The 67,118-nt window shown below is 36.8% G+C and overlaps 4 protein-coding genes and 4 long non-coding RNA genes across 18 annotated transcripts; 4 read left to right on the forward strand and 4 right to left on the reverse strand.

Annotated features, from left to right (window-relative positions):
* The first annotated feature begins 5,951 nt into the window (after positions 1-5,951).
* LOC110225247 lies at positions 5,952-6,836 on the forward strand. Its single transcript, XR_002329649.1, has 3 exons — positions 5,952-5,984; positions 6,214-6,347; positions 6,559-6,836. It is a non-coding gene; the product is annotated as an uncharacterized LOC110225247 (long non-coding RNA).
* A 7,584-nt stretch (positions 6,837-14,420) lies between these two features.
* LOC110225246 lies at positions 14,421-15,278 on the forward strand. The gene is made up of 3 exons (XR_002329648.1): positions 14,421-14,467; positions 14,694-14,827; positions 15,040-15,278. It is a non-coding gene; the product is annotated as an uncharacterized LOC110225246 (long non-coding RNA).
* Positions 15,279-15,388: 110 nt separating this feature from the next.
* On the reverse strand, positions 15,389-17,608 carry LOC9330005 (protein SET DOMAIN GROUP 41). Its single transcript, XM_002893898.2, has 4 exons — positions 16,809-17,608; positions 16,625-16,729; positions 16,433-16,531; positions 15,389-16,249 (listed from the first exon to the last, which is right to left on the reverse strand). The coding sequence occupies exons 1-4, from the start codon at positions 17,472-17,474 to the stop codon at positions 15,416-15,418; spliced, it is 1,704 nt and encodes a 567-aa protein (XP_002893944.1). The 5' UTR covers positions 17,475-17,608; the 3' UTR covers positions 15,389-15,415.
* A 6,605-nt stretch (positions 17,609-24,213) lies between these two features.
* Positions 24,214-25,872, reverse strand: LOC9330006 (thioredoxin Y2, chloroplastic). The gene is made up of 4 exons (XM_002893899.2): positions 25,635-25,872; positions 24,911-24,999; positions 24,636-24,813; positions 24,214-24,498 (listed from the first exon to the last, which is right to left on the reverse strand). The coding sequence occupies exons 1-4, from the start codon at positions 25,824-25,826 to the stop codon at positions 24,433-24,435; spliced, it is 525 nt and encodes a 174-aa protein (XP_002893945.1). The 5' UTR covers positions 25,827-25,872; the 3' UTR covers positions 24,214-24,432.
* Positions 25,873-30,181: 4,309 nt separating this feature from the next.
* LOC110224427 lies at positions 30,182-38,567 on the reverse strand. The gene is made up of 2 exons (XM_021010487.1): positions 37,585-38,567; positions 30,182-30,794 (listed from the first exon to the last, which is right to left on the reverse strand). Exons 1-2 carry the CDS (start codon positions 38,565-38,567, stop codon positions 30,182-30,184), a joined length of 1,596 nt encoding a protein of 531 aa, XP_020866146.1.
* Positions 38,568-44,760: 6,193 nt separating this feature from the next.
* Positions 44,761-45,922, forward strand: LOC110224428 (uncharacterized protein At4g04775-like). Its single transcript, XM_021010488.1, has 3 exons — positions 44,761-44,764; positions 45,382-45,479; positions 45,556-45,922. The coding sequence occupies exons 1-3, from the start codon at positions 44,761-44,763 to the stop codon at positions 45,793-45,795; spliced, it is 342 nt and encodes a 113-aa protein (XP_020866147.1). The 3' UTR covers positions 45,796-45,922.
* Positions 45,923-46,537: 615 nt separating this feature from the next.
* On the forward strand, positions 46,538-50,932 carry LOC110225124. 11 transcript variants are annotated; one of them, XR_002329529.1, is made up of 5 exons: positions 46,538-47,266; positions 47,625-47,784; positions 50,146-50,251; positions 50,498-50,553; positions 50,676-50,932. It is a non-coding gene; the product is annotated as an uncharacterized LOC110225124 (long non-coding RNA). The 11 variants fall into 11 exon arrangements; XR_002329531.1 differs by having other exon boundaries at positions 46,541-47,266; positions 50,190-50,251; positions 50,498-50,573; XR_002329532.1 differs by having other exon boundaries at positions 46,544-47,266; positions 50,146-50,189; positions 50,498-50,573.
* Positions 48,450-49,851, reverse strand: LOC9330009. Its single transcript, XR_002329536.1, has 3 exons — positions 49,536-49,851; positions 48,922-49,046; positions 48,450-48,823 (listed from the first exon to the last, which is right to left on the reverse strand). It is a non-coding gene; the product is annotated as an uncharacterized LOC9330009 (long non-coding RNA).
* Positions 50,933-67,118: the final 16,186 nt, after the last annotated feature.

The raw sequence follows: 67,118 nt of genomic DNA on the forward strand, positions 1-67,118 counted from the left end.
TGAAGAATTCGATGAACTCTTCAGATGGGAGATTGGAAGCGATGAAAGCTGCGAAAAGAAATAACGGTGTTAGTCAATAAAGATAAAGAAACAACCGGGAAAGATACGGGCAACCTAATCACTACCGGGTTTCGCAGACCACTTCGAAGGGAGAAAATCTGCGAGATTTCCAATCGAAGCGGGAGTTTTCTTAATTAGAAACCAAGGATGATGCCAATTTTCATCCTTGTTCGGAAGATGTGAAATGATGTTCCTGTTGGCATTAGGATATGCTGAGAAGTACCCCGCTTTCTTCGATGAACTTCTCACACTCAGAAGCTCATTTAGTTCAGCAACACCGATAACGTAACCGGCCTCCGCCGCGATTGTTATAATGCCAAGAATAGTACGAAGAAGATTGGGGGTTAATTGAGGAAGAGCGATTTCAAGAGCCGCTAGGTATAAAATTAGGGCTTCGGGAAGAGGAAAGGTCAGCCCGCAACCCTTGAAATAAATCTCATACACACAGAAGTAACCATCGCGATGGTTCTCTGGAGATTCTGTGGGGGAAGCTATTTGTGCTTCCGCCATAATTTCCGGCAGAATCCGGCAAAGCTCTCTCAATCGCTCGAGGGATTGAAGAGTACAAGTGGACCTAAAGTGCGGACCGGCAATATCACCAGGGCGGGTGCACTCGTCGTTACTAGAACGCCTCTCGTCGAAAGACGGAGACTCGGGTCTATCGGAATCGGAAGTCATTGGGAAGAAAGAAAAATTCAAGATCCGGCGAAGAAGGGTTTTGGTGAAGGAACGAAGAGAGAGGTTTTTGATTAAAGTACAAAAGTAAAAGAAGAGAGTAATGGTGAAAAGAAGTTACCTCAAGCTAATGATGAAACCGCCTCGGAAGTCGTGTGGGAAGTGGGAAGGTTTTTCCCGTTTTAATAGTAATTAATCAATATACGGTCATAATGATGACAGATGTCACTCGGTTAAAAATGGCTAGTGCCGAAATTAAAGGAGTGATGAGATTTTCGGCGGGAAATCAGAAAGATTCTCGAGCGCAATCTTTGGCCACTTGAGCATTTAAAGTCCTCCGAATTGGAATAGCACTTCGAAGAACTTGGGGGGCTAATTGTTGGTGTCGGATCCCGCACCAGAAGTACGAGACCAACCAAAGATTGCCACGTAATCAGGATAATGGCCCATAAAGGATGAAGCCCATTGGACCCGTGAGCCGAAGGGATGGTCGAAGTGGTTGTCACCATTTCGAGAATCCGAAGTGACTGCACTGTGACACGAGTTCGGTGTAGAAGACACGGGTAAGTCGGTTCAAGGACACTTGGGCCAAAAGAGGCGAGGCCCATGAAGATCAGAGTCAACTCAAATTCAAATGTTGAGCATTAAAGCCGAAGAATCAAAACGGACACATTTAAGAAGAAATAATTGTACTTAATTACTCATTTTAAATGTCGTTTAGCTATGTATAAATATAGAGGCCAATGGCCATGTAAAGGGGATCTTCCTCTCAAGAGAGAAATACTATAGCAATTTTCGTATCAATTTACAAGTTTTTACGTATTCATTTTTGTCCCTCAAGAATTATCTTTCCCACTTAACAAAATACTTGAGTGTGTGAATCCGACATCCACATATAGTTGTGGAATTTGATTAGAATTTGGGATGTTGTGAATGCATGCAGAGAATTACATGGTGGTAGGATTTGATGTGATCTGCCAAGCATATGGATTTGATTTGAATGTTCAATGTAATAGGCTAGAGAAATTGAGAGTTATGTGTTTTCAAACTTCTTTCCCGGGTTAGGTTTTTGTGTTTTGCTTGAAGGCAAACCAAATCTAAGGCTTTGGAGTTGATATATCATGGTCTGTTCGGTTATTAACCATGATATAGGTATGTTATTTACAGTATTTATGTTATTTCTAGAATCCTTTTTGAGTCATTTCAGGTCTTTATACGATCGGGATGAATTTGGAGATAATAGAGCGTTTTGGAGAGAAACCGAAGAAATTAAGCTGAAGGAACGAATCTGGAATCGGATCCAGGAGTGAGTGTCGATCGACACCCACTTAGTGTCGGTCAACACCTTAGTCGGCCCAGAGAAGTTTCGACAACTTAAAAAGTTTTATAGAATTACAGATCGGAAAACTTCCCTATTTAATTTGCAATTTAGTCCTTGAACATTTTAGAAGCTTATAAATAGAGTTTTTGGTCATTGTTTAGACCTATCTTTTACTTTGCAATTTTCTTGAATTTTTGAGAGCTTGAACCTTTTGGAAATAATTGGAGAGAGCTTGTTTCAGAATTCAAAACATTGTAGAGAGAAGATCCTTCTAATCTCTATTATTTTCTTTATTTCTTTTATACTTTCTATTCAAAACATGCCTTCTGTTTCTAAGATCATGTCTGAGGGGAGTCTGCTTGTTAGGTTTAGGGATTCTCAATAGGGATTTAGATGCATTGTTAGGTCTGATAAACTGTTAGAATAAATCTTTAGAGTTCTTCACTTATGATTGTTGGTAATGCCTATTATAGAGTAGCTAACAAGAATTTGATCTTAGGATTAATTAGCAAGAGAGTGTGATTTTCCTTGAACTATCTTGAGTGAACAAAATTCTCTATTGTCAAAGAGATTTGGTTTACATACAGTAGAACCTCTATAAATTAATAAACACAATAAAATATTAAAATTGTCCGGTCACAAGTTGGACCAATGTAAAATTCGACAAAATTCGATAAGATAATAAGATAATAATTTTTAAGAATCTCTAAGTAAATATATGGTCCCATTAATATATATATATATATATATATATGTAAATTTATATGATTATTATTTTTAATATTTATATATATATATATAAGTTGATATACTAAGGTCTCCTTTTAGTGTTTTTTTTTTTGAATTGAATTTTCGACAGAACCCATATTTAGCTTTTATTGAATAAATAATTGGTCTATTGTGTTTTTAAATTATAATGTTGTAGTATACTCTATAACTGTGTCATAAAATAGTCAAGATTTTTTGTAAATTTTTTAATTTTTGAATATGCATCATTTTCATTCGATATTCTTATAGCCGTTAAAATATGATAATTAAGGTCATTAACCATAAATTTGAATTTACATATATCGTTTGTATAAGTGAATTTGCCTATATATAGTCTTTGTAATTTTTTTGTCTAAATTATTTTTGAACTTTTTTTTCTCCTAATTATTAAAATTTTAAATCTAAAACTACAAAATTTATAACATCCAAAAACACTAATTTTATTTCGATGGTCTCAATTCATTTACTTCTAAAATTGTAAGAATTAAATAAATCTCTTTATAAATTAATAAATATTAATTTGCACTATAAATTAATAAAATATCATGGTCCTAACAATATTAATTTATAGAGGTTTTACTGTATTTTTGTGAATATATCGAACATGAACTTAATTCTTGTTTACTCTTAAGAATTTACATCGAGAGTTGGGATTCTCAACATTAGACATATTTAATCGAAACAAACGAGAGTTAATTGATTTAATTTCGTGATTTGAGTTCTAGAACGGTCCTTAATAAATCATATCAATAATTGATCGATCTACAACTATGATATTTTATGAGAAATTCTCTGAGCTTGACGTTTTTCCTATCTGAATTTACAACCAAATTTACTTGTTTTGGTTTATTTTAATTACAATCTTTCTGTTTAGTTTGATTTTAAGACTATTAGAACATCTCCAATGGAGTTTTTTTTTTTTAATGAATCTCTTAACATTTAAATAATATAAAATAATCAAAAAAGAAGAAGAAAGAGAGTAAGTATGGGTTCTTAATTTCTCATTTAAGAACCGAATCCAATAAATTCACAAAACTAATAACTACTTATGGCGAAGCTAATTAAGAAGATTGCCTCCCTTTAGTAGATCCATTTATTCAACACCGTGGCTAGGCTAGATGAGTTAGATCATGGAAAAAGGTGAATCGACCTAATTTATATAAGGCTTTAAGAAGGGGGTTGGCCTTGTTTTCTCTATTACCAGATCTATGTTAGGTGTCGAGCTCACTGCCATGTGGACTATGGGTCGACTATACTGTGTGGGTCTACCAATTTGGTTTGAGTTGAGGCGTATGTTGGTCTGGTGTTGTTTCTTGCACCGATTGGTGCATGGATGTTTGCTGGTCTAGGTTAAAATCCTCTAACGAGGTCCGAGGTTGTGTCTGACCTTGAGGTGCCTAAGAATTGGAGACTGTGATTTTTTTTCCTGTCCAGTTATACCTTGGTAGTGAACAGCCTCGTGGTAGGAGAAGCGACGATAGTAGCATGGGAAAGAATGGTACGGTGTGGTTGTTTGTTCATGTCGGGTAGTTCGCCTATTGTGGAGGGCTCCCAAAAACAGGGAACATAGGGATTTGTTGGACTTTTGTCTGCGTGAAGGTGACCGTCCTTTCTGGGCGAGTAGTCACCTGAACTCTTAAGAAGTCTAGGTGGATTCTTGGAGTTTGATCCCATGGTCGTGTTGTACCCTCGGTTTGTAGGAGGGAAAAGCTGGGGTCGCATGAGGTGGAAGTCTCCTTGACTCAGAAAATTTGTCCGCGAGCTCGCGTTCTTGTTGTTCTAGGCGAGTTGTGAGGTTGTGGCTCACGATTTCTTGGGTTTGGATTCATTCAACCAATACCATGAGCATTGAGCGGAAAGCCGCCATGTCTTCCACAGATATCCTGATCATGTGGTCCGAGATGTTTGCCAGGTTAGGCGACAAAAGTTCTGGTCAGTTGGGAAATCATGATGTACTGTGATTTTCCCCTTTGGTTCGGATAGGATTGGTAGGTCATTCCAAAGTGAACAAGGTCGTGGTTTGCGGGAGGTTATCAACATTGGTGATGCAAGGAAACACAGTTTGATCTTTGGAGGGATTCAGCAGACGACAATGCTCATGGTCGGTTTGTTCCATCATGTGTAAGATTTGGGCTGATGGACTTGTTCTCATGTATTCGGATAGTCGGGAATCCATTTCATTACCCACAAAGATAAGGTTCGTTTCAACGTAAAAGAAATATTGTTTTTCCCCACAAATGGCGCCATGGTTGCTAAAAACCCACACTCAAGTTTAATAAGATACTTACGAGGAAAAAGGCTAGATTCTCACTAAAAACTAAACAAATATGTTTGGTTAGAACGAGTGAACTTTACTGATGATAATGTGCTTAGTATGAAGTAGACTGATGTTTGCAATGTATTTAGAGAGTATTTTGCTTAAGTGTTGATGTAGAGCTAGTAGGCAATTATCACTTCTAGGAGTTGCCTCCTTTATATAGGCCCTTGTCAGTTCAATTTCGTCGAAGATTCAACTCTCTCCTCGATCCTAGGTCTTTTATGAAATCTCCTTGAATTGGTCTCGATCCCTATCTCATTTTTCTATGATCTCCGCTAGAGCTGATGTTGCGCTAGGCTAATGGGTCAAAGTGGTACTTTTAAAGGCCCTTTGAACATTTCCACTCATGTGCTTAATATTGTTAGGCCCAACTCCAACAGTTTTAAATTTTTTTTTTTAATAACTAATTTATGTTCTTTTATAATTATAGGTAATGCCATGTGGACATTTCAATAATATTGGTTAAAATGAAGCATTAATAAATGCTTGTAACTTCTTTTTTCTCATTTATGTTTATTTAAGATCTACATAATATAATTTCTTTGATAAAATTGATATAAAAATTTGTATAATTTTAATGAATTAACATGTAAAACCAATCTAAAACAGGAAATAAATAAAGAATGGAACCCTTTGACCAAATTTATATTCCCAATCAATAAAAAAAATTATTAAGTGAATGTTTTCTTTTATGGAAGACTCATTACATACTTTATTACATAATATGGATAAAGTTATTAAAATATATATGTACAATACATATATATATACATTAATATGTATATAAATACAAATACAACAAGATCATTAAACAAATACAAGTATATATTAGAAAATCAAAAGGTAAATAAGTTAAAAAGATTATAGATTTTACATAAATAGTGGTAATTTATACGAAGAACACAACAATTTGTTAATGAAAAAATTGAAAATTTGTTTCCACCAATGACTAAAATATTGCTTTCTATAATAAACATACTAGTTTTTGGTATTACATTTGTTCTTACTACCTATATTTCTATTATATCCGGATTTCTTCTAATATCGATTTTGAACATATTTTTTTTGATAGGTATTGTTTTCTCGTGAGATTGAAAGTGTTGTTGCTATCTCTAGAAACTTAACTAATGGCAACCAAAAACGCTTCACCTTTTATATTACTTTCATTGATGGTGTTTGCTTTGATCCTTCTACCCATAATTTCAGGTAACATAATCATCTAATTATTTTTAATTCGTATATATTAAACACACACTTTTTATACTGAAATCTTTTCAAACTTTTCATGATGTCCTTACTGAGTGAGTCAAAATTACTAGAAAAAAATGTTTTGTATTTGCATACACGTACTAAAATATTACTTGATCATTTTTTATATTTAAAATTATTGTAATGTGTTTACTAATGATCCAAACAGGAACACAATTCCATATGAAAAGAAAACAATTTATCAGATTTTGTAAAGATGGATGTCCAAATGAAAGAGACTGTGATAAATATTGCAAAACTAGAGATTGGTACGAAGGGGTTTGCCTGAAAGAAAAAGATCTTTGTTGCTGCAAAGACGATCCTCCTAGTCCTCCAAATTAAGAATAAATGTCTCATTTAATATGTATCCTCAACTAGTTATCTATGAATAAAAACCACTAGATTTTAACCCGCGGTATACCGCGGGGCTATATTTTCTTAAAAAAATCAAAATGTAATTTGTTTGATAGATTATTTTGATTGTTAATTTTAGGATTTCACCCGTGGTATACGATCTTTTATAAATATCAACCCAAACCCGTCCCATCATATTACCCATCCCGTGAAATTAAACATTATTTAGTTATTTTTCTTTTTAATAATACTTTTATTTAAATGCTATATAATTCAAGTCAATTTAAAAATTTCTTTTAAATGGTTCCCATAAGATATATATACATAAATATTAAATTTGTATAGAGTTGAAATAATATTAATATTACAAATTTTTTCTATGATTTAAATATTATAAATATTTTTAAAAATATGTAATATATATTTTTTGTTATTGAATAAGAGGATATTATGTGTAAGAAATGTAGAAAATAAGAGTTTAATATTTTTATTATGGAGTCGCAAAAAAAATCTTTTATTTCTATACATGTTATTCATTTATTAATAATAAAAGAAAACAAATCCTTTAAATTAGATATTAACTAAAATAAACGCACCATAATTACTTATTAAGTAACAACCAATAAATTTCACCAAAAAATAGGTAACAACCAATAAATTCTAAACGCAGTAATTAAAGAATGAGATATTAAAAAAAAAATATCAAATAAGATATAAGAATCTTAAAATAATTGAACATCTAAATAATTTAATTGTTAGTGTCGATTTTAATGCCTTCATTAATGTGGATTTTTTTTTTTTTACAGAGAAATATTTCCTAAAGATTATCACATTAATGACTCAGAAAATTAAGGAAGATATGAATTTATGATTCTCGAAATCGTATTGGTAATATCTTTAAGTAATATTTTTCAAATTTAAATAATTAATGTCAATGGCATTCATCCGTAAATAAGGTCCAACTCCAGGATTTATTTGCTAAAAGTCATTCAAAAATGTATATATAGATATATATATATATATATATATAAATATTAATATTAAAAATGGCAGATCAATATTATCTCATGCAAACCTTAAACTAGGCAAAATATTTATTTGCAATTGAACCAAAGTAATGAATACGGTTAGAAATACTTCTAAAATGTAAGAGAAGGAAACAAACAAAAGAAAACTCAAATCGAATAAAAAACATGGGGTTGTGTAGTAGTTGAATTTAGGTTAGTAGAAATGTAGAAATTTGGAGGGACACGAGTGCGATTCTCATTGGAAGGGATAATTTATAAAAGATTGATTCCAGCTCTGGAATATGTATGAGCCTTGGCTCAGAACTTCCATATTATAACTCATAAGCATGTAAAAAACATAACCTCCACCAAGAGTTCAATAGGCTTTTTGTTGCTCGCATCCTTCGCAAACATGGTTTTTTTGGGACCCCATAAGAAATATTGACCTCCACCAACCCATATCATTCCTCTAATTTAAAATCCTTCTAGAGTTCTATGGTTAAGGCCTTAAGGGTCCATCGTCATCATTTGCAAATTTTCAATCCGTCTTTTCAACTTTTATGGACATGAAATGAGACATTTTACCGCAGATGCAATTCATATAGGCAAAGTTCATGCCCTTGTTAACCAATTGTTGGTTTCGAAGATGGATGTTTAACTCCTCAATTCAACGACCGATTTGTTTCCTATTGAATGTGAGGCTGCTAGATTGAGTGTCCTAGTACATCATCCATGGAGATGAATCTAACGTCTATTCTTATTTGGATGGATTCCAGTCTGTCATGGATCATCTCGACCCTTATAAATCCTTGTCTCTTACCCATGATTGCCACCAAGATGCGTCAAGTCGGAACACATGAAAAAATAATGTGTGTGTTTGCAAATTCAATCCTTTAAGGAAAATTTATATTCGTCATTACCATTATGCTAGGCATTTCAAATGATAAACGTAAATCTTCGTGAACATACCAAATTATTTGTTATTTTGCACTATGTTGATCACTAAACTTGATCTCAAATTTGTGTTCGGAATTGGAGGTGGTTGGATTCCGGTTTCTTGGCCATGTGTGATCATTTCTACGGAGGCGCCAATCACTTGAGGTTGTTGTAGTTGAACATAAACTTGGACTCACCTTGGTTCACACACTTCATGCCAATACTTTTAGCCACGTATGGCTAGGGTTTGTTGTTCTCGTCTCCCGTCCATTATTTTATTGAATTCTCTTGTACTTTTCTTCCTCTTCTAGCTTTGTTATCTTCCTTTTCAATTTTTCGAACCTTGAAGTGAACACAAATGTTTCTTCCTTGCAAAACTAAGGTTCATGTCCCTTGGGAATCAGAACTGATAAAGACAAGATCACACAAGATAGGAAATTTAGATGAAAATAAAAATATTGTCTTAAATAGGTTTCGTTTACATGGAGTCGTCCTGTGAAAGCTCCGTAGATGCTGATGTTTCTCTTTATCTCGCTATTTCGAAAACTTTGTTAAAAACAAGTGTATATATTCTTTTTCAAAAAAAAAAAAAAAAACAAGTGTATATATATATACTTTGGGGAGTCGGTTTAGGTTTGGGTCTTTTTATCGTCAAAACACATTGTTTTGGACCAAGGAGCTTAGGGACTTCTGGCCGCGACACCGCGATGGGTTTTTCGTAATTGAATGGCTGCAGGCCATGGTTACGGAGACTTTGGCCGCGGCTTGTTTCTCTTCCGATAAAGTTGGAGATGGCGGACTCCTCTCTCAAATAAGAGATCACTGTAGCACTTAATGGTCAAATTCTACAAAGCTTTTTTGTTCACACAATAGATTGCATGTAGGGGTGTCAAAATGGATAAACCGATTCAAACCGATCCATAATCCAATGAGTTTAGGCTTAAATGGTTTATGAGTTGATCCAACTCATTTGTTAAATGGATTGAGTCAATCCATTAATCCAATTATTTGATGGTTTAATGGTTAAATGAGTTAATCCATGAAAATAAAATAATTAATTAATTAATAAATATTATCATCATATAATGCTACAAATAATAATTAATGACATAAATGAGTTATGATATCACGTTTTTGGCGGGAAAATCACGGAATCACGTTTTCGTGGGAAAATCCGGAATCACGCTTTTGGCGGGGGAAAATATGGAATCATGTTTTTGGCGGGAAAATGTGGATCGCTTTTTGGCGGAAAAATGCGGAATCATGTTTTTGGCGGGAAAATGTGGAATCATGTTTTTGGCGGAAAAATGCGGAATCATGTTTTTGGCGGGAAAATGTGGAATCACATTTTGGCGGGAAAATACGGAATCACGTTTTTGGCGGGAAAAATACGAAATCATGTTTTTGGCGGGAAAATGTGAAATCACTTTTTGGCGGGAAAATCACGGAATCACATTTTGGCGGGAAAATTTACGGAATTGCATTTTTGGCGGGAAAATGTGGAATCACTTTTTGGCGGGAAAATCACGGAATCACATTTTTGGCGGGAAAATGCGGAATCACGGTTTTGGCGGAAAAATGTAGAATCATATTTTTGGCGGGAAATGCGAAATTCCATTTCTAGCGGAAAATTTTACGGAATTGCATTTTTGGCGGGAAAATGTTGAATCACGTTTTGGCGGAAAAATTTATTTCATGGATTTAATAGTTAAATCATGTCTACATTGGTTTATTAAAATCAGTTTTGACGTTTGATTTGATTATATTTGGTTTAGACATTTGATTTAGAATGTTTAATTTTTATTGGTTTGGTTATGAGTAATCCACTAATCCATTCTAACATAAACCATTTCAATCCAATTCATTAAACTCACTAATCCATTAAATCCATTAATCCATTAGTATCCAAATTTCTCATTCATTATATCCATGGATTGGATTGGTTTGGATTGATCCATTAACTTTTATCTATTTTGACACCCCTAATTGCATGTTTCAAAATTAAGCTAAATAAAAATATTACAAATTAAAATAGTAGATAAAACAAAATTGGTTTTGTTCACATGGAACTTTTCAGAAAAAAATCAGAGTTGCATATCAATTAAACTGTTAGAAATTAATTAAAACTAGTCTAGAACTCAAATCATGGACATAAATCAATCAACTCTCTTTCAGAATAGTTATTTTTATGCTCATCTAAGATAGTTCAGGAAAACTTGCACTCTTGTGCCAATTCATCCTATGATTAGATTTTAGATAGCTAATCTAGAATAAACAATAAGAAAAATCTTAGATGAAAAACTCTATTGATTTATCCTAACAATTCAATAAAAGGGATAAAGAGTTTTAGAAATCTTCTCTCCCATGTATGAATTCTGAATCAAAAGCTCTCTCCAATTTTCTCCCAAAAGGTTCAAACTCAAAAATACAAAGTAGAATGCAAGATATCCAAGATAGGTCTAAAGTAACAATGACCCAAAAATCTATATATAACCAATAACCAATAAAAACTTTTAGGGGCGTCTTGACCCGGGCATGACGATGTCTCCCTTATTTTTGTATGATCTAATCATCGCCAATGTCCTATGATGAGCATATATGAAGATTGTGAATCCTTTCGGTTTTTCGCCATATGAATTGTACTTTTGAACCTTGAGCCTTGACAGTCTTGAAATTCTTTCAAGCATCAAATTGATGGAGTCAGTAGCCCATTATGTTCAAAAGATACTTGGCTTGATCTCTTTTATCATCTTTGTGGCGGCCATATTGTTTGTGGCATTATCAGTTATCTCTTGAACTACATTCTCTTCATCAATATTTAACCAATTTAACTATTAATATAATTCATCTATGGCCAATTTTGCTGCGAGTACATATTTCCTTGAATCAAAATAACATATAACACAAATCATATACCACCAATTCCTCAACTCAAACAAACGACATATTACACTCGAAATCGAGACACCAAATGTGACTTATGACCGTAACATAAATCAGTCAGAAGGTCTGCGTATAGTAAGCAGTGAAAAGAGAGTAAGAGAACGTTTATCGTTTGATCCTCAATCGATTATTTTCTCTCACCATTGGTCCTTGTCAAGCTAAAATCAACTGGACTCCTAAACTTTTCCAGGTAAGGGCAACCGCAAGTGAGCAAACTCCATGTGACTTGTGAGATGTTTGTGACACAACTCAGAATCTGCCTAGACTTTTCTTTGAGATTTCTGTGTAAATTGGGGGTTCTAAGAATAAGACATTTGGTGCATTTGACATCATTGTACAGATGATTCCATCAAAAACTTCAAGGCTAGATTTAACAAGGATTCTCCAGCCTTTTTTTAAAAACAAATTGCGGCATAAATAGCAAGACAAGGTTCCGCAGAAAACAGATGGTGAGAAACATAAGCAAGGAAGAAAGAATAGGTTGCACTTATCATGCTCATTTCAAAAGCCTTCCCCATGTCAGTTTCAGAATCAAAAGATCGGATTCTGCCAGCAATAGCTAGAGTAATGTAGGCATTCAGAGCAACGTAGTTACATGCATATAACCACAGACAATGAAACTGTGAATCTGCTTTGAACTGGATGCCATGATGCAGAATATTGGGCTTTCCAAGCCCACTCTAACTTCTCCTTAGTATGATATTGTCCATTTTGGGCATACATGCTCAAGCCTGCACGGATTTGTTATTGGGTTCTTTCCCAAAAGGTCTCATACTAGTTGGAGTTGGATTTGGCTTATCTATTAGAAACTTCTTTTTTTAAATTTTCGAAGTGGGACATTGGTTTGTACCCAACAGAGAACACTCTCAATCCTCTCACAACATGTTTTGGGATCGATGTTGTACGATAGAAAATTACTTATCGCTTCTTGGATATAATCAGTCATCTTTCCCACTGCTTCATCTTTGTTGGTAAACTTTTTTTTATTAAACTTTTATAACTAATTTTTTTTTTTTATATAGGTAATGCCATATGGGCATTTGAAAATAATGGTAAAACAAAGAATTAACAAATGCTTGTAGCGTTTTTTACTCATCTATGTGTATTTATGATCTACAAATATAATTTGTTTGATAAAAGTAAAATGATATTTTGTATATTTTTTAAGGGAAAATTGGAAATAAAGGATAAATATTTAAGTATTTGTCCATATATGAATTCTATGAACAAATATCAACTATTCCTAAACTACCCTTTGCATAAGATTGAACCAATTATTTCAAAAATAATTAAGAAAAATATGTATTAAAATGATAAAGAAGACATGAAGATATATAAAATGTCAAAAATATATTGTTTTGTTTTCGTTTTAGATAGATAAAATTTGATCTATAAAGTTTAGAATATGTCTTCTGAAATTAGAATGTATATTCTATACACTCTACATGTTCTACAAAATTTAGATTATGTATTCTACACACTCTACATGTTCTACAAAATTTAGAAGTCATTTCTTTTCTACGGTATTTAGAATACTAGTTTCTACGACTTTTAGAATACATATTCCATACTTTGTTCTTTGTTCTACAAAAATTAGAATATGTTTTCTAATATTTACTCATGTTCTAAGAATGTTAGAAAACATATTCTTAAGATTTTTTTTTATTCTATAAAAATTAGAAAGTACATTCTATCTAATTTAGATTTTTTAAAAAAAAAATCTTAAAATATGGAAATTGAATATAGTGAATTTGATTACATCTGTAAATTACAAAAGTTGAATTCTGAATACTTTAAAATTCTTTATACCTAAGTGAATAAATTATAACACAAATTAGAATTTTTCTTTATACTTCACACTTTTTCCTATAGATTACGCTTAATTTTTTTTGTCTCAAAACCCGGAAAATTAGTTGAATTTTGAACACTTTAAAATTCTTTATACCTAAGTGAATAAATTATAACACAAATTAGAATTTTTCTTTATACTTAACACTTTTTCCTATAGATTACGCTTAATTTTTTGTTTCAAAACTCGGAAATTTATAATTGCGCTCCATAAAGAAATTGAAATCAAGGGAGTGAGATAGAGAGAGAGATTGAAGAAGAAGAAAAAAAAAATTATTTAGTATGGCGTTATTAGAGAGGAGAGAACAATTACGAAATCTTAACTTTGATGAGCAAGAGAATCAAAGAAGAAGAAGATATGAAATTATCTACGGCAAAATAAATAATGGAATGTAATTAAATGTTGATTTTGTCCTATATTTTTTCCAAATTGTTTTTAGAAAGAAATCAATTTAATTTTGAATTTTTTTAATAGTTTAGTAAAATTTTAAAAGACTGGGGGCATATTGGGATTTTAATTATATGAAATCATATATGACCAATATTAAAGTATATATGACCAATCATAAATATAGAATGCATAGATGGACAATAGTTTAATTATTTGTCCTTTATTTCCAATTTTCCCTTTTTTTAATGAATTAAATTGTAAAACCTATCTAAATATTCTCCTCCTGATTGGGCAACCATTCATGGAGTTACTTTTTAATTAATGTGTGGTTGACCAAAAAAAAAAAAAACCCTATCTAAATCAGAAAAAAAAAAAAAGAATGGAACCTTTTGACCAAATTTATATCCAAATTAATAAATAAAAGTTATAGGTGTATCTTTTCTTTTATGGAAAGCTCATTACATACTATTAATTACGTAATTTGGGAAATGTATTAAAAATATATACATGTACAATATACATTTATGTGTATATAAACACATAGTCAAGATCATTAAACTCACATCTCGATAAGTACAAGTATATTAGAAAATCAAAAGGTAAATCAGTTAAAAAGATGTTAGATTTTACAGAAAATATTGGTAATTTATACGAAGCACACAACAATTTGTTCATGGAAAAAGATGAAAAAAGCAAATCCACCAATGACTCAGATATTGCTTTCTATATTACAAACTAGATTTTGTTATTAAATTTGTTCTTACTACATATATTTCTATTATATATCAACTTCTTCTAATATCGATTTTGAATATTCCTTGATAGGTATTGTTTTCTCGTGAGATTCAAAGTGTTGTTGCATCCTCTCAAAACTTCACTAATGGCGACCAAAAAATCTCCATCTTTTATATTACTTTCATTGATGGTGTTTGCTCTTATCCTTCTGCCCATAATTTCAGGTAACATAATCATCTAATTATTGGTAATTGGTATATATTAAACACCAAATTTTTATATGTATATCTGAAATCTTTTCGAACATTTCATGATGTCCTTATTGACCGAGTCAAAGTTATAGATGCAAAAAAATGTTTAGTATTTGCATACATGTACTAAAATATTATTTGCTCATTTTTATATTTGATAATGTGTTTACTAATGATCCAAACAGGATCACAATTAATCAGATTATGTAAGGAAGGATGTCCAGATGCAAGAGAATGTGACAGATTTTGCAAATCCTTAGGATGGTATGAAGGGGTTTGCCTGAAACAAAACACTCTTTGTTGCTGCAAAGACAATTATCCTCCATTATCTAGTCCTTCAGATTAAGAATTAATGTCTCATTTGATATGTATCCTCAACTAATTATCTATGAATAAAAAAAATTATATTATTTAAAATGATAGATCAATATTATCTCATCCAAAATTTAAATTAAGCAAAATATTTATTTGCAATTGAATCAAAATATTTATTTCCTTCTAAAATGTAAGAGAAGGAAAAAAAAAAAACTCAAATCAGAAAAAAAAAAAAAACCATAGGAATTAAGACACCAAATGTGACTTTCTACCAAAAAAAAAAGACACCAAATGTGACTTCTCACTGTAACATAAATCAGCCAGAAGGTCTGCATAGAGTAAGCAGTGAAAAGAGAGTAAAAGAACATTTACTGTTTGATCCTCAATCGATTCTTCTCTCTTGCCAATGGTCCTCGTCAAGCTGAAATCAACTGGACTCCTAAACTTTTGCAGGTAAGGGCAACTGCGTGTGAGGAAACTCCATGTGACTTGTGAGATGTCTGTGACACAACTCAGAATCTGCCTAGACTTTTCTTTGATATCTTTGTGTGAATTGGGGGTTTCAAGAATAAGACATTTGGTGCATTTGACATCAGATTCTCCAAATGATTCCATCGAAAACTTCCGGGCCAGATCTAACAATGATTCTCCGGCATTTTTCCAGAAATTTGCGGCAGAAATAGCAAGACAAGGATCTGCAGAAAAGAGATGGTGAGAAACACCTGCAAGGAATAAAGAGTAGGCTGCACTTATCCTGCTCATGTCAAAACCAATGCCAGTTTCAGAATCAATCGAACGGATTCTGTAAGCAGTAGCCAGAGTAATGTAAGCATTCAGAGCAACGTAGTGACACGCATGTAACCGCAGACAATGAGGCTGTGAGTCTGCTTTGAACTGGATGCCGTGATGCAGCACACTCTCGATCTTCTCACAACATGTTTTGGGATCAATATTGTCCGATAAAAATTCATCTATGGCTTCTTGGATATAATCAGTCATCTTTCCCACTGCTTCATCTTTGTTGGTGGTTCCATGATGGTAATCAACGGTTGTTTCTTCAGGCTTCAACACAAGAACTCCCTGAATGGGTGCATCATATACGTTAGCTATTTTAAGAACACAACTAACTCAAACACACTCGTCGAGACAGAAACTCATATTGTTGGCAATTGATGCAAACAGATTAATAAACTGAAACTTCAATAGCTTTTGAACTGAGACTAATAATAAGCAACTACACCAAACAACAGTCAAAACTGATACCTCTAAAACCGAGTCCACATAAGCCGGAGGCGATGCTGCACATCGTCCACAGTTACACATAAATCGATATTTCGACCACAAATCTGACTGCCTCAATCCCTAATGATTAAAAAGGAATACACTTTTAGGCAGATCAACAATCTAGAGAGTGATGATTTCTCTAAAACAGAAGACTTTGGACACAAAACAAACCGTCGGTTGAAGTAAGTCGATATACGATACAGTGATCTCTTCACCACTCTTAATCCTCTTAATATTTCTAGCAATCACCTTTGGTCCATATCCCATTGTTCTTACCTGCAAAAACTAAACTTCACAAATCGAGAAAAATCGAAAAACATATCAAATCACGTTTTAATATGAAACTAGTACCAACTTGTTCCTGCAATTCTAAGTTGGATAATGTTTCTGTGTTGTTGACATGAGGAATGGTTATTGGATAGGCAAGATCATCATGATACGACGTCGTGTTGTTGACGAAACGGTAACAAGAGTTTGGAGAGCAGCTATGGTTAATCCAAGAGAATCTTGAATCATAAAGAGCGATTCCAAGAACAAGTCCGTTGCTATCTTGCACCTCAACGGCGTTTGTTAGCACAGAGCATATAGCTGCTTCTTCCAACTCTGTGTTTTTCCGGTTTGATCTAAGTACGGTGGCTATGAAACTGGCGGCGTGGTGGATAGCGAGTGAGAAGGAAGAATCAGCCATGAGGAGGTGGTGATTAGTGAGAAGGCCATTAAGACGGTGCGGGGATAAGGAAGTGTCGACGACTGTGGAATTGAGGAGACGGAGAGCTGTACGGATGTCGGAGGGGAGAATTGGGGTTATCTCCGGTGGGAATTGAGGGAAATTGGTGAATGAATCGGTGAGGGAGCATGCGGCGGAGCAGTAGAGAGGCTGCGGCGGAGATGGAGGGAGAAGGGAGAAGCAGGAGGAGCAGTGAGAGGAGAGAAAGGAGTCGTGGAGAGAGGAAGCGAGTGGAGAAAGCGGTGGGAATAAATCTGTGCCAATTTCGATATCCTCCGCCGCGAGTATCTCCATCTCCGCCGTATGTCACCGGTTTAATATTTTGCCAGCGTTACTCTATTTACTATGACGTCGTTTCAAGTGGAGAGAGCAAATCAGGCTTTGTAGTTCCTAGTTAGGCCTGGACAAAATATTCGTTAGGTCCGTTTTGATTCAGTATTCGTTTTGATTCGATTCGAAAAATTCGAATATCCGTAAAATTTTCGAGCAAAGCACATAGGAAATGTAGTATTCGTAAAAACCGGAACAAATAACAAATATTGTTTTTTTAAAGTCGGATATCCACTTTGATTCAAATTGTTCGATATATGTTAGAATATATATATATATATATATATATATATATATATATCATAATATATTTTTGGCTTGTATTTGTAAACTCAGTGTTTTTTTTTTCCTTTGGACATGTGTTTGTGATACAATTTAATAGTTTTTATTAGTGAAATGAAATTTATTATAAAAAAAAATCAATATCCCTTAAAAATAAGAAGTTGGAATCCTGCGACGATTCCTTTTCCCAAATTTTATATTCTTTTTTCTTAGTTTTACATGCGAGCGCTTAGATTTTTAGAATTTTAATGGGTGCAGAAATATTAAAGCGGATATCCGTAAATATCACAAAGAAAATCTGGATATTCGATTCTCCGAATATCCGGAAATTTTCGGATCAAAGCAAATCACAAAATCAAGTATTCGGTTGAGACGAATCGAATAACGAATATCCCAAATTTTCAGGATATCTGTTTCGTGTCCATGCCTATTTGTAGTTTATATTGCAAATGACGTCGTTGCAGATTGTGATGGTAACGTTAATGAATTATTGAATTAAAAAAAAGAATATAATTTAATTTTTGTTTTGTGTATAGATTTTAATTTCAATCTGGGAAGCCTATCAATTCAACTTGATTTCATTGATAGATCTGACATATTCATACCTTCGTCGATGTTTCTGGTCGTGTCTTATATCAATTCTTTTGAATCGTGATTGTCCTTGTATAAGGTTCGTTTCCGGTGGTTTCTCTCATCGATGAATTTCTTCTTTGGTGTGGAGTTATCATTTGGGTTTTCGATCCTGAAATCAATGAAGTAACCTTGTCGCTTGAAAAAGCATTCACATGTTTCAAATTTGGTATGGATTTCGACCTAAGATTAGATTTTTACTTAGCTTCAGTCTCAATCTGTTTAGGGTTGGAACAGCCTATTTTTATCTTGAAGGCGAAAGCTTCCCCTTTTGGATGACACGATCCAATGATGATGATGTTCTCTCTTTCTCTCAGTCGGAAAATCCAGTTTCTATGAGAAGAGAAACCATGGTCGCAAAACGGCAAAGATGCGTACGACATTTTAACAGTTATGTTTCAAAACCATATCAAACAACATATCAGATTTTTTTTTGTTTAATTAGAATGATGCAGAAAGCATTTAAGAGTTTCATCTATAAGATGTTAGCCTTTTACAAGTGTATGAAGAGGGGACTTAACAGATTTACTCTTTATTATGTTGCTTGTAAGACTTTCCGTCTGGAAAGCATGATCACTTCCACTTCTTCATCGAAATTGTATTCAATTTCCTTTATTTGTTCCAGTGATTGTATTTGAATGATTTTAGGTATCATGTAAACTCTTATCGCATAATATAATTGATTTGCCGTTAAAAAAATCAATACTTAGTTGACTTAAAAATATATTAGAGATTTTTAGATCAAGTTTAATTTTTCTTTTTACTGGATTTGGATTTATTCGGCTTATTTTTTGGATATAGAAAAAATGAAACTACTACAACTATATGAAATATAGTTAAGTATTTGTATTTGCTTATTTCACTTAATTTTCGATCGAATATGTTAATTTTCTAATTACAAATTTTAACAAACTGAAATGAGTTGACCCCAAAAGAAAAGGAAATGTTCACAGCGAAAGAAAAAAAAATGGCTGGTGACATATTATACAGTTTCATTTAATTAATGTTTTAAAAATTGGCCTAGGCGGACGCCCCGATTTTTGTAAAATCGGTGAATCAAATCGGTTTAAACGTTCAAAATCGGTATTAATCGGTCAAAATGGTCAACTCGGCCGGTTTAGTTCATATTTTATAACCAATGTTTTGTTATAAGACTTAAAAAAATATTATAAAAATAAGTAAATAATATGCTAACACCTAGGCCCCGCCTAGTCTCGGATTAATCGATATAGGCCCTATCGAACGCCTATCTGCCACCTAAGACCATGTCCATAGGTGATACAATTAGACTATTAAGAGCCTAGATATAATATTTTAATGGATCAAATAATGAATTTGGGCCTGATCAGTATCACTGCAGTGATATTTTTGATACCCAATATCGGGTGACGTGGCGGCTCCTGATTCGTCTCTGAAACGCATTTTTTTGTAAAAGCGGAAAAAAAAAATTCACCAATGCATTTGTAATCCTATGTTTTTATATATTTATTTTTGATTTTGTAAATTTTTTATTTATGATATTTAAACCGATCTCACCAATGCAAACATATTTAGTAGGAGTATCATAAAAAATCTCAAACAATAAACAAACATTATAAATAATACTAAAAATTTCCTAATAATACTATATGAGTATCACTTATAACCATGCTCTAACGATTTTTTGAAACTTTCACTACTAAGCTGAGATTTTGACAGCTATAGATCAAGATTAATAGATTATGGCTCTTTTCTTTATTCATGTCTACGAAGTCTCACTCATTCTTATATCAGTGTCTGCTTTTACATGGCCATTTAAACAACAAATAAAAAAGATGCATCCGTTATATAATTCTCAGAACACAACTCTCAAAATTACTAGTCTCGTACCGCGTGAATAACAATTTTACTTCAGATAAAAAAAAAAAATTTTACAACAATTAAAAATTCGTTTTCAATTTTTAAATAATTTTAAAATAGTTTTTATGATAATATTTACATTTGTATACATAAATATTTGGGAGACTCACAAAAATGCCCCTTTTTCAATACCCCTTTTTAAAAATACCCCCTTTGGCTGTCTATTTTTAAAAATACTCCTTTTTATGTACAAAATGACTAAATTACCCTTCTTTTAATAAAAGATATCACAAATATATAAGGAAATATAACAAAATTAGGTCCACAAAATACAAAATATTTTTTGGCGGGAAAAGTGATCCCGGAATTTTTCCTGCCAAAACCCTTGTAAAAACTTGTAAAACCTTTAAAATACCTTGTAAAATTTTCTCGTAAAATTTTTTCCCGCCAAAAATTTTTTTTTGCGGGAAAAGTGATTCCGCAATTTTTTTGGCGTTAAATTTTTGGCGGGAAAAATTTACAAGGTATTTTAAGGGTTTTTTTACAGGATATTTATAAGGTTTTACAATGTATTTTAAAAGGTTTTACAACGTATTTATAAGGTATTTATAAGATATTATAAGATTTTACAAGCTATTTTATAAGGTTTTACAAGTTATAAGGTTTTACAAGTTTTTTATAAGGTTTTACAAGTTATAAATACCTTATAAAACCTTATAAGTACCTTGTAAAACTTTTTAAAATACATTGTAAAATCTAACATAACACTTGTAAATACTCTGTAAAACCTTTAAAATACCATGTAAATTTTTCCCGCCAAAAAATTTCCCGCCAAAAAAATTTCGCCAAAAAAATTGAGAAATCACTTTTCCCGCAAAAAAAATTTTTTGGCGGGAAAAATTTTTACGGGAAAATTTTACAAGGTATTTTAAAGGTTTTTACAAGTGTTTTGGCGGGAAAATTGCGGGATCATTTTTCCCGCCAAAAAATATTTTGTATTTTGTGGACCTAATTTTGTTTCAAATAAGGGTAAAATGGTCATTAAAAATTAAAAGAGGGCAAACTTAAAAATGGACTCTCAAAGGGGGCATTTTTGAAAAAGGTATTGAAAAAGGGGCATTTTTAACAATTTCTCTAAATATTTTCTAATTTTTTTATATTTATGTATAATAAAACTTTTATTAAAACTTTAATTTAAATGAATGTTATGACTTTGTTTTAAATTAGTATTTATACTTAAATAAATAAATAAATGCTTTCAAGTGAAATTTATATTATTTTTTAAATAAAATATTTGAATTTATTCTATATTTTATTTTAAATTTATATAAATCATTAATTTTAAATAAAATTTATAAACTAAATAAATTATATGATATTTTAATAATTATTATGTTAAATATTTATTCAATTTTTTTGTTACCATTTACCATAATCATTTGTTCAATTCTTATGTTCTTTTTGGTTCCTGGTTTTAGTCATTTTCGTTTTTTTTTATTCCTTTTTATTCCTTTTCTTTCATGTTCCTATTGTTCTTTTTTTTTTGTCACCAATCGGAGCCATATTGTTTTCATCAGGTGGCACAAAGCTAGAATGTAACCGTCTATGGATTCTCAACGGAGCAATGCCTTGGTTTATCAATCATGTACTCCGCCTCCGTGCAATGCCTTGGTTTATCAATCATGAATTCCGCTGCTTCTGAGGTTGCCGAGATTTCTAGCATACTTAAAAGGAAAGAAATGGAAACTTATTTATATACACCCAAACTTAGGGGGTGTTATTGGTTCCTAATTTCCAAGGAATTTTGATGACTTCAATCAAATCCTTCAAAGTCAATAAATAAAAGATTCTAAACTATTGATAGAGAGTTTTTTTATAATCTTGTTGATTAGTTTTTCATAATCTTGTAAAGTTTCTCAAACAATCTCTCTATTTTGATAATACTTTTCATGACTTTCTATGACTTTATTTTGTGAAGAAAAGTGTACAAAGTCATGAACCAATAACATAATAATTTAATTCATTAACAGTCAGAGATTCTTGTTTTAATTGAATAACACAAAATTTTTACTGACTTTATAAGAGTATGAATCTAATAACCTCAAACTTACGATGATTTTACATTACTTTTTACAAATCTTAAATGAATAACACAAAACTTTAACATACTTTTAAAAAATCTTGATTGAATAACAACATATTCTACGTGACTCTTTAAGTCACTAAAACTCTTTTGAAATCATAAACCAATAACACCCCCTTAAGTTATGACTCGGTAGTAGTTCTGCCTTCTTAACTAACACCTTGTAAAGATCTCAAAGTATGTTTTGTTGGGAGCTCACCTGCAATTGAAAGTGATAAATTCATTGTCTTTGTCTCTTAGCTATCTCAAATTGTCTATGTCTCTTAGCTATCTCAAATTGGTTCGCGCCGGCAACTAATATCGCTAAAGACTCTTTTCAAACGTCACGAATTCTGCTGATAGTGACTATTGTTAATTTCCTCGAAGTATTCGCGGAAGTGTCTTTGACACACATTGATCTTGATTGTGGCATGTTGTGATGTAGCCTCCGTCAACATAAAAAGGAGTTAAATCTGATCTGGCGCTAGAACGATATCTAAAACTAATACAAAAGACTTTTCTTTTTTTATTGATAACTCGTGATACAAAAGACTAGGCCTGGGAATTTGAACCGAACCGATTTGTCCGAACCGAACCGAACCGAGGTTTGGGCAAATCGGTTCGGTTCAACTTAATTGAGTTAAACCGATCGGAAAGATATTAATTTAGGTTCGGTTAACCGAGAATTTCGGTTCGGTTCGAGCGAACCGAACGGTTAACCGAAAAACAAAAACCCTAACCTAATATTAACCCTAGCCGCTCTTCTTCTTCGTTTAGAGCTTTCTATTCTTCTTCTTCTTTCTCTTTTTAGATAGTTTCATCAATCATCAATCATTCATCATCATCATAATCTTCTTCTTCTTCAACTTCTCCTTCTTCTTATGCTTCTTCTTCGATCTATTACCAACATCTTCTTCTTCTTCTTCGATTAATCAACAACAGCTTCTCTTCTTCTTCGATTCATCACCAACAGCTTATCATCAACATCTTCTTCGCCTTTTAGATCTATACGCTCGCTCCGCCTTTCAGAACTCGCCGCCGGTGTCTCCATTCGTCGGTTCGTCGGCCGTTGGTTGCTTCGTGGAAGACAAAAGCTTCTCTTTCTCTTTTTTTTTTTTGTTTTGTTTCCAATTAAGATAAGCCCAATTAGTTCAAAAAAGAAAAGACAAAGCCCACTTTTAAAAACAGTTTTGGCCCAAAACGATTGAACCGAATAACCGAATTACAAAACCCGAAATAACCGTGTCCGAACCGAACCAAACCGAAATCTTAGTCGGTTAGTTTCGGAACAGCTTTCAAATTCCGAAATAACCGAAAAACCGAGAAACCGAACCCGAATAAACCGAACGGTTCGAATTCCCAGGCCTACAAAAGACTTTTAAAAGGCTTGGTAAAACTCACTAAAGCACAAACAAACGTTATATTAACTCTATTAAGATATAGTTCGGAATTTGTATCAATTATTTCACATTGGATTGGGTTGGATCAGTTAATATGTATACAGCATCCCTAGGAACAACTTTTAAAAAACTGAACAAAGTTAAGCCACATTTGATGATGAATTTGTCACTCAAATAAAAGGTCAATAAGACGGTTACGCGGCTGGATCCAAATCTGAAGGGTGTGGGTGATTGGTAGATGCTTTGGCGAAAACTCGGCAGAGCTATTGGTCGGTATAAGAAAAGGCGTACCAAGATGGTGACCATGGTCACACCAAAACCAGCTCGATTGTGGGTATAGTATGCCGAGAAGCCTAGATCTTATACACTCAGAAAACGGATTCTGAGTTATACTTTGGAGTTTGGACCAGCGTTCGAAGGAGACTATCACTGAATATATTGAGCATCCTCTCTACGGACAACTTTTAACAAACTGAACAGAGTTGAGGCGGAAAAGTTATCCACATTTCAAGAGGAATTTATCACTCAAATAAGAAAAATCACATATGCCATATATGAATAGGTAGATGATATACTGAGCAAGCAACCAACAATGGCTTTTGTTACAACAGATTGTTCATAGATGACAAGTTTTCTTGGTTTCTCAAACCTATTGTTTCACTTGCAAAGAATTCTCAATACGTTCAACGAGTTGGTTCGCTGGTAAGGCACCTTCCTGCAAGAAACCAAAAGCAAAACTTGTCAAGGAAAGTTAGGAACTTGTGCTATAAATAAAACAGCTCTATCTAATTAGCTTCAGGACAAGTGGGTCAAGCCATCGAAGCCAGTAGATATGGGTGATTGAAAACTTACGAAACGATCCCAGAGTTTGCCGTCTTTGAATAAGATGAATGTGGGTAAAGCCTCAATCTGGTATTTGTTAGCAAGACTTGGGTACTTCTCAGTATCGATTTTCACAACTGCAATCTTATCTTTCAGAGTTTCACTCACTTCATTGAGTATAGGTACCATAAGCTGGCATGGACCACACCTGCAAAAAACACAACTCTGTAACCATATGAGAACCAAAAAATCAGGAAGATGGCAGACATATCGGTGCTAACAAGTGCAACTGAACATAAACTCACCAAGTGGCATAGAAGTCTACTAGTAATGGTTTATCAGAATTCTGCAATAGATCATCAAAAGAGTTGAAAGTTTGCTTCTTTGCTCTAACCTGCATCAAATCATTACATCACAAAGTTGGTCTCGAGCTCTAAATACGTTTGAAACTAAGTGAGCCAATATGAAAACGCTTCAGACAAACATATAAACGAGTTTTCTATACTTGTACCAAAAGTAAACTAACATAACATCAGAACAATCCACTAAACAGATATGTCAAGACTTTCATCAAAAGACCGAGTTTATCATTCACAACCTAAACTCTGTTAAATTTTTATGTTAGTAGTATCAGCTGATATGTGTCTACAGGGAGAAGTAGAGAACAATCTACTCCTTGTTCCAGTGGAAATCAATCTCAAATTCTCAATGCTCGTTTCGCAATTACGAATAATGATTCTTCTGTAGCTTACATAGAATATGTTTGAATCTTCTTCAAGCACTCTTCTTCTTAACACTAATTTTCAAGAATCACACTCTAATGTTGTATATTCTTGTTTCAGTGAGAATCAATCTCAGTGTTACATTATGTAAATAACTGATTCTATCTTTAGATATAAACACTGAATAATCACACAATTTTTGCTACTGGCCATGAAATTAATCTTAAGAAACTAAAACATGAACAAAAATTGAATTTGTCTCAAAATCACAAGATGTTATAGCATCAAATCGAAACAGAGAACTCACCGTGAGTGGAGCGAAGCGATTAGTCGACGACGACGGCGATTGAACACTCTCGTGGCGGATTCCGAATCGGCGAATTTGAGCCGGCAAGCGTACGGAGGAAAGAGAAGATAGCGTTAGTGATGGGGAAACGGAATTAGGCGATTCCGGCGAAAAACGTGGATAGGTATATGAGGTGGAGAGAGAAATCGCCATTGAAGAAGCTTCAGTGAATTTTACGTTAAGAAGAAATTTGACATTTTTCGGTTTGGATAACAAATACTATCTCCGCTACATACAGAAGAGGCCCTCTGGGCGATGAAGTGTATGATTGGTGCAGATAATCAAGAGTTAGCTTTCTTTACAGACTGTTCTGACTTGGTGAAGATGATGTCTTCCCCAACCGAATAGCCGGCCTTCTCAGTGTATTTGGAGGAATTTCAGAGCGACAAGGAAGAGTTCTCCAATTTCTCTCTTTCTCTAATTTCTCGATGTGCTAATACTAAAGCGGACAATCTGGCACGAAAAGTTCGTACGGAACCGCTACACATCACCTATGTAAACAACATTCCTCAGGAATGGCTCTTTTGAGCTCTATTTAATTTCGGATGACAAAAAAAAAAGTTAGAAGACGACGACACAAAATATAACCGAACTAGTTTTTCCGAACAGAGATTTGGGAGTTCCGTTAACCGGTCGGTTAAAAGGAGTGAATTGATCGGCAACATTTTGAAATGAGTTAGGCTGACCAGACAACAAAATTTCCTTAAATCGTTACCCAAATCAAGCAAAACCTAGTTTTTGTAGAGACCAAAGCTAGTTTGTCACTGAACCGGAAATTTGAATCAGACTTGCTATTTTAGAGTCTCAATGCCATCCATATAGTGAATATTACTCTTATACCCTTAATGATATATCTGATTTAATTGATTTAATTTTAAACCAAAAAAAAAAATTCAAATGGAGCTATCATCTCTCCAATCTCGATCCAATCTCAATCTCGACATTTTCCTTCTCTGTCATCTCTCCCCGACACACTGAAGATTCCCCGGAGGTGCTGAGAGCTCGATTATTTGGCCGTCATTAGCTCCGGCGCCGGCGCAGGAGCTTCTTTGATTTCCTCCATTGTTGGATCTAGTTTGAGAGCTCGCCATTTGTTTCGTCTACTCCCGCTCCTCCTCTTAGCCTCGCCGTCGACTCATCCATTTCGACGGACATGACCTTCTTTCTTCTCCTCCATTGTTGGATCTTGATTGAACCAAGTAAGTGCTTTGAAATTTGTTTGTTTAGGTATTTGCAATGGTAGAGTTTGGCAATGGTAGGTTTAGAAATCTATAGATAGTAGGATTTATGAGTTGAATCTTGTTGAATCTGAGGGAAATTAGAATGTAGCTCCTCTCAGCTCCTCCTTTGTATCGTTAATTGTAGAAGGTCATTGTACAACTGAAATTGAATAGTACAACTGGTACATATATATTAGTGTAGTTCGACTGGTACAACTGGTATAACTGTTACAAGTGCTATGTCGAAATTAGTGATTTATTTTGTTCTATCTGCAGTGCGATGAAGAAGAAGATCCACACAAACATATATTTTGACTATGGAGGGTACTATTCAGCAGAGCATGAGTGGAATTGCAACAATTCACTATATGCTATAATGTTTAAGACAATATCTTTGGAGAGAATAACATATGCGGTGTTAGTAGATAAAATCTGTAAGAAGATTGTTATAGATGCAGCGAAAAGGAAATTGAAATTGAGTTACATGATATGTAAAGGAAGGAGAGAGTCTTATATATTAGATGATGAGGATATTTGTATATTCTTAACATCATTGGATAAAGAGGGATTAAGACCAGTTTTGCATGTGGAGTTATGCAATCTTGAAAGTAATCAGATGGTGGAGCAAGTACCAAGAGTAGAGAGAAGAAGTTCATGCGGTTTGAATTATGGGGAAGTGGCTGCCAATGATGTAAGGACTGATGATGTAAGGACTGATGATGTCAATAATCAAGCAATCTTGAGTACGTTAGATGGGGGAAAACATCAGAACAAGAGAAAGAGCCTGCTATAGTTCATGAACCGATTATTGAACAGCTAATGATAGAGGATGGTGTAAATGAAGATTGTGAGAATGATGTTAGGCATGAATATGTTGAGCTTTCACGGCCTGTACAACTAAGTGAGGAAACAGTTAAAGAATGGGAAGATGGTATTGATCTGGAAAAAGATCAAGAATTTTCTTCTAAGGAGGCAGTATGGGATTTGGTTAATAGAGCTGCAAAGACAAACTTGTTTGGTGTGAGATGTGTAAAGTCGGATCCGGTGCGACTTACGATTGAATGCTGTCAAGCTTCCATGGGTTGTGAATGGTATTTAAGAGTTGCCAGAATACAGAAATCTGATTTTTGGAGTGTAAGAGTTCACAAAAACATGCATACATGCTCTAGGTGTGAGGAGAGTACTAGATATTTTAAACAAAAAGGCACACCACGATTAGTAGCAAGTGTTTTGCACGAGGACTTCCGTGGTCATTTGAAAACACTGGATCCTAAAACCATCATGACTCTTGTTAAAGGAAGACTTGGTTTGGATTGTTCCTACTCCACCGCCTTGAGAGGGAAAAAACAACATGTTAGTGATATGCGTGGGAACCCTGAAGCTTGCTATACGATGTTGTATGCTTATCTCCACATGTTGAGAGAGGTGAATCCTGGGACAGTAACGGAAGTGGAATTGGATGCAGAAGAGAGGTTCAAGTACCTATTTATCGCTTTAGGCGCAAACATTGAAGGGTTTAAGGCAATGAGGAAAGTGTTAGTGATTGATGCAACTTTTCTGAAAACTATATATGGTGGGATGTTAGTTATTGCAACAGCTCAGGATCCTAATCGTCACCATTACCCAATTACGTTTGGTGTAATTGATAGTGAGAATCATGCTAGTTGGAATTGGTTTTTTATAATGTTGAGAAAGGTAGTACCGGATGAAGATGGTTTGGTTTTCATAAGCGACAGACATCAAAGCATCATCAAGAGAGTGATGGATGTGTTTCCAAACGCATCACATGGTCATTATATATGGCATTTGTCCCAAAAACTTAGGCCAAAGTTGACTGGGGACAAGGACGTAGGTGTTGAGAAATTCAAGGAATGCGCTCATGTATATACTAAGACCGAGTTCAACATTCAGTATGGTGATTATAGGAGAAGGTATCCCAGAGCTGCTGAATATCTGGATAATTCTATTGGGGTTGAAAAATGGGCTAGGAGTCATGCTGAGGAAGACAAGTACAACATAGATACTAGCAACTCCGCAGAGTCAATGAACGCTGTATTAAGGGAAGTAAGGAAGTACCATCTATTACCGATGATTGATGCGATATTGGAGAAGTTTTCTGAATGGTTCAACAAACATCGAAAATATTTTGCCAATGCATCGAACACAACGCAAGTGGTGCTTGTTATGGAGAATATATTACATATCCGATGTCCTATAGCTGCGAAGTTGACGATCACTGATCTTAACAGCTACCGACGCGAATATAGCGTAATTGGAGTTGATGGTTTAACATATTTGGTGGACTTGGATATGAAATCTTGTACTTGTAGGTGTTTTGATATAGACAAGTACCCTTGCATCCATGATATAGCCGCAGCCATCAAGCATTGTCGGAATGAATGGAGAACAACGGAAGTAAGCATATCTGGTCTTTGTTCGAAATATTACTTTATCGAGATGTGGGTATTAGCATATTATAAAACGATTTACGTTGTGCCGCATGAGTCTCAATGGACTTTTCCAGCTGACTACAAGGAGAAAATCGCAAAACTGCCGGAATACAAACCAAAGAAAGGTATAAATCAAGAAACCCGGTTTCCATTCACAGGGGAAAAGCGACGAAAGAGGACCCAAAACAAGGCTCAACCTGGCATTAACTTGGAGGGTTGGTTGCAGCCCCCTCCCAATGATGAGAATGGTTAACTTGAGTTTCTGTGTTTTACTTGTATTTCTCGCATGTGCATTAACAATTCAACTGGTTCAACTGAGTTCAGCTAAGAACATGTCTGTTTGTTTTAAGTTGTATTTGTATTCATTTCTATACTGAGTTCAGCTATTGCAAGTAAGTTTCAATATGTTCCATAAGTTTTGCATTCACTATTCAACTGGTTCAACTTGTACAGCTACTTTAGTATTATAAAACAACATTTTAAAAAAATAAATTAATAAAAGAATAATTCTATAATAGTATCATAATAGAATTAATTTTTAAAAAATATTTAAACATTCGAATACAACTTTTTAAAAAATCTATGGAAAATGGTGTTCTTAAGTTGCATGGAATCAGAAGCGGGTGCGGGGAAGCGAAGCGTTTGGAAGCGTGGAAGCGATTTTTTCAAAAATTTACGATATGGGTACGTTTTGGAAGCGTGTAATATATATATATATATATATTATCAAATGTGATTAAATAGCTCAAATGTGATTAAATAACTCTTGTCTTAAATAAAAGAGATCCAATACTTAATTAAGTTGATTAGAGATTAAAAAAAAAACATAACGCATAAGTCAAAGATTTGGACCATCGTCTTCCTTTTCATTTTCATCACCATTAGCAAACACAACAGACTCCATCTCTGGTTCATCAAGAGAAAGATCCTCAAACTCAAGTCTTCCAAGATTTATCTCATCCAATGAATCAAATTGGTCACCACCAACATCCCACATATGATTAGGACCATCTTTATAAGTAGAACTCCTTCTAGATAGAAGACGAAGATTAGTATGCACAAATACCAAATCTTCTGCTCTTTGTGGAGCAATCTTGTTTCTTGTTGCCGAATGTATGAATTTGTAAGTGCTCCAATTCCTTTCACAACATGATGATGAAGAAGGTTGTCCAAGCAACTTAAATGCTAAAGCTTGGAGCTTTGGTGCTGAAGCTCCATGAACAGCCCACCATTTTAAAGGTTCTAAGATAAACCTATCATGCATTGCATCAACACTACCAAAATCTTCCAAGCATAAAGAAAAATTAGAGTATTCAACGTTAACCTCTCTCCTTTCATCTTGATCTGGAAAATATCTCATGATGCAATTTTTTCTTTCTCTTGTAACCTCCAAATCTTGATGTGGAGCTTTTCTAATGGTCTCTTCTCCAAGCCACTCTGAACTATAATATCTGCATTCAACAAAAATATACAATTATGATGATGTTTAAATACCAATTAATTTCTATTTCAATTCATAAGACAATATATAAAGTAAAATTATAAAGGAAAAAATACTTACGTGGGATTCAAAGAATGTGCCATACAATGTAAAGGGGTGTTACTCTTGCTCCAACGTGACGTCAAAATAGATTGCACGGCATTCCAAAAAACTGAGTAGTCATCAAATTCTTTTCTTTCTTTTCTAAAGATAGCCTTCTTTGTTGTAAACTGTGTTGTTCTATTGATTAATGAATGAGATTTCGATACATATATATACATGATGAGGGGAGACAAATCCCCATTGGGCTAGTAAACCCTAAAGCCCAAAAGCCCACTAAGTACAATATAGGCCGTCATAAGGAGAATCTTCAAGAACATGGGCATGGGCCTTCTAGGACATGGACATGGGCCTTCTAGAATATGCATAAGGTCCACGGTTATGGAGTCCTTCCAACATGTGGTTTATAACACTCCCCCTTGGATGACATAACCGTGTAGATGCCAAAGGATCTCAGTAATACGCTTGGGGATGCTGCCTCATTAAAACCTTACCAGGAAAACCCATTGGGACAAAACCATGGTTAAGGAAAAAGAGTACAGCACGTATTACTCCCCCTGTTTTGGTCATCCCTGCAAGTCCTTAAGTCTCCGCATTCCAATTTGATGCGTGAGCTTCCTCAATGTCGATGTTGGTAATGCCTTGGTAAAGAGATCGGCTGAGTTGTCGCTGGATCGAACTTGTACCACTCGAACTTCTCCATCCCTTTGCAAGTCATGCGTGAAGAAGAACTTTGTTAGAATGTGCTTCGTCCGATCTCCCTTGATGTAGCCGTCCTTGAGCTGAGCGATACAGGCTGTGTTGTCTCCTCATATGATGGTCTTTGATGTTGTAGTAGCTGCGCCTTGAAGAAGGCTGCCTACGTACCCTTGGAAGGGATCAAGCCACACGTAGTTCCTATCTATTGACCATGCCATAATCTGATTTTACCTGCATCAGCAAAACAAACTAAACCAAAGCAAACTAGACCTTCTTTGGTTAGATCAGTATAGAATAAAACCTAAATAAACAAACATAGGAAGAATAGAATTTAAAATTTAACCAAACCTTCCTTCAAACCTTTCTAGTGCCTTTGGGTTGATCATGAACTAAATTTAGGCAAAGGAGGTTCACGGCAAAACATATGTCTGGTCTAGTGTGGCTAGCCAAGTACATTAACGCTCCTATGGCACTAAGGTATGGCACTTCAGGATCGAGAACTTCTTCCTCATCCTTCTTTGGACCGAATGGATCCCTATCCAATCCGAGGCTTCTCACCACCATTGGGCTGCTCAATGGGTGGGCCTGGTCCATATTGAATCTCTTGAGTACTTTTTCAGTATATGCCTTTTGATGCACAAGGATTCCATTATTCACGTACTCAAGTTGCAATCCCAAACAGAATTTTGTCTTGCCTAGGTCTTTCATCTCGAATTCTTTCTTTAGATATTTGACTGTTTGGGCGATTTCCCCAGAGGTTCCAAGGATGTTCAAATCATCCACATATACTGCTATTATCACAAACCCTTCGTTTGCAAATTTCTTTATGAAGATACATGGACTGATGGGATCATTCTTATAACCTTCTCTGACTAGGTACTCGCTTAATCTATTGTACCACATGCGTCCACTTTGTTTCAGTCCATAAAGCGATTTGTTCAGCCTTATGCAGTATTGGTCTCGAGACCCTTTCTTATCTTTATCTTTGAGCTCAATACCCTCTGGTAATCTCATATATATCATCCAGTGGACTTATATAAATATGCAGGCATTACATCCATTAGCCGCAAATCAAGTCTTTTTCTTTATATAGCCAGACTTAGCAAAATTTAAATGTCTTAGCATCCACCACAGGGGAGTATGTTTCTTCATAATCTATCCCCGGTCTTTGTGAGAATCCTTGTGCTACAAGCCGTGCCTTATATCTCACGATTTCATTATTCTCATTTCTCTTCTTCACAAAGACCCATTTGTGTCCTACTGGTTTTTACATCGAATGGTGTCCTTAAGGTCGGACCAAACTCATTCCTTTTCTTAATGATTCTTAGCTCCACGTTTTATGGTCTTGTACCATTTAATCAATCAAGTCTTTGAGTGCACTCTAGTATAGACGTGGGCTCCTGATCCTCATTTATATTCATAAATTCAAGTGCTACCTTGCATGCAAAATCATCTTATGTCGACATTTCTTATATGTTCCATTATGTTCCAGACATGATATAATCGATTTGAGATTTATTATGGTCAGGACCTTTAATACTTTGCAGCTTGGCGTCCCAAGCTACATTATATGGTACCTGTACCTTAGAGCCGGCCGGCCTTATCTCCATGTCTGGGATGGTTTCCTTAGTAACCTCGGATTCCTATTGCACCTTTCTTTGATTTTCGAGGATTTTTATCTTTGGAACCTATTGGTCTACCACGTTTCTTTCGTGTGTTAGACTCGGTAGCAATTTCATTGATTCGCTTTTGGATATCAATACGTACTGGTGCATTACAAGCTGGTATGTACGTTTTTGTAACTTTCTTTGGGTCAGCAAAGGAATCTGGCAATTGATTAGCTAGCTTTTCAAATGTATAATCTTATGGACCTCTGATTCTCATGCCAGAGTCCGAGGATCTTGCCAATTTAAGGATGTTTGATTTCATTATATTTCTTTTATTGCTTTACCCAGCTTGTTCGTCTCTCCACCTATAGTAGGAAATTCGGATTCATTCAAATGACAATCCGCGTATCTAGCCTTAAATAGATCACCCGTAGTTGGCTCTAGATACTTAATAATGGTGGGAGAATCAAATCCAACATATATTCCCATCCTCCTTTGAGGTCCCATCTTTGTTCTATGTAGTGGAGCAATCGGTACATATATGGCACACCCGAAAGTCTTTAGATGGGATATGTCTGGCTCATGACCCATGAGTAATTGGGATGGTGAATATCTATTTTCACTAGATGGCCTTATGCGTATAAGCCCTGATGCATGTAAAACAGCGTGTCCCCAAGCGGCTACAGGAAGCTTCGACCTCATGAGTAATGGTCGAGCTATCAATTGAATTCGTTTAATGAAGGATTCCGCTAATCCATTCTGTGTATGTACATGTGCTACGGGATGTTCTACACTTACCCCCATGGACATACAGTAGTCATTAAACGCTTGGGACGTGAATTCACCGGCATTGTCTAGACGTATAGTCTTAAGCGGAAAATCTGGAAAGTGGGCTCGCAGTCTTATTATCTGGGCCAATAACCTAGCAAACACTTGGTTTCTAGTAGATAGGAGACAAACATGCGACCATCTTGTCGATGCATCAATGAGGACCATACATATATCTCCTTGTATCCTTTCCATAAATTTTAAGGTCTCTTTATTTACCTTAGCCGGTGATGGCCTTATAATGAGTTTCCCTTGTGAACATGCTTCACACGTGAGATTCTTAGGGATAACTCTTTTCTCTTTTAGGGTGTGCCCCTTTGAATTTATCATAAGCTTACGCATCATACTATGACCCGGATGGCCAAGCCGGTCATGCCATAAAGTGAATTTCTCGATGAACTCTTTGTTCATTGCCATATTAGCTTCGATCATATCGATTTTAGCATAGTAGAGACCAGTGGATAATGCGGGTATAGTCTCTTAGGACTTTCTTATGTCCTTGGGTGATCTCAATTATATTTAGGAATTCTTTGTTCCCTTCACCCTTTGTTTCAATATGGAAACCATTCAATCTTATATTTTTGAAACTTGACAAGCTCCTCTTCGAGCTGGGTGAATATAGGGCATCGCTTATTTCAAGATGCGTGCCCTTTGATAAAAGTATATGGGCTTGACCATGGCCCTCAATAAGACTAGCTATACCCGCTATGGTGCTAATATTGGCATTTTTCATTATGAGATTTAGGAAAATATCTCTTATCTTTTGTGTGGCTCCACTATCCACCACAATTATGTTCTTGTCCTCGGCCATTTCTTATATGGACAAGAATCATGTTCTAAACATAAAATAATATAAAATAAATTCAAGCAAATAACAATCAATGAACACATAAAATGCAAAGAAAAACATAGAGGTTTTGATGTCGAAGTAAGATTTATCAACTTGATTCTTTTATGCAATCAGAAGTTTCATACTCTATTAGATCATCTTGATCATGTTCACCATCTTTATATACCAAATGGGCTTTAGGATTCTTCCCTTTTACACTCTCTTGATAGAGGTCACAACGATGTTTGGAAGTCCTACATATCTTAGCCCAATGGTTTCCCATTCCATATCTATGGCATACTCATTTGGTCAAGTGTTGTGGTTTGGAAATACCACATCGTCCTCGCCCTCGACCACGGCCGGAATTGGGTCTACATCCACGGTTAAAGTGGTTCCCACGGCCGGATGAGTTATAGTGGCCACAACCACGTCCTTTCAATACCACATCTATGGCATACTCATTTGGTCGAGTGTTGTGGTTTGGAAATACCACATCGTCCTCGCCCTCGACCACGGCCGGAATTGGGTCTACATCCACGGTTATAGTGGTTCCCACGGCCGGATGAGTTATAGTGGCCACAACCACGTCCTTTCCATCCACCACGGTCACGGCCGTGTGGTCTATCACTTTAGACGTGGTTAGATTCTTTGGATTCTTTCTTATCCTCTGCGGCCTTATTGGCATTAGGTAATGGGGTTAATCTATGAGGTCGTAACTCACTGTTTTTATCTGTAAGTCATTATTTTTATTTTTTTTTTCATCTAGCAATAGACTCATCCACGGACTTATAGTCCTGGATTATGAGACTCTCAATAAGATGGTGGCTAATATTGTCTTGTATCTATCTTTCTCTCTTGGCATTCTTGCCTTATTAGATACATTCACCAAGTCCTTTTGACTTTAGGATAATCTTAGTATCCATTGCCCATTTTAAAATAATTATCTCCTAAGAGATTTAGGGCAGTAAAGTACAAGTTGTAATTCAACATCTACAAGGAAAAGTTTTGAGTCAAAATCATGTAATCGTTAGTGTCATGCGGTATTTGAGACCGAACCATGAATCGATTTACTTAGGGATTTGACTTTCCTCTTTTGCTTAGGATTAGATTTCCTCTTTTTATTAGGATTAACTTTTCCTTTTCCTTTTTAGGATTTACTTTCCTCTTTACTTTAGGATTAATTTTCCTATTTCTAAATATTTCCTAATTTGATTAGGGTTTTAGAGTTTTAAGATTTTCTATTTAAGATTTTAGGGTTTTTAGGATTTCCTATTTTATTTAGGATTTAGGGTTGTTGAGATTTCCTATTATTTAGGGTTTTGATATTTCCTATTTTATTTAGGGTTTTAGGATTTTCTATTATCCCTAAGATTTAGGATTTTAAAGATTTCCTATTTTCTAGGGTTTCCTATTTTATTTAGGGTTTTAGGATTATCTAAGTTATCTAGGGTTCATGCAATTTTAATTTTAGGGTTTCTAACAACTTATGCATGTAATCAATCAAAGAAACAATCAAATTAAAAACGCCCTAAGCAAATAATTTGCGTAACCCATGTAATTTGCGTAACCTATGTAATTTGCGTAACCCATGTAATTTGCGATTTTTAGGTTTAGATAATTAAAACTTCTCTAGCAACTTAGGCGAGTTTAGCTTAAGCGATAATCAAATCAACTTTTTCTAGCAACCTAAACGAGTCAAACAATCGGATCTCACAAGCAAAGCAATCACTTAATCAATCATCATTCGTTTTAGGGTTTCTCTTTGCTTAACTTTCAAATTCAATTGTTGGCTCTTTAGCTTTAGGGTTTTGATGTTACCTTTCACCTTATGGGGTTGTATGGACTAGAACCGGGAGCTAAAGACCTCGGTAACTCACGCTGCTGCAACGAACCGCAAACAGTACCACGATGAACAGTACCGCGATGAACAGTGTCGCGATGAACTGTGTCGGCGTGAACAGTATCGGCGATGAACAGTATCGGCGATGAACAGTGTCGGCGTGAACAGTATCGGCGGTGAACAGTATCGGCGATGAACAGTATCGGCGATGAACAGTGTCGGCGTGAACAGTACCGCGATTTTTAGGGTTAGGGTTGTTAAGAGCAAACTCGTGCTGATAACGTGTTGTAAACTGTGTTGTTCTATTGATTAATGAATGAGATTTCGATACATATATATACATGATGAGGGGAGACAAATCCCCATTGGGCTAGTAAACCCTAAAGCCCAAAAGCCCACTAAGTACAATATAGGCCGTCATAAGGAGAATCTTCAAGAACATGGGCATGGGCCTTCTAGGACATGGACATGGGCCTTCTAGAATATGCATAAGGTCCACGGTTATGGAGTCCTTCCAACATGTGGTTTATAACATTCTTCACATTTTGAATCATACTCTCCCACCAATCATAGACTAAATGAAGAGAAGGTCTATCGGTATCAGCAGCTCTAATCACATTATAAATAGGCAATGTGAAAGTTAAAGCATATTCAAGTTCATCCCAAAACATCTCATCTAATATCTTTTTTTTTCACCGCAGATGCTTTTGCCACACCATCCTCTTTATAATCATCCCATTTAGGACTAATCACCATTTGTTGCAATCCGGTTTTTATTTTTTTAAATCTCTTAAACATTACAACCGTGGATGCAAACCTGAAAAAATAAAGTTTGATAATCTTATATATTGAATTTAAGAATATATGTATTATTTAACTTAACAAAGAAAAAACAAACCTCGTAGAAGCAATTGTAAGAAGTTTAAGATCGCAATGCTCTGTGAACATCACAAGTCTCATTCCATGATTCATGATGAAATTCTTGATCCAAATAACATCCTCACTGAGAGACTTTATCCAATAACAAGCTTCATACACATCTTCATTGTTTCTTGTGGTTTGTAATGGTGAACATATATTCTTCAAAGCAAGATTCAAGGTATGTACCACACATGGAGTCCAGAAGATAGTAGGAAATTTGGTTGAAATTAGTGAACCAGCTTTTACACAATTTGAAGCGTTGTCGGTGACTACTTGAACCACATTTTCATGCCCAATCTCCTTGATGCATTCTATAATCAGATCCGCAATCATCTCGCCAGTTTTTGTTTCACCTTGGCTATTGATCGCCCTTAACATCATTGGACCACTCTCATTTGCAGCAATCAAGTTAAATATCGGTCTTCTTTGTGGATCTGACCAACCATCACTACATACACTAACTCCTTTTTGTTTCCATGTGTTCTTTAAAGGCAACAAGTGCATATCAAGATTCTTTCTTTCTTTCTGAAGAAGTGTAGTCCTCAATGAATTATATCCAGGAGGAACATATCCGGGAAGGTATGATGCACGCGTATATGATTTTTGGTAGTGAGGATTTCTTGCAAGGTTGAAAGACAAACCGCCTGTGTAGAACATTCTAGCTACCTCACCATCACATTGCTCCCTAGCCTCATTCTTAAATGATTTTTCCAAAGGAGTACCCATTCCTTTTCTTTTCTTTGGATCAAACCCACTTGCAACATGATCTCTATAGCTCATATCATAATCGAGAGAAGAACTAGCTGCATTCCTTGATGACGATGGCAATGGGACTGGTTTAGGAGCTGCACGTTTTATCCTCTCTTTGCAATCTTCAACTAACTTTTTCATGTTGGCTCTTTGTTGAGAAGTAACCTTAGAGCATCCTTTAATTCCCTTAATTCCTTCACGATCCAACATATATTGTCTTGCAAAATTTGCATTTAAACCTCCACGATCCACCCCCTGCTAGCTTCTCAATTTTGTTCACATAAATCCACAAAGGTGCTTTCTCATCCACATTAGACGGATCATCCGTATTTATGTTTTCTTCAGAACGTTGTGAAGAATCTTCAGATGTTGATGTGTTCATGTTTCTGAAAAACAAAGATTTTTTTTGTTAAAATTTAATAAACAATCAACACACGTAGTCACGTACCATCATCTGTGTTATATCAAATTCAATTTTCTATTTCAAAAGCAGAACACTATCAACAAACTATTCAAGCCACGATTGATATTAAGCTACGATGATAGAACTATGTTATGAGAAAAGGGATTTAAGGTTTGAATAGTTTGTGTTGTAAGCAATCACTATTCTTTCGTGGTATGAGATTAAATTATTAGCAACTTCTCCACTTATCTTCAAAAACTATAAACAAACAGAGCATTCATTCAAGGAAAACATGAACAATATTATATTAACACTAACAAGTAACAAGTAAAAAATCATAATCTACGGCAAAATGAGAGAATGAAGAACACCTTGCTTTGCTCTTAGGTCAAGTTCGTGGAGACTGGAGAGTGGAGAGTTGTTGGATTTCACTCTTAAACTCTCAGGTTTGTTTTCTTTTAATTCATTCTCATTTTTCTTACCTTCTTTCAACATTACATACTCATACTTATACTAGATTTCTACTTGCTACAACATGATTACTTAGACTCTAGACATAACAACTTCTACTAGGCCATTCTTCTAGGCTCTAGTTTACAAGCAACCTTAAGTACCTTAACCTTACCTTAGACTACAACCACTCTCAACAACTCACTTAACGCTTAGTTATACTTGGACATTATAATTACTTCCACTACAAGAAAACATGTCATTTGCGAGGCAGGTATTCCTCGCAAAAGCGTCGCAAAAGACCCTTTGCATGTCTTATGCGATGAATTAAGATTCGTCGCTAAACTCTCGTCGCAAATCATAATTCGTCGTAGTTTCCATGCAACGTTTGCGACGAAAAAAATCCCTCGCAGTTTCCACGCGACAATCAGTCGCAAAATCGACGCACTGTTTGCGATGAATTTGCATCGAATAAGTCCCACGCAAATTTGCGTCGTATTTGCATTGACGTATTCCTCGTAACCGCATCGCTAGTTAGCAACAAATATGCAAATTACGATGGATATAGTTCTTGAATCCAATTTTAATCCAGTTTCACAAATTAGGTTTGTTTTTGTTTTAATCCGTAATTAAAATTAACACGAAATTAAACTGAAATCAAAAGCAAATAGTAATTAACATTGATTAAAACTGAAATAGTTTGATATTGACAAAAAGTAATGTTGCCGATAGATTTAGGTTTATAATACAACAAAAAAACCAAAATCATGGGATCATGCTTGAGGAGTACCCTGAGCTGTTGCAGCTTCCTCTGTTTGGTGTCGTGGTTACTCTGTTTGGGCTTCTGCTCCATGCGTTGGAGGTCTTTGAGCCCTAAGTGCTGTTGCTAGAGCTGGAAAATCTTGCGCTACAATTTCAAAGAGATAATCGTAGCCATGGATCCGTCTAAGAAGGTCGTTGTTTCGTTTTCTCTCCGCTTCATAGGTTTGCCGATCAACATAATCATCTGAAGTATGTGGAGGATCAAATGATGAAGCAGATGGGATAACTTGAATAGAACCAACACCATAAATCCGTCCCTTTTTATTCTTTGGAGCACCCTGGAAAAAACATGGTGAAGAAAATTTGAATAGATAACAAAACCAGAAGATAAAATAGTGACTTAGAAGAAGATGCATATCACAACTTAGAAGAAGATGCATATCACAAAAGTCTAAACAACACCAAAAACAGGCGTATGTCACACACACAAAAAAAGAAACAGATATGTATTCAATATAAGAAAAAGATATGTCAGCAAAACCACATATCTTTAGACAGAACATTACTTAAAATTCACTTAAACCATCATTAAACTATTGCACCTCTGATCTTAATAGCCAAAATGTTCAATGATATAGATAGATATGATGTTAAAACGATGATGAAGATTGAAGAAGACTCAAAGAACTCAAACAAGATTGAAAAATAAATAGGTATATGTGAATAAGCAAGTAGGTCCATATCTATATACTAATAGAGTTAAAAAAATAATACCTCCAACAAAATATTGTTCTTCTCAGCTATGGATAGGCCACCAGGCTGGTCAGAGTGTCCTGGAGAGAGCTGAGACTCCCGCTCTGCAATCTTGGCTGAAACTTCTTTGCAGATTTGCTCAGCTAAACCGTCAACGAAAACTCCATTCTTTCTCTTGTGAGTCTGCTCCATTATCTCGACAATTGGAGGGAGTACACCTCCATTCTTCTCAGCCTACATGAAAGTTAAAATAATAATCATTATCAAGAAACTGGAATATGAAATTAAACGTGAAAAGCAGAAAATACTAACGCTTTCTAATGCACGACGTGCATAAGTCTTCTGCCCTGAGGTGTGTCTACTCGTGCCGTGACCGCCCACGCTTGTGTTGCGAGCTTTAGAACACTTACCACTTTTATCTTCTGAATGTGGATCAATCCAAAAAACTTTGAGGCCCTTCCATACCTCTGGATCCATCCACATAGGCATTGCTTTATTACCTAACGTCTTCCACTTACTTTTCCACTTGCTAACTAGTATTGTTGCTGTGAAAAAGGAAATAAAATTAATCAATACATGAAGAACAAATTACAAACTACTTCAACAAATAAAAAATCAAAACTCTAATCAATTACCGTAAACATATGAAACCAAGTGTCAACAATCTTCTTAGGTGTCTGTGAGATGTTGGCGTGTGGTTCAGTGAAGAATCCTTTTATACAATTGGAGACCACCTTCCCAACTTCATTATCGATCTCAAACCTATAGAAAACAACAAAAGTTAGTAATTAAATGTTGTCACTGTATTGAAAATACACAGAATACAAGTTAAGACGTTACCATTGTGTTCTTGGGGGACACTTAGGGTCTAATTTTGTAAGTCCAGCCCGTCCCAGGCTTACAAGAAGCTCTTCGAGTGTTAACTGTCCCATTTCGTAATGCGCTTGAGCTTCAGGTGGGGAAGGAGCCTGAGTAGAAGACTGATCTGTCTCTTGAACTGGAGTGGAGTTTGGTGACAAGGATGGGGTCCGTGGCAACTGTGAAGTTATAGTAGGAGAAGATCGTGTAGTCGAATGAGGAGAGGACCGTGAAGTCGTAGCAGCTGTAGACCGTCTTCTATTACTCCTGTACTGTCTATAATGACCCCTTCCCTCCATCTACAATTATAAACACCAAGAACTATCAAATAATATCTATTATACGTATCCAAAATCAATATTGCAAAAGGAACAATCGAGTAATAATGAAACAAGGCATTGAAACCAAAGTAATAAACCAACAACGAAAGTGAAAGCAAATAAATTGAAACATGCCATTGAAACAAAGCAATCAAATCTCTGACCAGCTCTAAGCCTTTACTTGTACCATGAGTGAATGAAATAGCTCACAGAACAAAGCAATAAAATCACCTAGGTAGTAAATTTTGTATATAAGATTCATGAAATAAACATGGAAGAGATATGAAACAACAACACAGAGAAAAAGAAGGCAAGACATAGAGCAGAGAACCATCGACTAACAATCTAAAACAGTAACAAAAGAAGACACATCAAGTTACGACAATACAATAAGTCTGAATCAAGATACAATCAAAAACCTCTTACAAACAACCGATTGACCAGCAAAGAAGCATCAAACGAACATAAATTTCCATCTCTAATATGCATAACATCAGCGATTACAAACCCTAAGTACCAAATAGGCCAAATCGAGGAAAAAAAATTGAGTTTAAAAACCCTCATAAACAATTCAACAAACGATCGACTGAAGTAAGAAGCAAAACCCATGTCAAGAAACAACCTTTAGATTAGAGTGTTTTTACAAGGATCGGTAGGGAGTATTCGAGAAGAGGAGAATTGGGGACGAAGATAGTGAGGAGGAATTGAGAATTTGAGACCCAAAGAGAGAAGAAGATACACTGGGAATCAAAGAAAGGAATTAGAGAAGCAGATTCAGACGAACAAAGAAATTGATGAGAAATTATCCAACCCAGAGAGATGATGAGAGCGTTTGGGAATCGCAGAGACAAAGAAATAAGAGGAGGAAGTGGAGACGTTTCTTAAACATATTAATTGTTTAGCCTCGCCAATTCCTCGCAAACGTGACGCCAATATTTTGCCGAAATTTTGGCCAACTCTTTAGCGCGTGTTTTCCCGCAATTTTATTGCGACACGCTGACGCTAATTCGTCACAAATAAAAAAATTAAACGACGAATTCCCAAAAACTCGTCGCAATTTTCATCGCATTGTCTTAAAATTTTAAAAAAATTTTTGAAACTTTGCGAGGAATTTACGAGGGTTCGAAGCTAATTCATTGCAATATCCTCGCAAACTATAATAAGATATGTTTTTAATGGAGATTTACTTATTGATATTGATCAAACTAATGTATTTATACTGTAGGATATCTCATAATGAATGGTTTTAGTCAAAAAAAAAAAATCAAATTTATGTATTTGAGATCTAAGTACTAGATAACATATATGTGAATAAGGAACATCTTCTTATTCAAGATAATTTTTGGAAAGGAAAAAAATTCAAACTTTATTATTCATAATAGAAAGATACAATCATATTAATTCTCACAATCTTCATCATCAGAACCACTATCATATGATTCTGAATCCTCATCAAACTCATCATAGACTTCATCTTCGACTTCCGAATAATCACCAGCTTCTTCTAGTTCTCGATTGTTCTGGTCAATAAGTATGATGCTTTCTAGTGCATGTTCTGGAACATGGATCTCTCCTTGTGTGTTTTGTAATGGTACTTCATCAGAGACTCCAACAATACGTCCTCTAGGTGAAATTTGAATGACAGAGAACCATGATAACCCAGTTTGCCGAATCTTCGGATATGGAATGAAACTAACTTGTTGTGCTTGAGCGGCAAGGATGAAAGGTTCATTTTTAAAACGTTTCTCACCTACCACTATAAAATCGTCTCAAATGCGTCGCAACTTTGCATCGAATCCGTCCATGCAAATTCGTCGCTTATTTGCGTAGCGTTTGCGACGAATTCACTAGTTCCACTCATATTCGTCGCTAAATACACGCAAAAGTTGCGACGAACAAGTTCCACGCAAAGTAGCGACGAAATAGCATCGAATGACATTTCGACGCGTTTTCCACGCTCATTACATGCTATATAGCGAGGCATATTGTTCCTCGCAATAGTTCCACGCAAATCACCTGTTTTCTTGTAGTGTTCTACGAATGGGCTTTAGTTAGACCCATTAGACAACACCTTTCTTCTGTTGGGCCACACCTTAACCACTTAGGCCCACTCCATCTCTTAACTCAAAACACATCTTCTTTTTACGTTGACTCCTTCTTCTTCTTTAGTTGACCTCTCTTCTTCTTCAACCATGACAGCTTCTTCTTCTTGTTCTACTTCAGAACTTCCTTGTTCTTCATCATCACTAACCTAGCTTTCTCTTTTGCAGGGCCAATCAAATGGGTCAATCCCAACAAGAGTTTTGCCAAAGACGAAATTTAGCCACGATTGGTATTCTCTTGTTTAGTAAACTGAAATTAGGGTTTTCTAATTTCATATTTAATTAAGAAATACAAAAAATATATCACGCTTCCTAAATATTTCCTTAATAACGATTCCAAAATCAGAATCGCATAAAAATAGAACGCTTCCTAAACGGAATCATAGCTTCCAAAACGCTTCCTATTTCCTTTTTTTCGGAATCGCGCTTCCACCACGCTTTCGGGCGCTTCCTGAAGCTTCCGATTCCGTTTTAGCTTCCGAAGCGGGAATCGGACTACGGACGGAGCTTCCGTGCTCACACAAACAACCTCTTCTAGTATAAGGGATACTTACTATAAGATAACCTAAATCGTAGTGAAAGACGATAAAACAATGATTTGGTAAATATAATATTATGTAAACCTTGGATATGCCAAATAATTCAGAATAATCATTTGTCCAACTTATAATTAATTATTTAAATACTAGTCCAACTGCAAACAAGAAAAAGTGTTAAAAGTCCAACTATGTATCTCCTAGTACAACTGGACAACTATGAGTATATTCAGCCATTATGGGTCCCACATATTTAATACTATTAAATAAGTACAACCGCCAAACTCAATTTTTTATTAGATATTCTTTTGTTTTTGTTTTTAGATATTCATTTAAAAAGGAAAGGGTTTTACGCATTTTTTTATATTTTCTATGTCTCCTCTCTCTCTCTTACCTTAACTCTCTCTCTCTCAATTGCGAAACCCAGAGACTAGAAAATTTCCGGCGGCGAGAACGGAGATTCCGGCGAGCGAGAGCGGAGATCCCGGCGGCGAACGACTGCTATCTAACAAGGTTGGTGCTTAATTGATTTCTAATTCCTAGATCTAGGGTTTTCGTTTTTGTTTTCTAATTCCTAGATTTAGGGTTTTCGTAATTGATTTATTCCTAGATCTAGGGTTTTCTTATTTGATTTCTAAATTCCATAAGCTCTAGGGTAATTCGTTTTTGATTTGTAATTCATAGATCTAGGGTTGGTCGATTCGGATTTAGAGTTTTGTTTTTAAATTGCCGATTCTTCTTGATTTTCTGCAGTGAGAATGCCAATCAGTTATACTCAAAGCTCCGAATCAGAACCGAGTGAAGATATGAGCTGGGCAAGAGCTGACGGTAATTAGGATATTCCGAGATATTGTTTCTGTGGAACCTACGTTAAGCTTGTTGTTTGCACCACTAGCAATAATCAAGGAAGAAAAGAATACAAATGTCCAAATTCTGAGGTATGATGATAATTTTTCTAACTATAGTGATGAGTAATTTTGAGTTTATGTGTTTTAAACTGATGATTATGCTTAGGATGGTGGAGAACACCTGCAAAAGTGGTGGGATGATGCGGTTAATGAGGAGTTTACTGTCGTCCATAACAAATTTGAAACCCAGAAAGAATCAATCCACCACGCTTACCAAAATCCTATGTTGGAGTCAATTCGCGAGTCTGTTCGAAACATGCGTGCTCAAATCGATGATCTTGAGAAGCGTTTGGAGGAGAAAGAAACTGAGATTGGCAAGCTGAGGGAGTTGCTAGCTAAGTGGTAGTTGTTGTATGATTATGTATTTCTCTAAATATTGGTAGACTTCTAAATTTTCTAATTTCCCTATGTAGACTAATTAACTAAAATTGCCTAAGTGTTTCAAAATTGTATGTTTTATTCTTAAATTGATTGGTCTATGTTTTCACCAAATTCACAAACAGTTGTACCAGTAGTTGTACCGTGAATAGTATTCACTGAATACCAGGCAGTTGTACCAGGCAGTTGTACCAGGCAGTTGTACCAGGCAGTTGTACCATGAATACCAAACAGTTTACCAGGCAGTTGTACCATGAATACCAAGCAGTACCATGAATACCAAGCAGTTGTACCATACACACTTGTATCTAATACTTTGTACAATCACTTAAATAGTTTTAAATTACCAAAATATAATATTAAGTACTTAACAAAATAATCCTAATAGTACCAAACACAAACTTGTTCAAAAAACACTACAAGAATATTGAGTTTTAATAGCATTAAAAGATAGTGTTTTATGTATTGTTGCTATAATTGACTTACCCTTTATTTTTTCTTAGCGTTTCTAAATTTATAAACGCTATAATATGTTGTACAGATAAAAAAATTATGCGCTGACTCAAAATTTTCGCTTAAAAATCTTTTAACATGGTATTTGATAGCATATACATAACTAAAACGTTATGATAAAACTAGCGGAAAAAATAATTCATTGACCGCCTAAACTAAAATTAGGGCTCCAAAATTATCTTTAGTATATTTAATTTTTTTTTCTTTCACTCTATTCTTGTCTAATGAAACTTTCTATCTTCTTTCGCTTTTCTCGTCGTCTCCTTCACTCTATTCTCGCTCAATCCACTTCTTCTCTTTATTTCGTCATCTCTTCGTTTCTTCATCTCCTTCCTCATCTTTTTCACCTTCTTCTTCTTCTCCCTCTTTTCTCGTCTTCTCCAAAAACTCAACTTTTTCAGATCTAATTTTTTTTTTTAGATCTCGTCGGCCTTTTATGATGTACCGCTAAAGTAATCGAAGAAGACGTTGATAGTTCTTCGACAGTGGCAACTGGCAAGGGATCTCTTCCGTCCACACTAGCTCCATCTCGTCTCTTAGATTTGTGGCCGTTTCCACATCTTAGCCGTTAGTGAGTCTCTCCCGAATTCTTCTTAGATTAGGGTTCTCGAATTGTGTTTTTTCATCCATGATTTTTTCTAATTCCTCGTGTTGAGGAGTCCTAACGCGATTGATGAATCTGTGGATTAAAATAATGGATAAAGAAGATAAGTGATGAATCGAGTTGAGGTGAAATCAGATTCGAGGTTAGGGTTGAATCTTTAATTTCTACTAATTTGGGTGTAAGACTTTTACTTGGTTTTATTTGAGTAGACGTGGAAGAAAATCAGTAGACGAAGCGTCGGCTCCGGAAGGTTGACGAATCGAAGAGGAGTTGCTTGAAGGTTGCCAACTTCATCACTATCATCTTCTTATTTCTTACTCTGGTAAGTGTCTTAAATGTTAAATTACTCAATCCATTTTTACTATTTGAGCTGCATAATCTTTGTGTCTCTTCAATTCTCAATACCGTTTTTTTTAGAGCTTATATCGGAAACAGGCATTTTAAATTTATTTCTTTCAGAATAGGCACTATGCACAGTTAAATTAAACAGTAGCACATAACTTACCAAATTCGGACGATTTTACCCTTGGTGAATAAACGGAAAAGTGAAATATAGGTTTGCAAGTGGGTTGATGATGTCAGCAGATATTAGTACATGGTTTACGTAAAAAGGTTTAATTTGTGGAGAAACTGAATTAGGACACTGTAAGACACAGTAATTAATGCTAATTTGTGGACAGGAATCAGCCTACGAAACTGGGTGCTCCAACAAGGATTTCTGCGTTTCATAAATATAAGCCTGGATTGTAAGTGTAGAAAGAGTGTAGTGGGAGGAAAACAAACGCAAAGGTTGTGATGGAAGCAAATAATCGTTAGGAGATAATGGCTACATGTGAGCAGGTAAATGGTGTTTAAAAGCTTCAATGTAATGATGTGTAATTTTGCATTAGTGTTCGATATTTGTGGTTCATGATTAGATAGGAAAGCTAAGTGTTTCACCGCTTAATATGATGCTAATAGTCTAAACATGAGAATGCTAAACCCTAGTCAAGGACGGGTGAACCCAAATCGATTTATATACAGTGGACTATTTATAACAAAAATCTAAAAGAGAAAAACTAAACCCTAGTTGATAGTAAATGGAGAACCCAAACACAATATTTTAACTACTTTACGAGATAAAACTCTAATCGAGAGAACACTAAACCCTAGTCAAGGACGGATGAACCCAAACTGATTAATCTACAATAGGCAATCCATAAAAGACATCTAAAAGGGCAAACTAAACCCTAAATTGTAAATGAGGAACCCAAACACAATGTCTAAACTAGCTTTTTTTTTTTGGTGGGACAATGTCTAAACTAGCTGATGAGATGATAAAAGTCTAAACGAGATAACACTAAACCCTAGTCAAGGAATTGTTAACCCAAATAGAGTAATATATAGTTTCTCATTCACATATTTGTTGATAATTTTTGGCTATCATTTATCCACCATGATTATTATACATAGAGAATTAGCTAACAAGGCTACATCAACATATAATTCCCTATAGGATCACAACATTTCTTAAGGAAAATATATAGTGTTATCAAACATCCAAAACGTCAAGTTTACCAATCACTCATCTTTATATGACATCTCTTGGACTAGTGAGAATTCCATCAAGCTTCTTGAGAAGAAAAAACAGAAGGAGAGCTAAGTTTAATATACTAAACTCAACAAGATAATGGTATGATCATTGAAAAAGTCACAACTCAATTTGACATTAGCCTTTTGTTTGATTAAAGATCTTTAAAGAATCAACGAAAACACAAGACCAAACCTTAAGCAAGAGCAGCGAGCTTAAGGGAAAAAACTTGCCATTTCTACAAATTGAGTAAGCTTCTCCACTTTGGTCACATAGATTCCAGCATTCTCCAAAACCGAGGCAGTTCCTCTAGATAAATATCACATGAAAATCCATAAACATTTAAAGATATAAACAGAACTCAAATCTGAACAGTTCTAAGTAAGAGAGTTGTAAAGAACACATACCCCAACTGAAATCAATCTCGAAATTGCAGGAAAAGAAAAATTGTAAGAAGCCTGAGGAGTACGGTTGATTCTTTTCAGCTGTTGGAGACTCCGCCATGGATCGAACCGCAACGATGTACATAGACCTGGTCATTGAAAAGTTTAGCAGAACGTGAAACATCAACAATACCAAGAAATTAAATGAGCAGTTTCATTATAGAACTAATAACAATCCATATGAACAACATAATTTCACTTTTAGCTTGCAACTCTAGCAAAATCCAGAAAATTTCAAGTGTCCAATATTTGAGTGTATATAAAAGGAGATGCCTAAGCAATATCGACAAGAAATCGTCGGCATAACCTTCGGTAATGTCAATTTATCAACGTAAATTCTAAGAGCTTGTTATCATACAAAATTCAAGGTATGAAACTACCCAGCATCTTTAACAGCTCAAATCCGATATAGTCATAGTAACAGTGCTAAATTTCTACTGATTGACTTTACAGAGATCTCCATGATTGCCTTCATGAATATACAGACCTCGCCATGATGAAATCAATTTTCTATTGATTCAATTTACAAAGCTCGCCGTTAACCAAATACCAACGCCGTCGATTAAATAAATTCTTACCTGCGATTGGGGAAACGCACTTCCGTTTCAACAGTAGATCCGAATCTACAAAGGGACAACGAACTATTCGCCTGCGTTCCCTGCTCGCCACTGCACCATCGGGTCTTATTACGGGGGTTTAAATTACCCTTTCCGACGTAGTCGAGATATTTGGACCCTCAGATCGATGGACTACTGTTGGAGTCAGGCAACTCGAATTCCAAGTTAAAGAAGCTTCCCGGAGCCGCTCACTTCTCGTCTTCACCATTTTTTCTTTCCGACAACTAGAATCCCAATTTGCAAAAGTAGGCATCTGAAGAAGAACTAGAGCCGACACGGACATAAAGAAACAGAAACGTTCAACAATATACCCTTGTTGAATAAAATATTAAGTTTTTCGGTTGATAATGACATCATTACTTTGAGGACAGAGAAGACTTTTCACGTTGGAAAAGTGCCTGTTTTCGTAAGGCATGAAACAAGTACCTAAAATGAAATAAATTTCTAAGACAAATGCCTATTTTGTAATTAACTCTTTTTTTTATATCAGGGATGCATCTCTCTCCACTCAAAAGAGAGAATTAAGAATTTATAGACATGTTTTTGATGATTTGATTTTGGTTTGTTTTAGGTTTATGTTAGCTAAGATCACACCAAATCTTATTCGCTGCGCAGGTAGGATTTGACTACAACGAAATCAAGCATCTACAACAGCAATAACACAAGTCCTCTTAATTGTCGTATTTCTTATTTTTGTTTATGTGTACATCCACCATCAAAATATTATCTTTCGGCACAAACACATAGATTAGAAGACATGTTTTGTTTTGTTGAAAAGTAACGGAACGTTTTAACTGGCATCACCTTATACATAAGCATATATTTGCAATTAGCTTATGTAGTTTTAGGAATATTCACATGTTTTCTCTGTTTTGATTTTCTGTTTTGTTCTTTAGGGTGGTTTTAATGGTGTTTTGTTGCAGGTTTACTTTGATGACATACAAGAACAAGTCATCGATGATCTTATAATTTCCATCTGGTAATTTACCTATGCGTCTGGTAATTTCCATCGTTGTAGCTAAATTCTTTTATTTTGTCAAATAAGTCTTCGACATTTGACTTTTTTTTTATGTCGAAGACTTATTTGAATTTCTTCTCCAGGGTGATTATTTGAATGTGGAAGACTCTAGAGGTATGGTTGTGTGATGAAACGGCATAATCTTTGTGTGGACGAAGCCTCAAAGGAACAATGCACTTGTTGGAGCTCATTCGTCTTCATGGAAGTGTGGTTGTGAACTGCAAAGAAGAAGAAGTGTGGCCATAACAACCCTGATTTTTTTGTTATCTCATTTGTAGTAGAAGCCCAAGAAGAATATTAAGTAGGCTCATATCAAGAATCCGATCTTGCTTGCTTTTTATTTGGTTTTTCTTTTGAGATGGTTTGTTCTTGTTTCATTGAATTTTTATGTTAAAATTTTATATCAATAAAATGATTTAGTTTTTCATTTATTAATATGAATTGATTATAGGAATAAAAAATTAAAAATGCTATTTTAATTCAATTAATTGCATAATACAAATGCTATTTCATTTGAATATATTGCGTGCTAAACCTGCTATTAAAATATTAAAAGTAAGAGTAATTAAACGCTATAATTAGATAATTAATAACAAAATATAATCGCTATTAAACTATATAATATTGCACACGAAAACACGCTATAGTATATTAACAAAATATAGCACCACAAAAAACGCTATCAGAAGCCGTCGACCTATTATCATGGGCGAAGATATAGCGCTTTCTACTCCGCTATCATATCGTTATTTGGCCGCTAAGGATACTCATTTTTCCTGTAGTGAAACAAAATAATATTAAGGTTTTTCCCTACTTAACCAACAACACCAGACACCATCATTACTTCTTTCTCCTTCTCTTCAGCTGCATTTCCACAAATGGTGTCTTAATATGTTGGGAAGCTGCCCTTGTTCGCTTCTGTCCGGTTGCTATTACAGGCCCACCCTCTTGCGGCTTCCTCTTCTTTGTCTTCTTGCCCTTCTTCTTCTCTTTTCCTTTCATCTCTTCCTCATTCTTTTTCTCCTCCTCATCACCTTCATACAATGTACAAAGAAATCAGTTTATTAGTCCACTTTAAAAGTTTAATAATAAATAACCAAGAAACTTCTACACTCACCTTGTTCCGGAACAGTTGGAGACATGGGATTATACAAAACCAATTCCATGGTTTGACTCGGCTGCCCACCCTCAAAATCATTTCTTGTCCCATATTGTGTTTCCAGAGGCGACCCATATGGCGGATACTGAGGACTATGATATCCCTCAGCTGCCACATACACTTCAAGAGTCTTCACTCTATTCTCCATGTCGCTAAACTTCTCCTGAATGGCATGGAAGCCATTGTTTACCACCACTGTTAGTGAGGTAATAGATGCAACAACTTTAGCAATATCGGAACTCTCTTTCTCAGGGACTTCTTTCTCAGGGTCTTCATTCTCAAGAAACTTATTCCAATCTCTCGGGATGCTTGGTCCAGCTGGTACATTCTGTTGGTGTCGGATCCCGCACCAGAAGTCCGAGACCAACCAAAGATTGCCACGTAGTCAAGATAATGGCCCATAAAGGATAAAGCCCATTGGACCCGTGAGCCGAAGGAACGGTCGAAGTGGTTATCACCACTTCGAGAGTCCGAAGTGACTGCACTTCGACATGAGTTCGGTGTAGAAGACACGGGTAAGACGGTTCAAGGACACTTGGGCCAAAAGGCGAGGCCCATGAAGATCAGAGTCAACTCAAATTCAAACATTGAGCATTAAAGTAAAAGAATCAAAACGGACACATTTAAGAGGGAATAATTGTACTTAATTATTCATTTTAATGTCGATTCTCTATGTATAAATATAAAGGCCAATCGCCATGTAAAGGGGATCTTCCTCTCAAGAAGGAAATACTATAGCAATTTTCGTAGCAATTTATAAGTTTTTACATATTCATTTTTGTCCCTCAAGAATAATCTTTCCTACTTAATAAAATACTTGAGTGTGTGAATCCGACATCCACATTTTGGCGCCGTCTGTGGGGAGAGAAGATTCTTGAGTGGTCAGATTTTTTCTTTATCACACTTCCGAGATAAGCAACAATGTCCGGAGGAGACGCCGTTGAGACATCATTGGCCGAAACCCTCAAAGCTATGCAGCAAACCATGTCGGACATATCACAAAAGTTCTCGGATGTGGAAAAGGCCGTCGATACGTTGCAAACATCCCAGGTATCTCTTAGTCAAAACGTCAATACTATACAAACTCGTGTTCGCTCTTTAAGTGCAGGAAACCTTGTGGGAATCCGAAGAGGGATATTCAACTCGCCAAGCTCCGCTGCACGAAATGAAACCAGCGGACAAACAACTCCTGGTGCTACTAATAATGTAGCTCAGACGTTGGAAGAAGAGACACAGCTCGGAGATGAAGAACAACTCGCAGCTCAGTACGAGCAGGAGAACCTCGACCAGTTCGAGACCATGAGGAAGGTTAGCCAGGAATTAAAAGAAATGAAATCAAAATTTCATCAAGCTACAAGCTCGGAGCCAGACATCAATCGAGTCATTGAAGAAGCTAGGCGAACACCTTTCATCTCGCGAATTGCAAGTTTGAGGATCAAGGATTCCCGGAAACTCAAGTTGGACCCTTACAGCGGATTGGAGGATCCAAAAAGCTATCTCGCAACTTTTCTGATCGCTGCTGGAAGAGTCGAATTGGATGAAGCTGATGAGGACGCAGGTTACTGCAAGCTTTTTTCGGAGAATCTATGTGGCCAAGCTCTAATGTGGTTCACCCAATTAGAGCCGGGTTCGATCAGCAATTTCGACGAACTATCAGCCGTATTCTTAAAGCAATATTCCATCCTTATGGATAAAAGCGTTTTGGATGCCGATCTTTGGAACTTATCGCAAGGGTCAAGTGAGTCACTTCGAGTTTTCATCACCAAGTTCAAAGGAGTGCTGTCGAAGCTCCCAAGAATCTCACAGCAATCAGCTTTATCTGCCCTACGAAAAGGATTGCGACATGATTCAAGGTTTAAAGAAGACTTAATACTTCATAAGCCAGACACAATTCAAGATGCACTCTTCCGTGCAAACAATTGGATGGAAGTAGAGGACGAGAAAGAAAATTTTGCCAAAAGAAATAAGCAAGAAAAGCCGGCAATCACCGTCCCTACCAAGAAGTTTGAGCCTAGGGAGAGCAAAGGACCAAGAAAATTCGGGTCGAAACCCTTCAACAGTACTGTCGGAAAGCAATTCCAAGGAAAAGGAAGGTCAAACACTTGGGTCCGCGATGAAAGTTTATATTGCGATATTCATAAAGTAACCGGACATTTAACCAAGGATTGTAGCGTCCTTAAAAGGCACCTTGCGGAGCTTTGGGCCAGTGGAGATCTTTCCAAATTCGATATAAAAGATTTTGTGAAGGAATACCACGAAGCAAAGGAAAACTCCAAAGATCAAGATTCCAAAAGACCAAGGTTATCCAACGAGGAAGAACCAAGGAGTTCGAAGGGTAAGATCAATGTGATTCTAGGAGGCTCCAAATTTTGTCGAGATTCGATAAGTTCCATCAAAAAACATAGACGAAATGTCTTACTCAAAGCAAGCTTGAGCGAAGAAGTTGATTTTCATGGTGCCTCAATATCATTTAACGAAGAAGAAACGCGGCATCTCGAAAGACCGCATGATGATGCTCTAGTCATTACCCTTGATGTTGCTAACTTCGAAGTATCAAGGATCCTTATCGATACAGGCAGTTCGGTCGACTTGATCTTTTTAAGTACTCTAGAAAGAATGGGAATCAGCCGAGGAGACATAGTAGGACCCCCATCTCCATTAGTTGCGTTCACAAGCGAGTCAGCCATGTCTCTCGGAACAATCAAGCTACCGGTCCTCGCCAAGAAGGTATCGAAGATCGTGGACTTCGTTGTCTTCGATAAGCCCACAGCTTACAACATCATCCTCGGGACTCCCTGGATTTATCGAATGAAAGCAGTCCCCTCTACATACCATCAATGTATCAAATTTCCAACATTAAATGGGGTGGAAACAATTCGGGGAGATCAAGAAGCTTCACGGACGTGTTACTTAGCTAGCCATCGTTTGAAGATCCAATAGCAATTAACAAAGCCCGCAAAAGAAGGACTAAGGCAAAAATTTCCTAGTGGGCAGGAAAAAGAGGATGTAGTAGTCGAAGTGGTATTGGAAGAAGACAAACCAGATCGGAAAGTCCGAATTGGAGCAACTTTGACTGGCCAAATAAAAGAAGCTTTGGTCGAACTTTTAAGGAAAAACAAAACATCGTTTGCATGGTCAGCAGCAGACATGCCTGGTATAGATCCAAATATAATTTGTCACGAGCTAAACGTGGATCCGAGCTTCAAGCCGGTGAAACAGAAAAGAAGAAAGCTCGGAGTGATAAATGACGAAGTGGATAAACTTTTGAAGATAGGGTCCATAAGAGAAGTACAATATCCGGAATGGGTAGCAAATACTGTCGTTGTCAAGAAGAAGAATGGGAAAGATAGGGTCTGCATCGACTTCACAGACCTCAATAAAGCATGTCCCAAAGATAGTTTCCCGCTCCCACATATAGATCGACTTGTAGAGTCCACCGCTGGGAACGAGCTGTTAACATTCATGGATGCCTTCTCGGGTTATAATCAAATAATGATGAACCCCGAAGACCAAGAAAAAACGTCATTTATCACTGATAGAGGTATCTATTGTTATAAGGTAATGCCTTTTGGTTTGAAAAATGCAGGAGCAACATATCAACGGTTGGTTAACAAGATGTTCCATAGTCATCTCGGGAAACCAATGGAAGTCTACATAGATGATATGTTGGTTAAATCGTTAAAGAAAGAGGATCACGTTAAGCATTTAGGGGAATGTTTTGATATTCTCAATAAATATCAAATGAAGCTGAACCCGGCGAAGTGCACATTTGGAGTCCCATCCGGAGAATTTCTTGGTTATATTGTGACAGAAAGAGGGATTGAAGCCAATCCAAATCAAATTAATGCCTTTCTAAACATGCCCTCTCCAAGAAACTTCAAAGAAGTACAACGGTTGACTGGGCGGATTGCGGCTCTGAATCGTTTTATCTCGAGATCAACAGATAAGTCGTTGCCTTTCTACCAAATTCTAAAAGGGAACAAAGGATTCCTTTGGGATGAGAAGTGTGAAGAAGCTTTTGGGCAGCTTAAGGCATACTTAACCACTCCACCTATATTGTCCAAACCGGAAGTGGATGAAAAACTTTATTTGTACGTATCGGTTTCAAGCCACGCGGTTAGTGGAGTCTTGGTTCGGGAAGACCGTGGGGAGCAGAAACCAATTTACTACGTGAGCAAGTCAATGACGGATCCGGAAACCAGATACACAATGATGGAAAAGCTTGCACTCGCGGTGGTAACTTCGGCTCGGAAGCTGCGCCCATATTTTCAATCCCATCCGGTTGAAGTATTAACTAACCAACCACTCCGAACAATACTTCATAGTCCAAGTCAGTCCGGACGTTTGGCGAAATGGGCGGTGGAATTAAGCGAGTACGACATAGAGTTCAAAAGCCGGATCAGTATGAAGGCTCAGGTCTTAGCAGACTTCCTGACCGAACTACCAATACCTGGAACGATAGAACAACCGGAGAACCAAACTTGGAAATTACACGTAGATGGGTCTTCAACAAAACAAGGATCCGGAGTGGGAATCAAGTTGGAGTCTCCAACATCAGAAATTCTAGAACAATCATTCCGATTGTTATTCAATGCCTCTAACAACGAGGCAGAATACGAAGCCCTGATTGCCGGACTTCGATTGGCACAAGGAGTTGGTGCTAAGGAAATATTGGCTTATTGCGATTCGCAATTAGTAGTTAACCAGTTTAATGGAGACTATGAAGCCAAAGACTCAAGAATGGAAGCGTACCTCGAAGTGGTGAAGGATCTATCTAAAACTTTCTCGAATTTGAATTAATCCGCATACCTCGGGGAGAGAATACAACTGCGGATGCACTTGCCGCATTAGCGTCAACATCAGATCCTGAGTTGAAAAGAGTTATTCCAGTGGAATGCATTTCGGAACGAAGCATTCAAGACAACAAAGAAACCCTCGTCGTTACAAGGTCTCGAGCAGCGGCACGCGACCGTGGCGAACCAGAGACTGAACCGCCACCCAACAAACGGAGGAAGTCAAGGGGATCAAATACATCTAACAAGGAACCCGTTGTCTTAGCTGAAGATGTGATTCCAGAAACAATATTAGAAACCGAACCGTTAATCGAGGAGGATGTTCTTGAACCAAACGAACATCCCGAGCCAAAGCCACGAGTATTTCACAAGGTCGACCAAATTCCGGCTAAAGACTGGGGGGCTGACTGGAGGGAGCAAATAAAGCGCTACATTGTGACAGGCGAGCTCCCAAAGAATAAGTGGCAAGCCAGAAAAATGAGAATCGTTAGCGCGAAATTTTGTCTGTCAAAAGACACATTGTATAGATGAGGTGTCAGTGACCCTTACCTATTATGCATTTTTGGGCCCGAAGTCGAAATCGTTATGAGCGAAGTGCATGAAGGATTATGTGGGAGTCATTCATCAGGAAGGGCTATGGCTTTTAAAGTTAAAAGAATGAGATATTATTGGCCCACTATGATTACAGATTGTGTTAAGTTCGCCCAAAGATGCAAGCGCTGCCAACTCCATGCACCATTGATCCATCAACCGTCGGAATTATTCTCCTCCATTTCCTCCCCATACCCGTTTATGAGGTGGTCAATGGACATCATTGGACCATTGCACAAATCAACTCGAGGTGTACAATACCTTTTAGTCCTTACGGACTACTTTTCGAAATGGATTGAAGCTGAGGCGTATGTTGGTATCAAGGATTCGGCGGTGAAGACCTTTATTTGGAAAAACATTATATGTCGACATGGAGTTCCATACGAAATAGTCACTGATAATGGACCACAATTCATTTCACACGAATTTGATGCCTTTTGTGCGGACTGGGGAATTAAAGTTAGTTATTCTACTCCACGATATCCGCAAGGAAACGGTCAAGCTGAAGCCGCGAACAAGACAATATTAAGCAATCTCAAGAAACGCTTAAGTCATCTAAAGGGAGGATGGTATGAGGAACTCCAACCCATCCTGTGGGCCTATCGTACAACCCCTAGGCGACCTACTGGAGAAACTCCATTCTCTTTGGTTTATGGCATGGAGGCGGTAGTACCAGCTGAACTCAATGTGCCCGGACTTCGCCGAACAGAAGCACCGTTAAATGAGGAAGAAAATTCAGCAATGCTTAATGATTCACTAGATACCATAAATGAAAGGCGTGATCAAGCTCTAATTCGGATCCAGAATTACCAGCAGGCAGCAGCCCGGTATTACAATTCTAAGGTTAAAAGTAGGCCGTTCTTCGTGGGAGATTATGTATTAAGGCGCGTCTTTGACAACAAAAAAGAAGAAGGTGCCGGAAAACTCGGTATTAATTGGGAAGGACCTTACATTATTATCGAAGTGGTTCGGAACGGTGTTTATAGGTTGAAAGACTTAGAAGACAATCCAGTCAAGCGACCTTGGAATGTGATCAACCTAAAGAAGTTTTATGTTTAAAGCTACATACATTGTTTATGTACATGAAATACGGTGTGGCTTGATCCCGAGATGGGTACGTAGGCAGCTCGGAAACGAGTTCAGCTATTAATAAAAATTTGTTTTATTTCTTTATTAAAGCAAATAGAAGGTTCGGCTAAGCGAACATACAAGAAATTGGAAATAGAACGTTTATTCAAAAGACGGAATGTCCCTCATCGTACACTTCGGACTATGAAAATCTTGTTGACGAGCAGAACACTTCAACTCCTTGACCAGCAAGATCGAGGATTGGCATCATGCAGTCCGGAATTCGAGCAAAGTCAGAGATTCCAAGCTCAATCCACTCTCCGGGGTGAGATTCAAGGATGTGAAGATCTCTTGAAACCGTAGTAAGCCTGCGTTGCATCCGGTTAATCCTCTTCCGGAGTCTCCTCTTTTCCAACATAAGCTTCCGATGTTGAAGCTCGAGTGCCTCTATGAACGCCGTCGCTGTTCCTTGGTCTCTGATTGGGAGATCCCTGATCAAAGCACATGGGGCTCGGATCTGAGATCTCAAGAAGCCGCGAAGTGGAGGAGGCTGCCTGCTTGGCTCATTTGGAACATCTTCGTTTATCATTCCGATTCTGGAGAAGTCGGGCATAGATTCTGAACAGCGCAGATTGAACTCCATACCTACTAAAATGAAAAGAATGGTGAGGAGTAAAGGGAAATTGAGACTATAATTTATAGGAACGTCATATCCCTAGCAAGCTACGGATTCTATCCTAAGAATGGAGTGATTCGCGGAGAGATTTATGCCCTCGAACAAGATCCTGCATTAAAAGACGCATCTCCGAGAATATTTGAAAAGAAAGGAAAGTTGCAAATGTTTCCATAAATAAAAAGGGGCCGAAGCCCATTACGAGTTTAAAATAAGGGAAGAAGTTAAAGAACATTTATTGAAGAGGCTCAGGAACAGGCTCCTTCATCGCCGGTTTAGTCTTCGAAGTGGACGCCTTGTTCTTGGCATCCACTTCGGGATGATCCCAAACGCGTTTCCAACAGGTGCTGGCCTCCTCTTCGTCTTCTTCTTCGCTGTCAGATGGAACAGCGCAGACGGGACCCGGGACTCCTTTAGCGCGGAGATACATCCGAAGCATCTTCGGGATCTCAGCGACAGAGTCAAAGTTCCGCCATTCCCATTGAAAGGGATCACTTTCCAAGGCCCGTATCTTCCTCTCCACCCGAGCAATGCGAGCCTCGAGTGTTTGCCTTTTGAGGCCCAGCCGCTGCCTCTCTTCACACAAGCGACGGTGCTTGTCGGCAACCTAGCATAAAGATGAGTGAATAAGATGAAACAAAAAGTTTTTAAATCAAAAACTTTAAATATTTACCTTGTCAATAAAATCGCAAGCCTCTTTCTTCTCCTTTGAAGGAAAGTGAAAGACGGCGTGAGGGAAGAGAACGCCGGCCGGTTCAAAGCCGTCGCCGGACAAGAAGAGTGGGCTGCCGGGATCAACGGGGGCTACTTTTTCGTTTTCCATTCTCGCAATATTACTCAAGTAAGATTCTAAAAACGTAGTTAAATAAAGCTTGGAGGTAGGTAAGCCTTTATTTATAATGATTTAGGGTTTGTCTTGGAACCATAAATCCAATAATGGTAGAGTGTCCGAGTGGTTTAAACCATTTTTGGAAAATCGAGAAAAGGCAGTTATTGCATTAAAGACGAGCCGTTTTCCTTACTTATAAGAAGGGAAAGAGCAACCGTCGCATTAACTACAAAAGTTTCTAAGGCCCAAGCCCAATAAATTTATCGAGTTGACTAAACCCGAAGTGGGGAACTCGCTTTAAGCCGAGCTCAGTTCTCACATTCTAAAGAGAAAGGTCTGATCAGCCTAAAAATCTCGAAAGCATAACCACAAGGCCACAAAAGGTTAAAAGCGGACTTTGCAAACCCGCATATAATTTTAACCAAACCCCCTTGGGGTCATAACCTAGAAAGGTTTAAAAGCCTCCTCAGGCAAATATCTTGTTCAAAAGAAATAATAAAGCCTCCTTAGGCAAAAACAAGTTCGAAATTAAGTCTTAAAATTAATGGGACAATTCCCAATTTAAAGTGGACGCAGCCACTACGGAGTGATATCCACCTCGGACCCCGGCTCAGCAACCGAAGTTTCATTCACCTCCTTAACTGGTGCTTGGTCGGATGGAGCTCTTGGTCCGCTCTCCACAGAACAACCATCCTCCGGGATGACCTCCGGTCTCACAGGAATTTCGGGTGGGACGACATCTTCCGTCTCACTTGAGCCTGGGAAGGACGGTTCCAGTTAATTTTTTTTTAAAAAAAAAGAAAATGTAAGGTAAGAAAAGGGTGGTAAGCGTCAGGAGCCAAGCGTTACCTGCCCAGTCTAAACCCGATTCACTTATAGGAGGTGATTCAGTAAAGAATTCCTCGAAGTCAAGCGGGTTGAGGGTCGAAGTGGGAAGAGCTGCCAAGCGACTCCGTTTTTCAGAAAGATTAGTTGACAGTTCGGTCCTTTCTTGCTCCTCGGAGAAATCTGTTTCATGGATTTGATCCAACAGAATCAGGTTGCTCTCATGCTCCTTGATGTCTGATTCCAAATCTGACCTAGCCTTCTCGGTCTACATGAAGCGGATGGCCCCTTGGATCAACTCCATCCCGCGTTCCTTAACCTCCTTTCTGGCCTTCGATGCCGACCTTGCCAACTCGGAATCACGCAACTTGGCTAGCGCCTTGTACTTCGCGTCAAGCTCGATAAGTTGGTTGTTCAGGGTATCGGCGGTTGATTCGGATTCATGAAGTCTACCCTGAACACCAGAAAGTTCGTCCTGGAGTTTGTAATTCCGGTCGTAGTAGTCTTGCAGCTCCCCCTTTACCTGCGCCAGCTCGGATGTTAAACTGTCGACCTTGTCCTCCAGATCGTGCTTGGAGCCGACAGAAGAACTGAGTTCAGCCTCAAGAGCAGAGAATTTCTTCTTCCACATGTCAATCTCCTTCTCCCGTCCGTTGACCAACCCTTCGTAATGTTCGATCATGTCGTTAAGTTCGCCGTGAGCCTGGCATTGTACATAAACCCGGGATGGCGAGTCAGTTCGCAGAATGGCAATGCAATAAAAAAAAACACAAACAAAAACGGAACTAACCCGAGATGAGTGATGCGCGTGAAGCAAATAGGGTTCACGAATCGCATGGCGCCATTTGTCGAAGTCTGGCAAGATCGAACCCGATCGGGTCTTGAAGCATCGGAAGACGCTGCCTTCTTTCTCCATAGCTGCGAAGAAGAAAGAGTTGTAAAAATTGGAATCTTAATAGAGACAAAAATGTTTAAGTATGTGTAAGTCACCAAACCTGAAAGCGATTTGACTTGAGGGACAAGAACAGGCTTTAACCTCGAGGAAGCATCTCGAGATTCAGAATCTCCCTTTTTAGGAGATGCACTCCGAGCAGTCTTTTCGCTGACGGGCTGGGAAGAAGAAGACATGTCAACAGGTTGGGGAGGACCCATTGGTTCAGTGGGAGGGGATGATCGAGGTGAACAATCAGTCCGGGCCCTTGATTTCTCCCTTCGCGGAGACGAGTCATCATGGGACGACTTGTCCCTCTTCCTACGAACCAAATTCTTAAGTGGTTCGTTGCTGAAATCGTCTCGGGGAGGACGAGGAGAATCACGACGAGGAGACCGCTCTCTCCGAGGAGAACGTTCGTCATGACGTTCGCGACGAGGCGTTAGCCTATAAGCAGCAACGGATCTGGCTCCCTCGGAGCTGTTATCATCAACCAGCAGGGTCCTGCTGTAATCTTTTTTGTCAATGGCGGCCGCAAGGAACGCCTTGTTTTCATCACAAGCCTCTGCTATCGGCTTGGAGAGTTTCTTACGCTGGGCAGTAAGGGCCCGAGCTGACATGCCTTGAGTTGAGGGAGGAGGCGGAAGACGGTGAAGTAGATTGGGAGGACTCATCCTGAGTTTTCGGTTGGCCTCAATAAACCGATCGAGGGTGAAAGAATTCCAAAGGGTTTCCCCTTCAAGGATTGTTTTGAAGAACTTGACAAATTCTTCAGTCGGGAGAGTTGAAGCGATGAGAGCTGCGAAATGAAACAACGAATTTGGTCAATAAAAAAATAATAATGAACAATAAAGAAATATACGACCTAGTCTCTACCAGGTTTCGTAGACCACTTCGATGGGAGTACATCGGAAAGATTCCCAATCGAAGCAGGAGTTTTCTTAATCAGAAACCAAGGATGGTGCCAGTTTTCATCCTTGTTCGGGAGGTGCGAGATGACGTTTCTATTGGCATTTGGATACGCCGAGAAGTACCCAGTTTTCTTTGATGAACTCCTTACGCTTAGGAGTTCATTCAGCTCGGGGACTCCAATGACGTAGCCAGCCTCCGCCGCAACGGTTATAATCCCGAGGATGGTTCGGAGGAGATTGGGGGTTAATTGAGGTAAAGCAATCTCGAGAGCCGCCAAGAATCGAACTAGGGCTTCGGGAAGGGGGAAGGTCAATCCGCAGCCCTTGAAGTAAATTTCGTAAACACAAAAGTAGCCGTCACGGTGGTTCTCCGGGGATTCCGTAGGATCGGCTATTTGCGCCTCCGCTATGATTCCAGGAGGAATTTGACAGAGCCCCTTTAATCGCTCAAGGGACTGAAGAGTACAGGTGGATTTGTAATGAGGACCGGCAATATCGTTAGGACCAGTGCATTCATCATTACTAGAGCGCCTCTCATCGTAAGACGGAGATTCAGGTCTCTCAGAATCGGAAGTCATCGGAGAAAAATGAAAAATTCAAGATCCGGCGAAGAGAGGTTCGGTGAAGAAAAGTAGAGAGAGGTTTTGATTAAAGCACAAAAGTAAAAGAAGAAAGTAATGGTGAAAAGAAGTTACCTCAAGCTAATGATGAAACCGCCTCGGAAGTTGTGTGGGAAGTGGGAAGGTTTTTTCCCGTTTTAATAGTAATTAATCAATATACGGTCATAATGATGACAGATGTCACTCGGTTAAAAATGGCTATTGCCGAAATTAAAGGAGTGATGAGATTTTCGGCGGGAAATCAGAAAGATTCTCGAGCGCAATCTTTGGCCACTTGAGCATTTAAAGTCCTCCGAATTGGAATAGCACTTCGAAGAACTTGGGGGGCTAATTGTTGGTGTCGGATCCCGCACCAGAAGTCCGAGACCAACCAAAGATTGCCACGTAGTCAAGATAATGGCCCATAAAGGATAAAGCCCATTGGACCCGTGAGCCGAAGGAACGGTCGAAGTGGTGATAACCACTTCGAGAGTCCGAAGTGACTGCTCTTCGACATGAGTTCGGTGTAGAAGACACGGGTAAGACGGTTCATGGACACTTGGGCCAAAAGGCGAGGCCCATGAAGATCAGAGTCAACTCAAATTCAAACATTGAGCATTAAAGTAAAAGAATCAAAACGGACACATTTAAGAGGGAATAATTGTACTTAATTATTCATTTTAATGTCGATTCTCTATGTATAAATATAAAGACCAATCGCCATGTAAAGGGGATCTTCCTCTCAAGAAGGAAATACTATAGCAATTTTCGTAGCAATTTATAAGTTTTTACATATTCATTTTTGTCCCTCAAGAATAATCTTTCCTACTTAATAAAATACTTGAGTGTGTGAATCCGACATCCACACATTCTTTCCCACCATATCTTTTTCTTCTTTTCTACTAGACGCTCTCTCCAACTGTCAACAATGATATCAATATGCCCTAGGCAATCATCAACATTATCTTCAATGATTCCAGCCAACAGAGATTTCTCATATTGGTCTGGTACAAAGATGCTGTCAATATCCTGTGAATACACATACATTTAACTTAGACTCTTGATCAAATACATGACACAAACCGAATAATCAAATGAAGACAGAAACTCTAACCTTGCTAGTCCCAAGCTCTTGATATATTTCTTCCAAAGGGATACCTTTCATGGCAGATTCTTTAAACTTGTGCTTGCACATCCTTGGACAGTCATTTGCTGCATGTACATGTACTCTATATTTCAGTCAAAGATGTGGAATAGACTCATAAGCCAAAATCTACAAAATAACACACAGTTAATATCATAAAACCATATATACAACTTCAAATACTCAGACATCAAAAATAAAGGCTTACCTCCAGAGGTACAATGAATCCACTAAAGCTAGGTTGAGCTTTAGGTTTGACAGACCCATTCAAATTCTTCATCATATTCCGGATCCCTTTCATACATTCTAAGAATGAATACCAGCCCTATGGAAATGTCTCACATGCATCCAAATCATCAACAATCCTTAAGAGAAAGGATTCTATGTTTCCATCACTTTTTGAGCTTGCTTTTACTACCTTGCATAGGAAATACAAGACTAGTAACTTCTTCTTATCAGCTCCTTTCCAACTCTTCTTTTCCTTCAACTTAGCTAATACATCAGATGCCTTTATCTTCTCAGTCCTTTAGAAAATTCTCTTCACAAACTTCTGATTCCTCATTTTCTCATAGTTCTCTGGGTATTCCTTGCAATTAAACCCAGTTAGCAACGCATGCTCTTTGATGGATTAAGTACTACATCAACCACAAACCAGCACTCCCTCTCCATATCTGTCTCAACTGTGCGCATCATAAGCATCCACATGCCTTGAGTCATGTGGTTTGGCTCCTTAGGCATGTGGAATACATGCTTGAACTGAGGGTGACTTCTGAACTATTTTGCTTCCTTTTTAAACTCTCTCTCTATCCACTTCACTGTCTCAATCACATTACACATAGTTCCTATTTTACACCCTTTGGTGTATTCTGGACTATCTAAAAACATCTTCTCTGGCGGCAGTGGCTGGGAATCATCTTCATCATCATCATTACCAGAATCATCATCAGCTGTTATACCAGCAACGTCCTTACTAGCTTCATCATCATCATCCTCTTTACCATCTTTAGCAGCAGCCTCATCCTCTATACCAAAATCCTCTTCAGCCTCTATACCAACATCCTCTTCAGCCTCTATACCATCTTTACCAGTACCAACATCACCATGCTCATCCTCTTCACCAGCATTACTAGCAGCATCATCCTCTTCCTCATATGTATCCTGCATATTCAAAACACAATCGCTAAGTTTAAGTTGTTGAACTACTTATATCAAACACACAATTCAAACATATATATAATCGGGAAAAGTTGAACTAGTTGTATCAAGACACATAAATTCAAACCTATATATTCTCTGATTCAATTATACCAAGAAATAAATTCAAAACTATATATACTCATATTCAAAGACAACCTAATTCAGTAGTTGAACTAGTTGTACCATGAATACCAATAATCTTTTCTCAGACTAATGTATACCTGAGCAGTAATGGTCTCTTCCTCTTCCTCTGATGCATCCACGAGTTCCTCCTCTGCAGCCTCTACTGCTTCAGTACTCAGTTCTATCGGACTCTCATTTCCAAGTTAAATATCGGAATCATCAATTGCTGCTTGTCCTTCAGCATCATCCCTTTCCAACTCGACGGTTTTGTTTGCAGGTTAACTCTCGGAAGCATCAACTGCTGCTTCTTATGTCGGATCAGTTTACATCTCGACGGTTTCACTTACAGGTTTGACCATAGAAGCATCTGGTTATGTCCTTTCTGCAGTTTCTTTTCCAGGTTCGACCGAAGCATCCGCTGGTTCTGCCGGACGCCTCGCCGTTGATTCATACTCCCCTTCGCCGTCTCTTACACGAGCCATTGCAAAATTCCCCAGATTATCGACGGATTTGCGGATTTGGATATGAACATGGAAAAGGGCGATGCGAAATTCGACTTAGAAGGTGAGAATTGAGAAGAAATCGACGATATAGGAGAAGAAATCGAAGAAATCTAACCGAATCGGAGAAGAAATCGGAAATTTAACTAAAGGTTTCGAAATGAAAGAAAGGGGGGAATCGATTCGATTTTCAGAGTGAGAAATAACGAAACGGTTTTGTTTTCTCGTTTTTTACACAGGTGGGCTTCGTCGGATGGGCATCGATCGATAAAATCATTGGGCTTGGGTCGGATACATGGAAACGGGTCGAAGAGATCTGATGTTGGATATTTTCACTGGGTTTTTCGTCTTTTCGTAATAATTGATTTAAAACCTTTTAAATTTTATTCATCAAATAAAATTAAAATATAAGGGTGGCATTCCAGCCTTTTTTTTCTTCAGAAAGTGGCTTTCCAGCTATTGTTTCGTTTTTGTACGATTTAAGCCAACTAACCAAATCGAATGAACTATTAACCAAACCAATCCGAACCGAACTTTCGTTCTGTTAATTTTGTTCTTGTCTAGTGTTAATGTTTGTATTGATTATAGTAAATGGTCATTTCCATATACATTTTATTTAACCTATGTGCATTCAATATAATTTTAATTTTAATTTTAGTTTTAAATCTCTGGAGACAACAACCGTAAAAAAAAAAGAAACAATTTTGGAAATACCAAAATAAATACAAACCAAAACTCCTAAAGCTAAGCTTTTACCAAATTAATCATAATCGTATTCATCGGTTATTTTCCGATCTTACAAATTTTCTTGATGTTAATGGAAACCACAAATCTCACTAAAAAAAATAAATTTAAATTGATCATATCATTAGAGTTTAGTGGATTTTATAACATGTGGATAGATAAATTTTTTTTTAATAAATTTATGAAATTAAAACGTACATTTACTTATTCCGGTTTGATGGATCTTTCTTTCGATGTTTTGGAACCATCTCGACGATATCGGTACAATCGAGATACATTTAACTTACGTCAGATTGAGAGAAATCAACAGCTTATAAGATCTCGACCATATTTGGTCTTGAATTCGGTGGGGAAAAATTAGAAAATTTGCCCAAATATGTGAAAGGTTGTAGATTGAGCGGTTGACAGTCTAAAGAAAATTTGGCAAAGGAAGGAAAGA

Source organism: Arabidopsis lyrata, assembly GCF_000004255.2.
Source record: "Arabidopsis lyrata subsp. lyrata unplaced genomic scaffold ARALYscaffold_1, whole genome shotgun sequence".
NCBI classification, from domain to species: Eukaryota; Viridiplantae; Streptophyta; class Magnoliopsida; order Brassicales; family Brassicaceae; genus Arabidopsis; species Arabidopsis lyrata.

Coding starts and splice junctions, on each gene's coding strand:
- LOC9330005 (XM_002893898.2), bottom strand. CDS start 17,474: ATGGAGATACTCGCGGCGGAGGATATCGAAATTGGCACAGATTTATTC. Junction 16,532..16,624: donor TCGACTTACTTCAACCGACG/GTTTGTTTTGTG, acceptor TTTAATCATTAG/GGATTGAGGCAGTCAGATTT. Junction 16,250..16,432: donor ATGTGGACTCGGTTTTAGAG/GTATCAGTTTTG, acceptor GCACCCATTCAG/GGAGTTCTTGTGTTGAAGCC.
- LOC9330006 (XM_002893899.2), bottom strand. CDS start 25,826: ATGGCGATTTCTCTCTCCACCTCATATACCTATCCACGTTTTTCGCCG. Junction 25,000..25,634: donor ATCGCTTCGCTCCACTCACG/GTGAGTTCTCTG, acceptor GATTTGATGCAG/GTTAGAGCAAAGAAGCAAAC. Junction 24,814..24,910: donor GTAGACTTCTATGCCACTTG/GTGAGTTTATGT, acceptor TGTTTTTTGCAG/GTGTGGTCCATGCCAGCTTA.
- LOC110224427 (XM_021010487.1), bottom strand. CDS start 38,567: ATGTTGGATCGTGAAGGAATTAAGGGAATTAAAGGATGCTCTAAGGTT. Junction 30,795..37,584: donor CTTACAATTGCTTCTACGAG/GTTTGTTTTTTC, acceptor TGTTGAATGCAG/ATATTATAGTTCAGAGTGGC.
- LOC110224428 (XM_021010488.1), top strand. Junction 45,480..45,555: donor ACAAATGTCCAAATTCTGAG/GTATGATGATAA, acceptor GATTATGCTTAG/GATGGTGGAGAACACCTGCA.